The sequence below is a fragment of the Elaeis guineensis genome, chromosome 1 (genome assembly GCF_000442705.2).
Source record: "Elaeis guineensis isolate ETL-2024a chromosome 1, EG11, whole genome shotgun sequence".
NCBI classification, from domain to species: Eukaryota; Viridiplantae; Streptophyta; class Magnoliopsida; order Arecales; family Arecaceae; genus Elaeis; species Elaeis guineensis.
In genome coordinates, this window is record NC_025993.2 from 165896036 (window position 1) to 165956585 (window position 60550).

The following is a 60550-nucleotide window of genomic DNA, read 5'->3' on the forward strand; positions in this document are numbered from 1 at the left end:
GGTTATCGTATAATTCATCCCTTTGACCCAAATGCTCAAGATGACTTAACTATCAACCCTAATTAAGTCGACTACATTGTATTTCAACCTTTCAAATCCATCTCATGGATGACTCTGATCAAGATTTTGCTAAATTGAAATACACTAATGCATATCTCCTATCAATTTAGAGGGATCAATTCCATCTTGACTCACACACTGACTTGATAAGTACTTGACTGTATCTAGTATCCTTCCGTTACTAAGTTAGAAACTCAGATAGTCTGATATTAAAGTACAGTGAGTTGCTTATAAGTCACCGTGGTGGTCTCAGGTCGGAAGGACACTTATATCCATATCCTTCACAAGCTACTTTTAATAGCTGAGTGCTCGGCACATGGTCACGTTCGATGCGAATGTACTTCTATATTTCATCTGTATGTCATAACAGTATCTCCACACTCCTTGGTTAAGAGGACAACCAACTCATATGGCACACAATGACCTACACTTGATATCGCTATCGTCCTAGTAATAGCGTATTATTTGATCGCGAATAATTTTAAGGACTTAACAATAAATTTTCTTTTGTCAATTAATATATATAGTCCTAAGAACTTCATTACAACACAGGAGTTCAAAGATGGTCAATTTGTAATAAAAATATCAAATAATTTTTATTAATCAAAATTTATATACAGTTTATAAGATGAGCACAATCGTCTAACGATTGGCTTTGAGACACATTTTTTAATAACTTTTACTTGGACTAAAGTCAATCGATACAGTATCGTATACCCATCTTCGATTTGTGATCATCAAACTCTTAGATTCTGAGAGCTTTAGTAAATGGATCGGTCAGATTCTCTCTTTCATCGATCTTCTGAAGGTCGATGTCATCTCGATCCATGATCTTTCGGATAAGGTAATAACGGTGCAGAATATGTTTAGTGCATTCATGGGATCTCTGCTCCTTGGCTTGAGCAACGGCTCCAGTATTGTCACATTATAATAAGACAGGGCCATCAACGGAGGGTGCCACTCTGAGTTCATCGATGAACTTCCACAATCATACTGCTTCCTTCGCAGCATCGGATGCCGCGATATACTCTGCTTCGCAAACAGAGTCTGCCACAGTATTCTGTTTGAAACTTTTTCAATTGATTGCCCCACCATTTAGGATAAAAATATAATCCAACACACTCTTACTATCGTCATGGTCTGATTGAAAGCTGGAGTTAGTAAATCTCACAAGTTTCAAGTCAGTTTCACCATACACAAGCCACTGATCCTTAGTATTTCTTAAATACTTAAGAATGGTCTTTACGACCTTTCAGTGATTTTCTCCTATATCAGACTGGTATCTACTCACTACCCCTAATGAGTATGCCATATCTGGTCTCGTACATATCATAACGTACATAATAGAACCCACTATCGAAACATGTGAAACTCTACTCATATGCTCTCTCTCTTGAAGAGTTATCGGACAATCTCCTTTCGAAAGAAAAATTTCTTGGCCTATCGAAAGATAGCATTTCTTGAAATTCTCCATGCTGAACCGTTTCAGCATAATATCTATGTACTTGGATTGGAGAGCCCGAACAACCTCTTAGATCTATCTCTATAGATCTTCATCCCTAGGATGTAAGCTGCTTCCCCCAGATCCTTCATGGAGAATTGTGACGACAACCATATTTTTATTCCCTGTAATGTAGAGACATCATTTTCGATTAAGAGAATGTCATCCACATACAACATAAAAAATATAATTATCAATTCATTTGTCCACTTATATATGCAGGGTTCCTCCCCATTCTTAATGAAGCCATACGTTCTGATCACGTTATCAAAACATATGTTCCAATTCTGAGATACTTGCTTCAATCCATAAATGGATCTCTGAAGCTTGCACACCTTGGACTCATCTATGGATATGAACCCTTCATGCTGTATCATATATACTTCTTCATTCAGCTTTCCATTTAGGAAAACCATCTTCACATCTATTTGCCAGACTTTATAGTCCAGATATGCTGCTATCGCAAGCATGATTCGAATGGATTTGAGTATTATCACAAGAGAAAATGTCTCGTCATAGTCAATACCATAATGCTAACAATAATCTTTGGTAACCAAACGGACTTTATAGATCTTCACCTTTCCATCTACGCCCCTCTTCCTATTGAAGACCCACTTACACCCTATGGGCTTTACCCCTTTAGGTGGATCAACTAATATCCATACATCGTTGACTTTTATGGACTTTATTTCGGATCTCATGGCTTCAAGCCATTTATCAGAGTCAATTCTCTACATTGCATCTATGTAGGTGATCAGATCCTCATCATTCTCATCGAGTTCGACAGGATCTCCATCTCGGACCAAAAAACCTAAGTATCTATCCGGCTGATACGGTACTCTATCGGATCGTCTTAAAGATGTTTGTTCATTGGGCTCTAGGTTTGATCTCATCAAATCTGGTTTAGATTCAATCATTGGTGTCGGCTCTTCTACTTATCGAATTTCGTCAAGCTCGATTTTAGAGGCACTTATTCCTTCACTATTTTTTTTTTCAAAAAATATACTTTACTGTTAATAAATACTTTTTGTTTAGCAGGCAGGTAAAAATAATATCTCCTCATTTTCTTGAGGTACCCTATGAAATTACACTTATCGGACTTAGGACTAAGCTTGTCAGTTTGTAATCGTTTAATATAAGTTAGACACCCCCAGATCCTAAAGTAAGAGAGGTTCGGCCTACGTCCTGACCATATCTCATATGGTATCTTACTAACTGACTTACTCAGAATATTATTGAGCACAAGACAGGCTGTTTCAAGTACATATCCCCAAAAAAAGATCGACAAAGTTATAAATCCCATCATGGACCAAACCATATCCAACAAGGTTCAATTCCTCCTTTTTGAGATGTTATTATGCTGTGATGTCTCTGGAGGGATCCATTGGAAGAGAATCCCATTCTCTCCTAGATATGTCAGAAATTCACTGAAAAGATATTCACCTCCTTGGTCAGATCGAAGAATTTTAATATTTTTTTCAGTTTGTCTCTCTACTTCGTTACGGAACTGTTTGAATATTTCAAATGATTCGAACTTGTGTTTCATCAAGTAGACGTACCCATATCTAGATAGGTCGTTTGTAAACGTGATGAAGTAACTATACCCTCCTCTGGCACATGTGCTCATGGGTCCACATACGTCGGTATGTATCAGACCCAGTACATCACTGGCTCGTTCACCTTTTTCAGTAAAATATGACTTGATCATCTTTTCAAGCAAATAAGACTCACATGTAGGTAACGATTCATAATCATATTTATCAAGAATTTCTTCTTGAGCCAACATGTTCATCCTATTCTAGTTGATATGATCTAGCCTACAATGCCAAAGGTAGGCATATATGACATCATCTATTCTAGGACGTTTATTTGAAATGTACATTACATTAGGTCTAGATACAATATAGATTTTATTGTTCAACTGTCCACGTAAAATTGTAACACCATTCAAAATGATATCACAAAAATTTTTCTTTATTGATATTTCATAATTTGAATTGGCCAAAAGGCCTACAGAAATAACATTTAAAAGAAAACTAGGATAGTAATGACACTCATTAAGAACAATATATTGAGACTCGAATACAAGCTTGATGATTCCTAAAGCTAGAACTGGAACTGATCTTTCATCTCCAACATTTAGGAATCTCTCACCTTCTCCAAATCTCTTAGTAACTTGAAGACCCTGCAACAAATTGCAAATATGAATAGGACTTCTAGTATTCAATATCCAGGTTATTGTATCTATTAGAGAAAAATTACAAGATGTTATCACATAAGTACCTTATCCAGTAACTGATTGCTTGTTCTTCTTTGGCCTGTTTAGATCAAGAAAAATGATATACTGAGGACAATTCTTCTTCTAGTGACCCTACTTTTTGCAAAAGAAGCACTCTGTCTGACTTTGATCAGCCTTGAACTTGAATTTCTAGGACTGACTCCCAGCACTAGATACCTTTTTATTCTTCTTCTTTTTTTTTTCTTAAAGGGACGATGATTATTCGAAGAAGATCCTCCCACTAAATTTACTGTCTCCTTGTAGAGCTGGTGATCTTTCTCAAAAGTCTGTAGCAACCCTAACAGATCGTGGTAGTTGACTACAGGCTTCATCATTCTGAAATGATTGAGGAACGACAGGTAGGACTTGAGAAGAGAGATCAGGATCGCATCTTTCCCCAGTTGTTCCTACAAAGGAAAGTCGAGTTTACTCAATTTTTTAATCTGCTTGATCATGTACAATACATGATCGGTAACAGATGCACCCTCCCTCATCCGGATATTGAAAATAGCATAACTAATCTTGTGCCGCTCAACATCGTCAGGAGTACCAAAGAAATTTCTCAACACTTGAAGTATTTTCTTTGGCTGAGCTTCTTCAAACTTTTGGCTGAACTCATCATTCATGGAGATCCGTATGATGCAACGAACTGTGGTGCGGTCGTTGAGCCATTTCAAATAAGTATCTCGAACCACTCCTCGGGTGTTAGGAGCAGGCTCCTCAAGTGTCGGATCCGTTATCACATAAAGGATCCGCTCGTGCTCCAGGACAATCTTTAATTTTCGATATCAATTATCGAAATTCGATCCGATAAGCTTCTCACTGTCCAACAGTGATCGGAGTGATAAATTTGAGGCCATATCTACACACACAAAGAAAAAATAAAGTCTAATTAGTATATAAATTTATTAATCCTAAAGATTTAGATTTTAGTCTAAAGATCCTTTCACTATTTTATACGAATTGATAGCCTCTACCTCTAATTCGAAGAATTACCTTAATTCCTTAGCAGATACTAGAATCCACACATACTACATATAGGCCCGAGGATGGCTTGGTCAATCCAAATGCACCTATAGATAGGTTCTCAACCAATTATTTCTCCAAACAACTTCTAGTATTTAATTTAGCCCCAGATTTTATTTCAGTAGGCATTGGGCCTCCACTGAAAGTTTCGATTAGATCAAACTATAAACATGAACCTACTCAATGATTCTACCTAATGAGGGATCAGGCATGAGGATGGCTCGGTCAACCCAACCATCATCAGATAGTTCATCAGAGTCATCATATGATGAATAATAATTCTATCATTTAGAGAGAAAATCAGACGGATCGCGTCTGCAATGTCAATCAGAAATAATAGACCCATTATCTCTCACTTTAATGGGAGACTATGATCTAGTTATCAACATAACCAGTTCATTTTAAGGACCTAATAATTTAGAGGATTTAATCGATTTAGAGAAGAGAGAAGAGAAGAAAAGATCAGTCAGTAGACCATAATCCTCTCACTGATTTCATCAAGTTACTGAATCAGATTAGATCATGCTGATTGAACAGGCACTTAGATCAATCACACTGATCAACCTTAATGGCATGGGCTAACTCAAATCACTGAGCAATCTAATCAAAATCTAGTTCATCAAATTGGTCAGATAAGTGAGATCAGTGGGAGGATCTGCTAAGCTTGCCTTAGATACCATCGAAATGGCGAGATAAGCCGCTCCCAATTAAAAATCATCAGTCGAAATGCCAAACTTACCTTAGACACCAATTGATTAACTAATTTTGATTTGACCAACCAATAATTCGGGTTCAACTACTGAGCCACAATCAAAGTCCATTTGGTCTAATCAAAGATATGAACTTGACCATCTACAACTATTGTACTAGAAAAACTCTGATTAATATAATTCAATATTTGGTTAGACTTAATCAATTTCTCTACATGATCAATTAATTCTTTGATTCTAACCTTAGATCTAACCCAATTAAAGAGAAGGACCTGATTTGAGCTAACTCATGCCTCATGTTTTATGCAATGTCATTAGATCTAAATCACAATTCTAGATCCCATCAGTTTGATACTTAATTTTCAATTAAGTTTTGCATAACATAGTTAAGGTTTCGAAAATATTTTTTTATGTAAACTTTTTACGTCAAGTCATAAAATTTTTTAGATCAAACCTAAATTTTTTATGATTTTAGATCAAAATAATTTTGACTAAACAAGATTAGATGTAACTAACTATCTTCGCAACTTGCATCACATACAAAACACCTAGGGTTTCAAGATCTAGAATTTTACAAGAAAGTAAGTTTTCTCTTTTTACTTTCTTCTCCATGAGACCTCACAGTGGCATTCCTACATGCTATGAAAAGCACCTCATTGAATGGGAGGAGAGGGTCATGAAACCCTACTTGCTCCTATGATCGAACGGTCTAGTGATTATCCAATCCGAATACTTTGCTACTCAGAATATCTAATCTAAATAAATAATAATCAGATCTGAAAATAAATTATTTTAGATCTAATATAAATCATAAATAATCAGATCTAATAATAAAAAATTAGATCTAAAGTCATATTAATTTATATCAAAACAACCTGGCTCTGATACCAGTTGAAGAAAATTTATGGTAGTGCAGTACATACAATTAAAAAATTTTTATGCAGTAAAAATAATAGATTAAATAATTTAATCTTAATCACATGTATAAGATCTAATCTTAGATTACTACATCAAGATTTTTGATATAAAAAATATATACTTTAGATCTGAAAATAAAAATCACATCGATCTCATAAATGCTGAAATTCTAGATCTAACTATTAGATCTACCATAGGAATCAAAATAAGTTAGAGACCTTTACCAAACAAATTTTGATTTTGATCTTCTCTAATCCAATGGTTAGAGAGGATGTTCCTCAGATCGCTCGCAGTCACACAAAGTCATCTGACTTCTATAGAAAAATCCACACGAAGACTGGCGCAGATCAGGGATTCGGAGATGCTAGTCTGTGAATAACTTCGATAGCTGACATCTTCCTTCTTCTACAAGCACCTTGGACACTCCAAAGTAATAGAAGATCTAGAGGAGGAAGAGAAGAGGCTCTGAAAATAAAAAATCTACAAAAAAATTAATTATGGGACATCCAAGAGAGGGGTCCCCTTTTTATAGACTAGGAATTAGGACTTTCCAAGAAAGGATGCCATGAATCAATACTAAAACCCCTTTTTGGCATCCCCAAAAATTTTAAAAAAATTATTAGGATGTGGAGAAAAAATTTAAAGTCTCACATGTCAAAGAATTTTTAAAAAAAATAAAAAAAAATAATATGGATCCAATAATATATTATATATAAAAAATTTCTTTCCTAGTTTGCATCTTATCTCTAATTCGGATCGCATTTGAATTAGGCAAAAGATAATATTATGACTCATCAGCTATAGCCGACCATCCTTATTGGATTTTCTCTCATAATGCCAAAAATCATAACCCAAATCCAATTAGACATGGAGAAATTGGCATGGATCGAGATGTGGCACAAAAGATAAGGATAGAGTCCTAGTCTGACTTGGACTCTTCATTTCTAATTCAATTCTAATCTAAATCAAATTTGGATTGAAATCACTGATAAAAATGAACCTAATCCAATTAGAAATCTAAATATCTCATCAAATTTCTAATCCAATTAGAAATTAGCCAAGTCTAAATCCTGAACAAATCAGGATCAAATTTTTCTTGTAATCGGATTTGATCATATCAATTTCAATCTGAGTCAAACTGAATCTAATTCAATTAGACTTGTTCCAAAGCTCTTTATTCAATCAAATTGAGTCAATTAGTAATTTAATTACTAATTAATTCTTCATAAATGATAGAGTCTCAGTTTCAGTGGGACTCTCTCATAGAGTCCTAGTCCAAGTAGGACTCTTCACTAGAATTACAATCCAATTGGACTCTTCAGCCATCAAATCTGACCAAATCTTCTAATGCGTGTGATCCTATAAGGTGGAACCTAAATCGGTAGCATAGGAATAACTTCCTATACCAATCGATGTAACCATCTAGCAATGATGACCCGACGATCGGATGAGTCGAAGTGTTGTAAAGCAATCTTCTATAATCTACTGGCATATGGTTACTGTATAATTCATCCTTTTGATCCAAATGCTCAAGGTGACTTAGGATTTAACTATCAACCTTAATTAAGTTGATCACATTGTATTTCAACCTTTCAAATCTATCTCATGGATTACCCTGGCCAAGATTTTGCTAAATTGAAATACACTGATGCATATCTCCTACCAATTCAGATAGATCAATTCCAACTTGACGCACACACAGACTTGGTAAGTACTTAACTGTACCTAATATCCTTTCATCACTAAGTTAGAAACTCAGATAGTCCGATACTAAAGTGCAGTAAGTTACTTATAAGTCACCATGGTAGTCTCAAGTCGGAGGGATATTTATGTCCATACCCTTCACAAGCTACTCTTGACAGCAGAGTGCTCGGCACATGGTCATGTTCGATATGAATATACTCTTATATTTTATCTGCATGCCATAACAGTATCTCCACACTCCTTAATTAAAAGGACAACCAACTCATATGGCACACAATGACCTACACTTGATATCGCTATCGTCCTAATAATAGCGTATCATTTGGTCACGAACAATTTTAAGGACTTAACGACAAATCCTCCTTTATCGATTAATATATATAATCTTAAGAACTTCATTACAACATTGGAGTTCAAAGATGATCAATTTGTAATAAAAATATCAAATAACTTTTATTAATAAAAATTCATATACAGTTTACAAGATGAGCACAATCATCTGCGATTGACTTTGGAACATATTTTCTAACACAATGATCCGACAATCTCGAGATCGTGCGATCTCATGATTAACAATCCAGTCATCCGACATTCTTCTATATAAACAATCAGAGCTCCGAGGATCCGGTAAGTCCCATCAAATTTCTCTCAAAGAATCCATTGCTGCTCATTTGTTCTCTGCTTTTCTGATTTGAGCGTCGGAGGATCCTCATCAGAGCCATAACCTTTGGTTTAAGATTTATCTTACAGGTCACTCCAGCATTAGTATCTCTGTACGAGGATCAGACATCCATCTTTCGATCTTGATCGATTTTAGTAGCAACAGATAGAGGAAGGGCCTATATTCGTATTTATGGCTCAAAGACGAACATCTTTCCGACTTTCCAATGCCGTCGCTTTTCGACAGGCGATCAGTTAGGTTGACAATCAAGTTCAACCACTGATGTCGAAAATCCCTCTACAGGTTCAACTGGTCATTCTTTCGTCGGTTCAACCGGCTCAGTCGGTGCCAGTCATGGCTGACCAATTCGGTCAGCTCTTCCAGCAAGTTCAACATCTGATGACCACAGTTCAAGTGGTCCAGACCTTTCTCGTACCCTTTCAGATGGTGCCACAGCCTCCCCAGATCGTCCCTGCACCCCCTACAGTGGTGCGTCATACAGTTTTCTCAGTGGTGCTGTCTGCGCCTTCAACAGTGGTGCCCCCGCAGAATCTTGCTTTGACTGCGGGTCCATAGCTACCACCTCAATCAGAGCCACAAACACCTCCTCAAAGTTCGGAGAGAAAGTTGACTCATCAAAGTTGCCCTAGGGTCCAGCAGTCAGTCAGATGGCGATCTCCAAGCCCATAGTCGGGCCATGACTCAACCCCCAAATGCCGATCTTCTTTATGCCCCGAGGTTGGTATCGTTCGTGAAGTTGATTTTGAAAGACAGTTTTAGGAGGTCGACCAGCAGTTGAACCAGAAAATAGAAAAGACCCTCAACTATAATGGTTTCTCGATGTTGTTGTACGAAGGGTATAACGGCCAACTACCCTTCGCCCCTAGGATTGTGCAGAAACCACTCCTCCTGTACTTTAAACTATCTCAGCTGGAGGTCTACGACAGGACCACCGACTCTGTCGATCATATGGGGACCTTCAAGGCCACCATGCTCCTTCAGGGAGCATCAGATGCAATCCTCTATTGACCTCCAACTCTTAAGGGGGTCGCTTCGCAGTGGTACTCGAGTTTGAGACCGATGTCTATCCATTTCTTTGAAGACTTATGTCAGTCTTTCGTCGACCATTTCATCAGCAGCTGACAATAGCAGAAGTGGTTCGACTATCTCCATACTATCAAGCAAAAGGAGGATGAGTCGATCTACTCATTCATGAATAGATTCAATGTGGCAACCCTGGAAGTCCAAAACCTAAACTAGTCGACCGCGATGGCTACGATGATGAGTGATCTGTTGAAGAATGATTTAAAAAAATTGTTAATTAAGTTTTATCCTCAAAATTTCTCGGATATGCTTGTTCGTGCAGAGAAGTATGCCCGCATGGAAGAAACCTTTGCTGATGATACTCCTGCCGGTTCAACCGTGATGGGATCCAATAAGGAGCTCCATCCAAGGCGAGAGGAGAAAAGCTGCCAGTGCTCTCGATCCTCATCCCAGAGGCAGAATGATGGGAGTCAAAGTCGTCGATCCCAGAGTCCTCTGAGAAGGGTTCGACGACCATCACCTCCTGGATAGTACAATAAGTACACATCCCTGACTATTCCTCGGAGCGAGATATTGTTACAAGTGGGGTCTGAGTTATCTAAGCCTCGACTGATAACAACAAGATCGAAACACCATCGAGACCCGAATAAATACTACTTTTACCATCATGATCATGGTCACGATACTGAAGACTGCCACCAGCTTTGTGTTGAGATCGAGAGGCTTGTCAGGTAGGGCCGACTGAATCATTTTGTCCTGAGAGCGGCCCCTCAACGTCGACCCTCAAGAATTCAACAGCCACCCCTTTTGCCTCAGCAGCCTCTCCCTCTGCCTCAAGCGCTAGTGCAGCAGGAGCGACAGCAAATCGGAGGGCAAGCGACGGAAGAAGAGCGACTTATCCGAGGAGAAATCTACATGATTACTGGGGGATCATCTAGGTCAGAAGAGTCCCTCAGCTTACAACACCATCCTCGACCATCCTAGCCTGTGGACTTTGAAAGCTATTGTCTCAAGCCATCATCTGATGGTGAAGTTTTCGACCAAACACAGAGTGGGACAGATCCGAAGCAACCAAGTCATGGCTCGTGAATGCTTTGCCATCAAGATAAGAGCAGAGAATCAACCGGCCCCGACAGAGACCCAACCTGAGCTCCTGATAGGCTTGGATGCTAGGAAGGACCTAATTAACGGATGCCCCAACCAACCGAGGACCTTTTAGATGTCCCGCTGAGGAAGCAGAATCTGAGCCAGATGGTGAAAATTGGCTCATGTCTAGATGAAGTAACTAAATGTCAGCTAATTAATCTTTTGCAAGAGAATACAGATCTTTTCATCTGATCTGCTGCAAATATATCCAATATCGATTCTGAGTTGATCTCCCATCACCTAAGGGTGGATCCAACCTGTCGGTCGATAAAGTAAAAGAAGCAGAGTTTTGCCTCGGAGCGTCAAAAGACCATTGCTGAGGAAGTCGATAAGCTGCTCAAAGTCAGTTTCATTTGGGAGATCATGTACCCGGACTGACCAGCACACATAAACTTATAGGCTAAAGTAGCTCGACTGGACTCCAATTTTCAGGCTATGGAACTCGATGAACCTCCACATATATTACCAATGATGTAACAATACTTTTTATGAAAATAAAACTTACAGGACCATCAATTTGTGATGGACGCCCGAGTCCTCGAAGAGTTGCCTCCTCCTTCTACTTAAGATCCTGAACAATAACTACGGTCAACTAACATGAGGGCTAACTAATCAGACCCTTAAGAAGATCTCGGTGACTCCGAGGTGGGGCTAACTTATCAGACCCCTGTAGAGTTCGAGTCATGCGAGAAGCAGACGGAGATCCTTAAAAAAATCTTCAAAGGGATAACTAATCAGATCCTCAAAATGCCACAGAGAGTGCAAGATGTCATAGGCACAAGCTCGCCACTGACATACACTGCCTTTCGCGTGAAGACTAGAAGTGCTAGATACTGTAGACACAAGATCGCCGCAGGCACACAATGTCACTCGTGAGAGATAACTAATTAGACCCTCGAAATGCCATCGAGACTACAAGATGCGGTAGGCACAAACTCACCACTGGCATCCACTATCTCTCGTATGAAAACGAGAAGTACTAAATGCCGTAGGTACAAAATCGCCGCAGATACACAACACTACTCGTGAGGAAAAATTAATTAGACTCTTGAAATACTGTCGAGAGTGCAAGATGCCGTAAGCATAAGCTCGTCGCTAACATACACTGCCTCACGCATGAAGATGAGAAGGGGTAGATGCCGTAGGCACAAGATCACCGTAGGCACACAACGCTACTCGTGAGGGATAACTAATCAGACCCTCAGAATATCATAGAGAGTGCAAAATGCCATAGGCACAAGCTCGTCGCTAGCACACACTGCCTCTCACATGAAGATGAGAAGTGCTAGATACCGTAGGCACAAAATCATCGCAGGCACACAACACCACTTATGAGGGATAACTAATCAGACCCTCAAAATATCGTTGAGAGTGCAAGATGCTGTAGGCACAAACTCGCCGCTGACACACACTGCCTCTCACATGAAGATGAGAAGTACTAGATGGCATAGGTACAAGATCACCGTAGGCACACAATGTCACTCATGAGAGATAACTAATTAGACCCTCAGAATACCGCAGAAAATGCAAGATGCTGTAGGCACAAACTCGCCGCTGGCATACACTACCTCTCGCACGAAGATAAAAAATGTTAGATGTCGTAGGCACAAGATCGCTGCAGACATATAATACAACTCGTGAGGGATAACTAATCACACCCTCGGAATGCCGTCGAGAGTGTAAGATGCTGTAGGCATAAGCTCACCGCTGACACACTATCTCTCACGCAAAGATGAGAAGTGCTAGATGCCGTAGGCATTGATATTACCACAGGCACACAATGCTACTCATGAGGGATAACTAATCAGACCCTTGGAATGTTGCTGAAGAGCCTTAGAAGCTGTAAGCACAAGATCACCACCGGCATACATTGCCTCTTCAGAAGAATCAAAAGATGGACAACGTATGGCCAGAGGTATTATTTCAACAGTACTCCTGCCTGAAGCATTGTCTCAGACTCAAAAATAGGAAGGTAGTATTGAGATGATTATTATGATGCCTTAGATCCATAGATGGCCGGACTATATTCAAGTTGTTCTAAACTACTCTACATATGTTCACTTCAATCGAAGTTGTCCTAAATATATTTATACTAAAGCTGAGCTACCTAGAACCTTACTCGTACTGAGCTGAGTACTGAGCATTTTCTCATACTAATCTGAGCTATTTGGAACCTTACTCGTGCTGAGCTGAGCACTGAGCATTTTCTCATACTGATCTGAGCTATTCACATCCTTATTTATGTCGAGCTAAGCAGTGAGCATTTCCTCACGCTGATCTGAAGGACCTCCAAAAGCTACCTCTTATTGACGCATTAATTGTAGGAGACATGCATCAACAGAAAACTAGTGTACGTGCGACATGTGGAGACTATGAATAGATGTGATTGCTACCGCCGATATGATAGTTAATGTCAATGGTAGGTGAATCACACTTTACGTCACTTTTGAAGGAATGTATGCAGACGTGCGTCAATTTCTTCCACTCAGATGCAATTCGAATTTCAATCTTTTTAAAATATGTACGATAGGTTTGAAAATTTGTTTCAAATCGAAATGAGAATTATAATCTCTACCACACTTGCAATTCTAACCATAGTTAGAGTCAGCTCGAATTTTTGCCTTAATTTCAGCTCGGCTCATGTCTTGCTTGAAGCACAATGCAGGCTAAGTATTCGCTTGGGCTGTCACTCTAATCAAGTTTTGTAATTATAGCAAGGGACCGAGCATATGTTAAAGAAGAAGAATACATCTGTTCCTATGGAGATTCTATTACAAGTCCAGGGGTCTTGGATCACAGAGAATAAAAGAAGAAGAGGATATAAATCATTCCTCAGGAGGATTGTCGGGGTGATCATCTGTGGGATGATATTTCTTAGCACTGATGATGTTTTTGGTCTGGACAGCTGCATCGATCTTGTCTATCTCATCCGAAAAGTGGGATGTCATCATAAACCTCGATCAGTTATCCGACGACACTGCCTGTAAATCCTCGTCCAGACAATCAATTTGAAGATGCTTGATGAAGTCAGGAGGAAGGTACACCTGAACAATGAACTTGCACTTCTTGAAGCCCGCGAAGAATGCCGCCTTTCAAGCTTGGGCTATGATCTTAGCCCCTTCTTTTTTCAGCTGCTTTCTCCTGCTTTCAGCGCATTTGAGTAAAATCCCCTAATCTACAAATTTGCCCCAGAGAAGCTTATGATTTACCTTTCTCTCTTCCAACCTCTTCTTCAGGTTCTCCACCTCCAATCCAATCTTCTGGACTCCCGAGAGCAGCTCTGAGGAGGCCTGAACTTCTTTGGAAGTGAAGCGCTCGTCTCCTCGAGGAGCTCTTTCTCCACGGCTCGTCCCTTCGAAGGTTCTGACCCTCTTGGACAGACCACCATTAAGGGTCCTTCAAGAGTGAGTTTCAAGATGAGAAGAAACTCTTTTCACTTCAAATATCCTCCTCAGATGCTTCAGGTCATCACGGATCCGGCAACAGTCTCTTTCAGCCTCAGACCTCTGTCTCTCGAGGATTCTAATCTGCCCTTCGAGATATTCAACCTTCTTATCGACCCTGGATTTCTATCATTCGAGGGCCTCAATCTATCTTTCAGTCTATCGTAGTTCTTCATCTTGATGAAGAATCGACTCTTGGATCTCTTGAAGAGCCTCCTTTGTAAAGCTGAGCTTCTTGACCAACTCAGTATTATTCCTCTCTAGATATTCTAACCGATCCTTCAGCAAGTCGATCTCCTTCTTCTCCATCGTCGGAACATCGAGGTTGGAACTGATGAGGCTCATCAAACATTGGTCCACATGTACAAAGGATCTTAAAGTGTCGACAGATCGCTTCTCTTTTCTTTATTCGTTGAGGAACAACCTCTCGACTGGCGGAAAGAGGTTTCTCAAGTACTCCACTATGGATTGGAGGTTCTCTCTTATGGATGGAGCATGAAGGATCGGATCTGAGGGTCTAGCATGGGAAGTGGATGCAAGAAAGTGCCCAGTAGGAGTTGCCATCTCTAGAGATTCTCCAGTCTCCATCATCGTCTTCAAATCCTTCTCCAGATTGTTGACCATCTTTTCCATCCATGCTACCTCCATCGAATCTTTTTCGAAGCATCTCTCGATGCTCATTTTCAGTACTGTCTTCGTCGGTGCCTCATCAACCGAAACTTCTTCTGAAGAATCCTACATCACGGCTTCCAATGGTGGGGATGTGGGCTCAACGATAGGAGCGGCATGTTCTTCTTCCCTGATCGTGGGTTCCGTTTCAGCAACCAAAACCACGATCTGCCTTCTACGAGCCAGAATTTGTTCATATCTCTTCACATGTTGTGAATCCATCTTGCTCTAAAAAATCATGATGAATAATCAGTACAAAAGAAGATCTGTGGCTACCTATGCCTTCAAAGCGCAAATTTAAAAGAGAAAGAAAATGAAAAGCCACCGCAAAGTAATTAAAACCTCGAAAGGACCGTCGTCTGAGTAGTCCCATCAGTTATGCCTGTCTACATCAGTCGTATTAGGTTGACATCACGCGCTTTAAATGCAGAAGGCAGGCGTGAAGGCGGAAGTGCGTGGCATTAGATCCGAGGCACTTTTGGAATACTCCTTTCGTTTGATTCTCAAACTCAGGAGTAGGGAGGTAGTGCTACGATGGTTACAGTGAGTGCTACATCACAAGACATTTCAAATTTTTAGTTCATCAACATGACCGCCGTATGAGTTGAAGAGTCCGTCTCCATGCTGAGCTGAGGCGTCTGTAAGGTCTAACCTATGTATGAGCTGCCCTCATCACCTCAGTCAACTTATCTCTTCAACGTGCGCGACAATTGTCCATCCCAAATAGATAGGATCTAACGTAGCCATCTCTCCTAATCTCGCAAGAGCGATTAAGGGCTGAATTATCTCATCCAGTTTGGCATGTCAACAGTCCGACAATTTCAGGATCATGCGATCTCACAGCTAACAATCCAACTGCTTAGCATCCTTCTATATAAACAATCAAAGCCCCGAGGATGCAGGTAAATCCAATCAAATATCTCTCAGAGAATCCGTTGCTGTTTTTTTGTTCTCTATTTTTCTGACTGGAGCGTCAGAGGGTCCTCGTTGGAGCCACAACCTCCAGTTTGGAACTTGTCTTGCAGATCACTCCAGCACTAGCATTCCTGCATAAGAACCAGACGTTCATCTTCTAACCTTGACCGATTTTAGCAACAACATATATAATCTCCATATTTATTTTCAAATATAAATAACTAAACTTTATGAACCATACAATCAAAAATATCATTATTTGAAAAGTAAAATGTGCTAAGGGCATTAACACGGTCGCTTATCTCTCCTTAAACATCACTAAAATTGTATTCCTACCAAAAATATATATATATATATATATATATATCACTAAAATTGTATAGGACTAAATAGAACTCCAGACAGAGCAGGATATTTGGACATGGATATATTTTTTTATTTGATAGGTATGGATATGAATGCCGATATTAGCCAGGGCTTCAAGTAATTATCATCCGATCCATTTTAACTGATTTTTTACCTCTCGTAGCTGGTGTGGTATGGAATATCTGATGATGAACGATCAGATCTTGAAACATGGCTGATACATTATCACATTGGGATGCTGCTTTCTGTTTTTGATTTTTGTTTTTTTTTCAGTAAGCAAATTGAGGTGAAGGGGGAGGGGGGGCGACCGGTGTAGCTATCTTCTCTAGATGTGATCATAAAAATCCTCACTCTGCTGAATATTCGATTCAGAGACGAGATTTCGGAAGACGTCCTCCTCCCCACCATATGGATTGATCCAAGGACCAACCCAATGGGTGAGTATGTCACCCCAGTATCACGGAGAGCCAAAAATTGTCGGGAGCAGTCATAACCACCTTGGCATTTAATCCACCAAGTCGTGTTTCGTATCCGGATCATTTGGGTAGAAGAAAAGGCCCATTCCACTGGGCTACCACCCAGGTGGCTGTTTTTGTTTTTCAAAGGTTACCTGGGATGAAGCTCTTAGGGCAGAGGCTGCATTCCTATGGATCCCATGATATTTGGAACACAACGGACGTTGAACACAAACCAGGTGTTCTAATAGATTGAAGACACGATACGATGGCCAAAGAAAAGAAGCCTGCTGAAATAGGAAAAAGCTACATGAGAATTTATAAACTTCTTTGGTTCAGAGAATTGGAGCTGGCTCACTTCTAGTTAGCGTAGACATGGAGATCCGAGATGCCGGCATGCATGTACATGCGCGCATTCACGCTACAGCTCATCTTGGCAGCAGATGCAATCAGATTACACTTCCTGCGGGGACAGGGTCGTACCTTTCGCCTTCTTTCGCGTGAATCAACCGCGGCTTCGAGATCCATGCAGATGAATGAAGGAAAAAATTTAGAGTGCTTTGAGATGTCTTTAACTTGTTTAAAAACTCGTAAAGATCCATATGTACAGGCATGCAGACGTGCAGGTGCTCAACAGAGAACAATGCTATAGAGGATGTACCACAAAAAAAAAGAGGAGGAAACATCTTGGTTGAACCGAGAGAATGTAGAAGTTCGCGCAGAATGTCAAGAAATGTCAGAAAGACATAGAGAGTTTGATGAAGGAAGAAAAGTACCTTCCTCTTATCTAAAAAATAAGAAAAAAAAACCTTTCCTTTTATTTGACAAAAAAAAAAAAAAAAAACATGGGCCCACAATGTGTCAGGGTTGCGGTCCGGCGGGTTGGGGGAATGCTGCAGAACGTGAAGGGAAAGAAAAATGGTTTCTGGGAAAGAGGTCAGCATTCACTAACGGACGGGCAGGACGGGATTCGTAGAAACGGAGTACAATAATATCCACGCAACCCAGCTCGGAGCGCTCTACCGCCTAATTATTATTATTATTATTATTATTTTGGTACATACTATCCGATCCAAGTTCCGCTTCAAAGAACCTCTTCTCCGCGCTGATACCCAATATTTGATTTCTTCCTGCACTTCCAACTCTCTAGATTCATTTTCCAAGCCGCATTTAGTTATTGCAATCTAAAAATCATTTAGTAGACAGAAGCAAAATTTACCTTATCTTAAATATTTTTACCTGCATTTTTTAAAAAACTTATTTATACTTATTTTTTATTTTTTCCATTTTTTTTTCGGCCTCCGACACGTTTTTTCAGAATTTCGAAGTTTTCAAGCTTGTTTCTCTCGCCAGAGTTCCCTTCATTTTATTATTATTTTTATTGTTATTCTTATTATCCCATATATCATTTAATAGATAGAGTTTTCCATCATGCCAGCAATATGCATCCTTTTCCTTCTTGAATCCGAATCCAAAACAAGATGCTAATCTAAGAATAAAACTGGCATAGATTGATCTACAGGTTTTGATTCAATTCACTTCTACGAGTACTCAGACCATTTTTGGCACAACAAGCATCAGACGACCAACAAAAATATGAGAAAAAATAAATTCATAACAAAGACCGCTCCACTCCAGCAGTCCTCCATGATGCCTGCACATGGGAAAGAAAACAGAATCTTTGATCAGCACAGAGCTATGAAATTAACACGGGATACATTTCCAGCGCTAGATAAATCCACCTATTCCTATAGATTAAAAGCCATCGTAGCATAATACTGATTGCTAATTGAAGCAAACGAAGCTTGCAATGATAAAATGCCCGGATATGTTGGCAATTAGTAGTGATGAAAATAGTACGAATATTATCCATTTAAATCTATTTTCATATCTGATTAATTCGGATATGGATAGAAATTTTAAGATCCAATTAATAGTCATATTCGTATCCATATCCGTTAAAGAAAAATGAATATAGATATAAATAAATAATTTTTCGATCCGTATCCGAATATCCAAATCTACGTGTAATTCTATATAATTTTATATAATATTTATTAATTTTTTTAAAAAATATATAACATATAAATATATTATTAACTTGATTTATCATATATTTAGTAATATCTTTAATTTTATAATTATAAAATTTAATTATCTAAATTATATTTATAATTATATCCATATTGTATCCGTATCCGTTTAAAACAAATATGAATATAAATTTTTTCATCTAAATAACATCTGTATCTGTATTTATATTCGTCAAACAACAAATATGAATATGGATATACTAGTATCCGATCCGATTTTAATCCTAGCAATTAGACAAACTAAAAAAATATTTCTAATGATGCCAGAAGAGTGGAAATATTTCGACACAGTGCAGCCATCTATAAACTAAACAATGATGATGCAGTGGACATCATTATCCCTATAATACGCTGATATGATAGTATGGCTCAGGAAACGACTGCTGAAACTGGATCTAGGAGTGGCTTCAATCAGATTAAAAAAGAAGTGCTGGCCTTGATAAGGACTCTTAAGTACTGAGAGTCCTTATCAAGGATATCCTTGATATGAATTATGTATGAAAATTGCTTCAAACTAACATACTGAGATCACATATATAAGGATATTTTGAGACTCCTTCGGTCCTTCCCCATGTTTTTACTTCTTTTCTTTCAATGGACGTGAAAGTGCAAGATCATCGTCCACAACCAAAATAAGTGATTGCCCATGTGCATGTTTCCAAAGTTCCCGAGGGGGAAAGCAATTTCTTTGCAGGCACCGTAAATGACAGTGAGCACTAGAAACTTACCAAATTGGAACTGCTTATACGCGCTCTAAAACAAGAGCAGAAGCTCCCCCGCCCCCGTTGCAAACGCCAGCAACTCCAATTTTACCATCTCTCTGTTTGAGAACCTGTTGAACCAAAAACATATGTTTATCAATGATAGAAATTTCTTCTCAATGCAGAAAAGATGAAAGGTATTTTCCTCTAAAATTACAATAAATTGAGTTAATATTTTCTCCCGCTTCTAGACCAAACATACCCCGATAGGACTCCTTGATATCAGGCAAAAACTAAATGGACAGCAACCCTTATGATAATTAAGACAAATTACTTAAAATGATTAGTATTTAATTTTTATCAGACTTGGAATACAAGAAGACATGCCAATCTGATGCAACGCTGATTCTAGGAGAGGATATATTGCAATGTTAATGTTAAAAACTGAAATTGAGAAAAGTTAAATTGTGCTAATGTATGAAGCATACCCCTAACAAGGTCACCAAAATGCGAGCTCCACTGCAGCCTAGAGGATGTCCTAAAGATACAGCTCCACCATGGACATTAACTTTTTCCTGAAAATAGAAGCAAAAGCACAAACCACATAGAGCACAAAGTTTATGTCATAAAATGACACAGAGAACAGTATCAACAAAACTGCATAATGCGTATATGTGATGGCTACGCTCCCCCTCAAGAGGAGAGGGTATCTTTTCCTCTCACCTCCAAAATCAATAATATGATATCCAAATCAAAGATCCGTACCACTAAATATTCCAACAAATAAAAAAAACAAATATTTAGTGGCCAGTAATTTATGCTTCATGTGGACATAAAAATGAATGGTTAAAATGATGCAAAACTATGTTTTGCCATGATCTAAGCATTGAAGTCTATTTGCAATCTATACATATCTTAGCCCATGTAAATCATGATCGACAAGGTGAATTCTCAATTTAAATGCTTCATCATATATTTTAGCATGATACCACAATGAAAACAGCCTATTTTTTGTGTCCATACGATGTAAAGTTAGAAACTATCAAAATACATGATTTTTTATTTATTGACACTTTTAGTGGCACAAATTATGATCAATGGTGTGGATCTTCGATTGGGATGCCCCATTATTGATTTTGAAGTAGAAAAGAGTAGATATCCTCTCCTCTTGAGAGGTCCAACATCTCTCTCTCTCTCTCTCTCTCTCTCTCTCTGTGAATATATATATATATATATATATATATATATATATATATATATATATATATATATAGTATGTAATATATATACATATACATACATACATTATTACATACTATATATATGTATGTGTAGAAAGAGAGAAAACAAGAAAGCAAGTGCTTAATTGGTAACAAAGTCAACACTTACAGCAGGAAGCCCAAGAAGCTTCTGATTTGCTAGGGCCACAACCTGCCAAAAAGAGCTCAATGATAAATACACGTGCAAGGACAATAATCAATTGATCTACACATATTAGGAGTGAAACTGCCAAACATACAGAGAAAGCTTCATTTATTTCATAATAATCAACTTGAGAAGCCTCCAAGCCAGCATTCAAGAGAGCTTTTGGTATTGCAAGTGCTGGTGCTGTTGTAAATAGCTCAGGAGCCTGCATTGGCAATCTCATTATAGCTTTAAGGAAGAATAGCTTACAAGATAAATGAAATTAAAAAAAAAATCCTTGAGCGAAACAACCAGACCACGAATCCATGCAAAAACTTGATTGATTTTATTTACTAAATGTGATAAAAAAGCTTTTTGTTTCTTCAGTGACCATACCTGAGCAGCATCAGCATATCCTCTGATCTTTGCAATGACTGACAATCCTAATTCTAGTGCCTTCTCTCCACTCACCAAAACCAATGCAGCAGCACCATCACTATCCTCAAAATATTTTTTTTTTGTAAAAAAAGATGGTCAGAAGATATTAATTACAAGTTTCTACATTTGTACAGAATCCAGTATATTCAGATTATACCTTAGTTATAATCAATCACCTTTAGATCATTTCCAGTATTCAAAGCAGAAAATCAGAAATACAGAGCAAAAGGTAGGAAAAGAAAAAGATCACAGCACCTCTAAAATATTCTCAGAGACAACAATCATGAAATCACTGAATGTGTTAACATGTGATAAAAATAAATGTGCAAAAGTAAACATCCTTCCGAAAAAGGTTTGTTGCTGCATGAAGATTCTCTATTCTGCACCATGGTTTGAAATCTTGGCCATAGTTTACCATCCATGCCCCATGTGACATGCCATATCATGCTGTATCTGTGGGCAGTTGTCCAGTTCGGAGAACTGTGTGTAGATATGGGTCATACAGTGCTGTACATACTGATACTTGAACTTATATAGGGACAACAAGTGAGATATCAAGCCTTCCCGAGCTACAGAGGAATTCATGGCATTTATTTTCACGACCCTAAACTCATATAACAATGCCATGAAGTGCATAACTATCATCAGCATTCGTAATATCAATCTAAAATGTTATCCATCTCCAGGAGACCATCACCTTGAAGTTGGGGGGAAGAAAATCCACTGATAGTTCACCCAAATAATTAAACAAGAGACAATACAAAGCCATATAAAAGCCCCTTCCAAGAAATAGAATATAATGATAAAGCAAGCATACTGATGTCATTAACTCAGCACTAAACCATGCTTAATGATGAAGCAGAACAGCAAGCAATTGTACAATTAATAAATCTTGAAAAATAATGGAGATCTTCTGAGTAGTGAACACTATGTGCTACAACAAAGTAACCATCAGACTAAGGGACTGTGATATAAATCCAGCTGATAATGAGTAGCACACATGATCAGGAAGGGGCTCATGATATATCTAAATGAAGCTCCAGATAAAGCAAAACATAGCTGTATGCAAACAAAGTTATAGAAGATCCTCTTCCAAACTTTTTATACGCTGTTAATACCTCGTATCGAATACTTCTTGGATCAGTAGCCAATTAAGCTTTATTAGTGGAAAATACAAGGATATTTTTAGTTCTTAAAGGGCAGATGCCTTGACTGCATGCCCTGTTTACTCAACACCTTCACAACATTTGAAGCATGGCCTGAAATGGCAATTCAACAAGGATCATGACAAGGTTTCTTCAAAAGGTAAATATTAGGTTAGCTAAAAGCTTCCTAATGGCAATCATCTAAACCCTAGACTGCATAAACTAATTATTTTCTTTCCTCCCTCCAATATAGCTTACAGTACTGGTGGTATATCACAAAGAAACCTGGTTTCCTTGCCTAAGAAACAAAACACCTTTCCACCAAAAGGAGACTAGCAATGGAGTGAAGAATCCAAGACAGCCCAAAAGTGGAAAAGCCAAGAAGTTGAGACAATCAAGCAAAACCACAGAAACAATTAAATCCATGTGAACATTTGATTATAAATTGCAGTATGTGTACCATTGGATATATCATTTTAAAACTTTCCATTGCTTGCTGGTTTCTTAATTAGTTTTTTTTCACTGACATCGAGCACATGTTATAACATCCTCGTTCTGAAGCTTAAAACATTGGTTTACGGCCTGTTTGGCATTGTTTTTGTTTCTCTAGAAATTAGTGAAATATTGCATAGAAAGATAGCACTGGCACAAAAATCCTGTTATTCGTTTCTCTGCTAAAAGCTATGAATATTTTACAAACAGTTTCAAAAAACAGGATTTATATTACATTTTGTTCAGTCTAGTTCATTGTTCTCTTTGGATTTTTGACAAAAAAAAGCAGAAAACAAAGGCAATAACAAATGGGCCCCTTAAACTTTCAAACTATTCCTCATTGCTTTTTGTACAACCCACGATAAAATGCTGAAACAATTGAAAAAATCTTTTGATACCGACTATGAACTTAAAATTTGCCATCATAGAAAGAAGATGATGGAACTAATGTGAAACAACGTTGAGCGGGGGGGGGGGGAAGTTATTGTGCATTATACATTTTAAGACTAATTTTCAAAAAAAAAAACAATATCAAATTTAACACTAGTAATTCTATAGCAAACTAATAGTAATGATACACTGGTTCTCCAATGCACATGAACATTATTTTAAAAAGAAATGTGAAGGGCAACAATATTAAAGATCGGAAAGCACCTTATGCTAGAGGCATTCCCAGCTGTAACAGTACCACCATTCTCTTTAAAACTTGGCCGGAGCTTCCTCAGTTTCACAGGATCAAACTAGCCAGACAATGAGAAAACAATTAGCAAACGAAACTAATAGGTTGTATTAGCAGGTTTTATGCCAATAGGTTTAGCACTATCTGCAACTGACAAAACTATACAGCAGTAACATAAACAAAATCAAAGTAATATGAAGAATTATTTAGTCATAATATGCTGCATATACAGAGATCCGAAACAAAAGGCAGTTAGCAACAATGGGACACTGTTACATCCAATGTTTGCCATCTCGCTATCGAAACTTATACCAGTACTATCCTATTACAATATTGGTAATGCCGTTCAATACGGTATAGCTTAGTGTCCTGAGTATTGGTATGATACGGTATAGCCTACCAGTTCGGTACCAACATGATATGGTACAATATATCAGTTTGGTACTAGTATGATATGGTATGCTCTGTATGGCACAGTACCATCTAGTACGGTACAGTAATCATAGGTATAGCAAACCTTGTGTAACAACCTAGGATCTCATCTAAAAAGACTAGCCGAAAGATATTATTTAGGTTTTTTGATCTTGAATAAGTATCCAAAATCTTCATAGTGAATAACTGATGTAGCCGTGTAAGACTAAATAAACGTCCGCATGAATCCTCATATACTCCCCCCTTTTAAGCCATAACATTATCGTTAGGCTAAGGGTCCAAATCCATACATCTATTCATTAACACCATGATCAGACCGTGGTCAGCCCCAATGAACTCGTGCTGCAGTATCCCCTACTCCACAGACTATGGGCTAGGTTGACTTTGATACCATTAGTAACAATCCAGGATCTCATCCAAAAAAACTAACCGAAAGATATTATTTGGATTCTTTGGGCCTGTATAAGTAATCCAAGATCTTCCTAGTGAATAACTGATGTGGGACTAAATACATGTCCGTATGAATCCTCACATATGTATCAATCCAGGATCTCACCTAAAAAGACTAGCCAGAAGGTATTATTTGGATTCTTGACCCTGTATAAGTACCCAAGATCTTTCTAGCAAATAATCGATATAGGACTAAATACATGCCTGCAAAAATTCTTACATACTTTCTCCCATTTAAACACCAACTTTTTCGCCAGATTAAAGGTTCAAATCCATAAATACCACGATCAACCTATGGTCAGCCCATTGAATTCATGTAACAATATCCCCTAGTCCACGTAAGCTATGGGCTGGGTCATCCAAAAAAATTAGCCGAAAAATATTATTTGAATTTGGTCCTGCAGAAGTACCCAATATCTTTCCAACAAATAACCGATGTGGGCCTAATAATATGCCCACACGGATCCTAACACATTGACTACATTAGCGATGAGACAATGAAAAGGAATATTTCTGTTTCGACAGTGGAAGAGGTCTGTATACAAAATCACTAATGTCTAGCTCAATACTAGAAAAGTGGCAAATTTCTTGAGTATTGTTATGCCTAGGTCAAAAGTATGCACAAAGTAATGTCTTTCTACTTTACCTTTTCTCTGCCTGTACACGAGGTTTACTCTTCTCATACCCAACCTTTAACCAGTACAACTTCACATCTACACATGATAGAAATTGTTACAATAGCTCAGTCCAGCCTGATCGACCCAACTACGCAATCGGGAAAAAAAACCTGCTCCAGGCTCAGAATTTAGCCTGACACCCTGGCCTAAAGTTTGGCACAACAAAGAGTCTAGGTTCATGTTGAGGTTCAGCCCTGGTACATTCCTACCGGTTTCAAGCATGGCTCACACCCAAGCTCAAATAAACCATATCCTGGACCTAGTCTGGCTGTTGACGGTCATATAAATATATAATATAAAGGAGTTTGGGGCTTAATCTTCAGGTGCTCATTTGAAAGGAGGTGGGTGTAGAGTGCTTAAATATCTAGGCACCTTAGGGGATCATTACCTGGAAGTGGTTAGGTTTTTTTAAGAGCTTGACCAAAAGCTGGTGTCAACTGAAGCATACAGAATGATATAAACAAAACATGTCTCCACTGGAATTCTCAAGCTTAGAATTAAAATTTAAGATTTCTAAGAAATTAGACTCTTGGTTTTTGCCAGAACAACATTCAGTCAATAGAACGCGCACAACCGTAAAAACTTTACCAAACATCATTTCCTGATAATTCTACCTCATATCAATTATATGATAATTTAGTTCTTTAGGATATAACATCATTCAAAGAGATCTGCACTTTCCTGCTTAAGATTTTGAGGAAATAAACATGACAGTGAACTCATGACATATTCTAATAACTACAATGTGCAACCTGTAAATTATGGTATTGCATGAAAACTGATATTATTGAAAGTTTTAGAAGACTTTACTTTGTCCAGACTTTCATCTTTATCAATTATTACCGATGGTCTTCCCCTACCAGCAGAAACCTCAACCTGCATTTTCTCATCCAGAGAGAAATACATCAAACTTCTTGAAAAAAGGATTAAACATTTACTCCAATGGTTTATGGAAGAAGAAGTCTAACCGGAGCTATTTCCCATGCAAAGGCACCACTATCTCGAGCAGCTATTCCACGCTCATTGCTTTGAATGGCATAAGAATCCTGCAAGAACCAACAAGTGATCAATCAGCCATCTATGCAACCTAGAATTGTAAATTGCAATATCTGATTTACATGGCAATGCAATAAAACTAAGATCATGCACAAAGGCAACTAAAGCTCCCATTAACACCACTTGAAGATAGAGGACGCCGGACATGAATGAAAAGTTTATACAGAGAAATGAGAAATAATATTTATAATTTGTGAGATTTATATGCATATATATATATAAAAAAATTCCAACCAAGCAAGCCGACAAACAATGCACATGTTGCCACCATGATTCAATGCATGTAAATTCTTTATAAATTCGGTCACCATGCATCCTTTTAATACTGCAAAGGGTTACATCAAAAATAATGGAACACATGCACGTTATAATGTATAGAAACTCTTATAAGAAAGTACTATCACTAGAAGCAAAATTTCAATCATCACCAAAATTCCTTCAAACACACCAGTAGATGGAGAATTTTATCCAATACTATACTCTTTATAGTAGCTCAAATATGGAATCCCAATGACATATATCTGATAGCATTGTTTAATTTTGCTACAAGCAACAAAGCCAACATCTACATTTTCTTAGTTCATAAAACTAGCATACCTATTTTTCTTTCCTTTTTTTTTTTTTGGTTTTTTATTGGTTCATAAAACCAGCATTCAAGGGTTCTTACATTGTCGGAGGAATAAAAGTTAATAGTTAGTACATTACCTGCTCTCCTCTTGTGATTGAATGATGATCAGCACATAATTCAGCACACATTCCCATGGCAAAATCATTATACACATCCCATAGACCATCTTTAAGCATCCCATCAACAAGAGTATCATGTCCAAATCGAGATCCTTTTCTACATGAAATGATAGACAGAATCAGTAAGTACATAAAACATCATTACAAAACAGACTAAAGTAAACTGAGACAATTTTCACAGTGAGGTTAATGATATCATCATGCTATCTAACAGAAGAACTCCTACATCTCCCAAGGCAGCAAGCAATAAGCATACACATATCTATCTGTCTGTCTGTCTCTCTATTCATCCACATAAATATATGCATATTTTGTGGTATTAACAGTTCAAGATTTGTTTCAAGACTAAGGAAGAATGACAAAGTGCCACATAAAATATGTGTTGTTCGCATGCTAATAGACTGATACCAGAAGATCAATGCATAACCAATAGGTTCACAAGCTTGCTCTATCCTTTAACCAGAGGAATTTGTGATAAGTATTTACCGAAAAAAATTGCTCTTCATCTATAGTCTACATCATTTCAATGAATTGCTAAATATCAAATACCCCAGAGTAAAGATACAGGATCTGTACAATATTGTAACAACTGCACACTATAATTATTATGCAGAATCTAATGGCAATCCAGCAAACCAGAGAACTCAGAAAAAATGTGTGAACCCATCAAAAAAACAGAAACTTAGGCTTCATAAAGCATGACTAATTGCTTATACGGAAGACAATGCTCAATCTACAAGAAAAACAAGAGTGTGACGAAACACTAACCTTGCTTCTGCAATATACTTGGGGGCATTTGACATGCTTTCCATGCCACCAGCCACAACAACATCATTGATACCCAACTGGATACTTTGTGCCGCCAACATTGTAGCTGTTAATAAAGAACAACCATGTTGTGCTTGAGATCTGCCTGTCAGAGACTTTATACTAGTGGTTCACTAAAAACTAGCTGCCTCATACCTTTCATTCCAGATGCACATACTTTGTTAATGGTGGTGCAGACCACTGTGTTTGGAATTCCAGCACCTAATGCAGCCTGTCTAGCAGGAGCCTGCCCCAAATTGGCACTTAAAACATTGCCAAAGAAGACTTCTTGTACAAGAGCTGGAGCAACATTCGCCCTTTTAAGAGCACCTGAACACATCATGATCAATTCAGGAGGTCTAGTATGTTACAACAGGAAAGAAAAAGGTGTAGAAGAAACACAAAAAGTGATATTGTCTTACAGTCAATTGCTACAGACCCAAGTTTGGTGGCAGACAAAGATGACAGAGCACCAAGAAAGCCACCCATAGGTGTTCGTGCAACACCAACAACACATACATCTGTCCAGAATAAAATGAGGGAAAAACACAAAAATAAGCACTAGCTACATGGATAAACATTTGAAATGTGGAATTTTCATCCCTCATGCATGCATGCATGCATGCATATATATATATATATATATCACATCCAACTAAAGCTACTCCAATTAAAGCCCTTAACACAGACATTATTCCAATGTCCAATATTCAATTGGGGCAATCTCAAAATCAACATAAACTTCAGAAAACCAAGCCAAAGCTTAGCCTAGTAGCATTGAAAAATCTTCCCTCTATGTCCCTAAAAAAAAATTCTTTCATCTTGTTGTGTAATACAACCTACTCAAAGTTGAATGGTCAGCTTTTTTTTTTTCATTGCGCAATCTAATGGATCTAGTTATATTTAATAAACAACCCATGTTAAAATTATCATGAATAGTAGGAGATAATGAATCTGAGGTTTTTCATTTAAACACAAATTCAAGCACTACTAAGGCATATCAAAATATCACAAGAAACTACAATTTGAAAAGAGTTAAAATAACATATCAAAACAAACAAGGTTGAAATATAACTTGCATTAAAAAAATTAATTACACTACTTCATGTTGGTAATCTTTGAGCCACATTTGGAGTCATCATCGAGCACCAAACAGCAACTGTTGAAGACAAGAAAATTGATTCTGGAATGTCACTTCACGCATTTAAGATACAAGAATGAAAGAATATTTTCACACACACACACACACACACAGATGTGTGTGTGTGTGTGTGTGTTATAACTTGTCATCTTCATGATGAATGAATGGCTATCAACTTATCCAGTTCATTATCACATGGATTTACTTGTTAATGGTGCAGAGATGAAACTTGAGAATCTGAAAAAGTTGTCATCGTACAAGTTAGACAAACTTGAAAGCTTGAACCAAAGAAAGCACTTTTTGCTACCATGGATGTGATATAACCATTCCTAACCTTAAACTTATAGATATAAAAGAAGATGTCAATTTTGTTTTGTCTAATTGTTGAGTGACTCACATAAGTTAGCTACATGCTGGCCATCAGAAACTGGCAAGTCTACTAGATGCAGCACTACTTCGATGAGTTGCAGCTTCTTATGGTGATAAAACCAAGCAAAAGAGTTCTAATGTTTAACTGACTTTGAAGAATTTATTATCAAAGTTCAGGTCCTTATTATGTATTTTACTTACTGGAGAAAACCCATTTAAAGTATTTGATCCAGTGGAATTTCTAATGATGATAAGCTGACAGCAATAATAGGCTTAATGGACATATGCCATTAAGGATGCTGATGCATGCACTCAGCACTCTCCAAATAACAATTGTAACTCTTCGTCACAGACCATCAGTGTTAGTGTTTTATAATACCAAAATAAAAAGGAAAAAGAAAACAAAAAAATAATAAAGAAAATAAGAAGATGATTGAAATAAAGTAATCAACAGCTCTACTCTGAAATCTATAGGAAAGGAAAGAATTTTTCTTTTCCTTCAAACAGTTACTCGTATTCAAGATTTAAGGACTCAATAACAGATAAAAGGAAGTCCCTATGCAACCATTAAATTAAACAAGAATTCTGCAAGAAAATACATGGATCTGAAGCATAGCTAAAAAAACACAACCCAATCTAACAAGCCTTCTTCCATCTTTAAGGGATTTACTTCAAAAACCCTTCATCATAAATCCAAAAACCTACGGAACCATTAAACAAAAAGAAAGAAAACATATGAAACATAACTCAAGAAAGAAAAGGCAAGCCTTGCGTAAAGTTCAAACTTTCAATTGTCCCCGATATATCATGGTTCAGAGCGGTGATTAAATTACCTCTAGGCTTGATCTGGTCTGAAGCCATTAGTGAATCCAAACGAGATTAGGTAATACAGCCTCCTACTTATGATGAAGGAACAAAAAAAAGAATAGGTAAGTATGAATTCTTCAGGCAATAAAAAAACAAAAATAAAGAAAGAAAGAAAGAAAAACACATTAAATAGTAAAAACCCAAGATCCACACTAAATCCATGCACACATTACGCAAATAATTGCGATCAGATCAGGCATTTTGAGAAGAAAGACACGATCCTGATTCCTGATGTAAAAAAGGCTCATTACGTTTTCCAATAATGAACTAAAATAGCGATTTAAAAGAAAAACTCGATCATCTATTCAAGAATTGACTGCATAACCATTTTTTCCTCGACCAAAATTATGCACGACAAGAAGAGAACAAAAAAAAAATTACAGGAGAAAAACACCAATTTACAAGAAAATGCCATACATCGAGCAGCAATAAAAAGGACATTCAAGAAGACGAAGAAAACAATATTAATATGATTAGAAATTTATCGTTCAAGCAAAATTTCCACACGGGATAAGTGAGGGATTGTACGACAGAACAGGAGAAAAGATCGAGGAGGGAAACCGGAAACGGCTTGCAGAAGAGATTAAATCGAGAGAGTGGGGGAAGGGAGGGAGGGAGAAAGATCGATAAGTAGTAGAGAGAGACTAGAGAATCAGAAGGTAGATACCTTCCAGGAGTTTTAGGAGAGAAGCTAAGTGGGAGGAGCTCACCTAGGTTCGGGCCTCTGCTTGGGGCGGAAACGAGAAGGGAGCGAACGCAGCGCAACTTTGGGGTACAAATAACCACCAGGACGACTGAAGGAGAATTAGATTCTGCATATCACCCCCCATGCAATTTAATATTATTAAAAAACTGTTCCTTTCTTGGACCCAAGATAAAAACCCAGGTAACGTACGGAATGCCAACGTAGAAAATGTATAGAATCAAATTTTTTCGCAAGGTGCCGCAAGAACAAAAAATTCAAAATAATAGCGTAGTTCTGCCGCTTGATAACATATTTTCTTCCTTCCATTTATAAATATAAATATACTCAGTCTAAGATGTCCAAGTAATAAAAAGAAAGAACAAATAAATAAATAGTATATATATGAGTAAACTTAAATAAAACAAAAATAGCATATATATTTATCAAATTAGTCATCATGATCCATCATAGATTCATTTTTATGGCACAGGACATGTATATCATAGTTTCCCGGAAATATACTAGTATTGGTAAGCCCATGATCGATATCCATTTATAATTTAAAAATAATATGGTTTTACATGCAAAAGTGCAATCAGACTGCAATTCAAAAGAGAAAAGCACCGGTTTGTGGGTACCACAATATTTGGAAATTGAGGATTCACACCCGTCATGGAGGGCAGGTTCGCTTGTGGGTAGGTAGATGGTGAGCACGTGGAGAAGTTGGGTGCGCGAGCTTTGTCGTTTGCTTTCTTTATTAATTATATATTAATTATTTCCATCCGCCATTCTGACAGGTTCCCTACGGTCCGGTTCAGATTGCAGACCGGATTTTATCTTTAACCGCATACAGAGTTGTAGGACCCGGTCGGGCACTTGGGTGGGGTGAGGATTTTTTTTTTTTTTTTTTTGTCTCGTCATCAGACCTTGTTGGCGAGCTGGCAGTGAAGCTTGACAGAATCAGACCAGAACGACCAAACCAATCCATATTTAGAAGGTCGGACGGGACCGGTTATCCAAAATCATCCTAGCGCCCGCTTCCTTGATTTGCGTTTGTCCGACAAAATACACGGATGAACCCGGTCCGGACCGGAAAAAAATATGGCTCGACCAGCCCCAACCGCTCCAGGGTCTCAACAAGCCGGGTCAGCAAGAGCGGCTCCCCAAATCTCAACCGCCAACGGCTGTGACCAATTACAAAGTCTCCATCTTTAATGCATTTGAGTATTATTTTTAGTGCAATCCATCTATATCGGGGGGGCTGCTTGTACAATAATAATTTCATCCGACAATATGCCAAATTGGCGTGAGGGCAGATGAACGATCGTGATGGATAATAATTAATACCTGCTTAGAGGGCGAATTATTAAATACCTGAATTATAGGCTCCTGTAAACAAGAGTTTTTAGATTCTAATTGAAATTATGTGTGACTATTTATCTGCTGTAATGTTTGTTAAAAGATTGCATTCTATGATGGTAGAGATATTTAATGGTCAGACACGGCATTAAGCATTCCCATTTTGTCAAAAGAAAGGAAAGAATTGATGCAATACATTTGCTACACCATCTTTGCTTTTTATCTTAGCTATGCTGCACTTCCATCGTCTGATCATGACAGTACCCTTTTTTGAGAACTCTGGTATCGTTATCTCTTTATCCTTGTTGTCCATTTTGCAACGATGACTTGGTCGGTAAAGGTCTAGATCACAAAGGAATGCATTCGCAAAAAGTCCCCATATCTAAGAATCCAATTAGAGGCAGCAATTGGATTGGTTGGATCAGAGAGTTAGATATATAATAGATCAAAAATCTATTAATCCAAAATCAGCTTTTCTATTAAGCAGGTCAAAATTTCAAATCCGGATCTAATCATTCTATCAAACATATAACCTAGCACGGCCTACAATAGATTGAATTAAGTTAAACAAATTAAATATGTTAAATATTGCTACCCTTAAATCCAATTCAACTTAAAGCTTAAGCCAATAGATTTTGGACCTAATCATCTATTTCAATACATGAGTCTCAATTTAATTTATTCTATATGAGAGTAAACTTCACATGTGATCCTCAATATTCGTTTCTTTCATGGTGTAAGGATTCGTATGGACATATATTTTTTTCCACATTGATTATTTACTGGGAAGATCTTAGATAATGCAGGATCAAAATATGCAAACAATATCTTCTAGCTAGTCTTTTTGGATAAGCTTTTGGATTATTTCAATTTGTATTAAAGTGAATTCAGTCCAAAACCTATATGGATTAGGGGATACTGTAGCACAGTTTTATTGGGACTAACTATAAGCCAGTTATGATATTTATGAATGGATGCATAAATTTGGATCCTTAATCTGACAAGAATGTAAGGGATTAAACTATAGGAGTATATGAAGATTCGTGTAGGCATGTATTTAATCCTATATCGATAATTCATTAAGCATATCTTATATATTTATATAGGATCAAAAATTCAAATAATACCATTCGGCTAGTCTTTTTGAATGAGACCCTGAGTTATTTACATAAACTGGCCAATTTGAAATCCCCTCCATATATATTCACACTCTAGAGTTATTCAAATATCCATACATTATGATTCCCCAATTCTTTGTCAAAATATACTCCAAATCGGTATGTATTCCATCAATCTTCTTATATCATCCATGGTAATCATTCTTTGAACACATGTGCCACATTCCTTGATGAAACCTGTCCATTTGACATTCGCATCACACTTTCGAAATTTTTCAAAAATTTTCTATTAAAATACAAGCAATATGAATTTGTTAGTAACGGCATTGAGCAAGAGTATAACATTTCTACGGAACTCAATTTCAAGTTCGGGGTAGAGAGTTATAGCCAATTTACTGGCAATTGCATGGATTTCTGAATTTACACGAGACAAGGAGTATTTTTGTCAGCTCAATCTTTGTTCGAACTAGGGACGTTCTAGCACGAGTTCGATGATTTTTAGAGCTTCTCAAGGCCACTTGCTTTTTTCTTTGAGCCAAATAAGCCATCCTGTTATGTTTTTACTCCTCTCCATGTCCTACATCAAACACTGCCTTGTTATTTGATGATCTAGACAAAAAAGAGCTAAGGTTGCGATATTACCATGCAGAACTTCATGTGCTAGATTAATCCTGTTGGATGGTATGAACGATGATTGTAAGAAGACTGTTAGAGGCGCTCCTGTTTGCACCTTAGTCTAGGATCCTCGTGTGTACTGGATGGTCTTTGCGTCGACCACTTCAGATCGACTTCAGCTCTTAGAAACAATTGCTGGAAGCTAGTGCTTTGTTGGAGACAACTCATAAATCATATGATTATCTTAGCACTCTCTGTTCTAGGAATGATTAGTTAGGTCTGTAACAAAGCACAAAAGAAGAAGAAGAAGAAGAAGAAGAAGAAAACTACTTCTGATAGGCGTTTCCTTGATCCAGACTTGGACATTCCTATCTAACATATGCTTCGTGGTGCATGAAGAGGAGCTGTGAATCTAAAAGTCTAGCGTGTATTGCAGGGTGGCTTCATGTAAAAATTAAACTTCAATCACAGTAGCAGACTGTACAGTATCCAGATAGAGATGTTTTCGTGATCGATGTGACTATATATTTTGGGAGCAGGACCTATTGCTCCAGAGGTGTAACAAAACATCAGCATCTTGATGCGTGGTGGCGAAGAGGTGCATAACCTGTCCCAAGAGGAGAATTTGGGTACGGAGGCTCAAGTCTTTTTTTTGTTTTTGGTACAAAAACCGGGGGGGTGCGTGGGGAGGATATTCGATGGCACCGCGGTGCCAACGCTTCATGGGGGAGGCTGAAGTCTTTACGGGACTCGTAGGATTAGAGGAGGGAGTGTTTTTTTTTTTTTTTTGGTAAAAGAGGAGGGAGTGTTTGCTGTGGGGATTATATAGGCATGGATGAACAAGGGATTAGGAATTCATCAACCATAGAGGGTCGTAGTATGAAAACCCAAATGTGAGGTGAAGGACACTCCAACCTCGCTGCTAGATATTTGAAAGCTTTCCTCATGTCGCACGACTTTTGTTGCAGAGCATGTTAACAAAGAAGCAAATTATATTGCTGACTAAATTGTTGCGGGTGTGGTTGAATGTTTTCCTCGTATTTAGAGATAGCAATAAAATTCAAACCCATGGATACCCGATCTGGCTCGATTCGATTGGATCGGATAGTCAATGCATTGATTGGATTTGGATCGGAGCAAATTATATTGCTGACTAAATTGTTGCTCGTGTGGTTGAATGTTTTCTTCATATTTAGAGATAGCAATAAAATTCAAATCCGTGGATACCCGATCTGGCCCGGTTCGATTGGATCGGGTAGTCAATGCATTTATTGGATTTGGATCGGATTTGGATAAAATTCGAATGCTTAATTTTGAATTCGGACCGAGACTAGATAGCTATGCATCCAATCCGATATTCAATCCGAACCCGATCCGAACTATTTTAATATTTTAATATATATATATAATATTTAATCAATTATCATCTATTAGTTACTAAATCTTAACTTATTCATGTAAAATATTTTAGCCAAATGAAGACTAAAAAATATTCATGCAATCACAAGATACACCAATATGATTACTATTTTTGATATATTTTAAATTTGAACTTAAATTTCAAACATTGGTTATTGATAGCAGGTTTAATTGTTGTTCAAGTCTTTTTAGAACTTGCAACTTAAATGTGCTTTTTTTTTTAATTATATTTATATTTTTATTTATTTCAGAGGTATTGAAACTAAGTGTTGTTGTTAATTGTCTTAGTCTGTTAAATTTATATTGCATTTAAATTTTATTTAAATTGAATGTGGAACTAAGTATTGTTGAACTAAGTGTTGTTGAATTTTATTTTGCTTAAGATAATTTAAATTTTATTTTTATTGAACATGAAACTAAGTATTGTTTAATTTTATTTGTTTAAGATAGATAGATTTGTAGAATGATAGTATGGCTTTAAAGTTGATAGAAATGAAAAAAAATATACTCAATATGACTCAAGTGAGTTCGGACTGGGTGAATTTGAATTATCCGATACTCGATTGAGATGAGTTTGAACAAAAAAAATTCAATCCCAATAGTGTTTGGACTGTGTTTGAGTATATTATTGGGTATTTGGGTTTGGATTTGGGTAGTTAGAAATCCATCCCGAATCCGATCCGATGCCATCCCTACTCATGTTGCACAACTTTTGTTGCTGAGCATGTTGACAAAGAAGCCAATTATACTGCTGACTAGGCTGTTGTGTATGTGGCTGATCATATTGAAGCTATCCTGTGTTGAAGGTACTATGTTGGAAGCTAATATATAACGTGTGTTTAGCTCCATATTAGCTATATATTAAGTAAATCTTGAATATTCATATATAACCAAGGAATTTAAATAGTATCTCCAAGTTTGGTTTTTTGGATAAAATCTTCAACGGTCGCAGATGATATTAGAGCTATGATCTTGGATTGTTGGTGACCTTCACCATAAGATTTATTCAATATATTTTGCAATAGTTTGGATAGACTAGTTATAATATTGACAGCAAAACTATTAATCATATAAAAATAATTATAAGATTAATAGTTTTATTTATACTTATATTATATTATCATTTTAATATTAAATATTTATTTTGATTAGAAAATTAACCAAATAGAAATAGTATATTAAATAATTTCATAATGTAAATATAAAGTACAATAATATATTTATGTTGTAACTATAAAAATATTATTGAATAATAATATGATTAATAATATATTATATACTTTAAATACTATTTATATGTAATATCAATATAATATACAATATGGATATAATATATTAATAGTATATTTATATATCAAATTTTTTTTTGAACCTAGAGATGTTTTTGTCCCAAAATCAGCCTAAGATCACTTCTAAGATGATCCTTGAAATCCATCATCGAGGACATATTTAAGATCATTGGATTGGATGGTTATTATAAAATTGAGAATGATTTAAGATCATTATCACTAGTCTAACTAAATACAACCATCTCTTCACCTTCTCCTTAATCTTGAGTTCATCATTCCATACCAAATGCCTCCTAATGAACATTGTATTATAGCATATTTGGGCTAATCACTAGACTTGGGCAATGGGCCGTGCCTAGTCCGGCCCGGCCCGGCCCAGGCCCATTAGGCCAAATACTGCAGCTGGTCGTGCTAGGCCGGGCCCATCGGGCTAAATACTGTAGCGGACTATGTCAGGCACGGCCCATCTGATAAATGGACCATGCCGGCACAGCACGAAAGCCCTAAACCCTCTGTCCGGCACAACATTAGGCCTGAGGACTGACAGGCCGTGCCAGACACGGCCTGTTGGCTCATCCGGCTCGACCTTTTTTTCAGCCCAATCGGGTCGTGCCTGGCACGACCTGCAATGGCCTTAAATGGGCTATGCTGGCATGGCCTGTAACGATTAATTTAAGATTTTTTTTTATCATTTTGACCCCTCCAACAGCCAAAAATGGCTAGATTGAGGGGTATTTTGAAAAAATGAAAGTTTTAAAACTTCTATAAATAGGACCCTCATTTTTCATTCTCATCACACCAATTCATCAAATCAATTTTCTCCCTCTCTAATCTCTATACTTCTATTTATTCTCACTTCCAGCAATTCTTCTATTTTCCATTCAATATTTAGTAAGTAGCAATTATAGTTTAGCAATTCAAGAGTTATACAAGAGGAGAAAACATCCTCTTTTAAAGGTAGGAGTTCAAGAGGCAGCTCTTTGGTTGCTTCGCTCTACTTTGATCTACCTCTTCGGCTTTACAAATCTGCCTCTCCAACTCTCTGCTCTTTCTTTTCTTCCTCTTCGGCTCTACTCAATTTTCTTTTGTTAGTTATGGGTTAGTTTTTATTTTTTTATATTTACTCAGTTTAGATGATAACTTATGATGATGAGAGTATTGCCGTCGTGCATGTCTTTGCATTCCTCCTATTTTTTAGAAGGAAGAAACTCTTTCTACTCCCTCTGAAGCTCCTTCTGTTGAAGCTGGATTCTCTTCCCATAAAAAAACTAGCACTGTATGAAATTATTTTGATAGAATTTTGGTTGATGAAGACTATAAGACAAAGTGTAAAAAATATGTCAAATTATATAGTTGTACTAGTATTGAAAAAACTGACTATTTGAAGAGATATCAAGAGTCTCATAGGGTAAGTGATTCTCGTCTTCAAAGCATCCTTAATACACAAGGAGTACCATTGTAGGTACTTTTGCTTATAATCATGAAAATCAAAGAAAAATACTTATAAAATGGATAGTTAGAGATGAATTACCTTTTAGCTTATGTGAATCTTTTAATTCTGAAGAGTATTCAATTAGCCTTACAACCTGCTTACAAAAGAATCAGTAAACGTACATTTAGAAGAGTAGCTATGATTAATTATTTAGCAATGAAGGATAATTTGATTGGAACTTTTTTATCTTAAATGTAAAAGTATTATTAACTTTTGATATATAGACTATATCTGTAGGTAGTATATCTTTTATTTTCGTCACTGTTCATTATATAGATCATGATTGGTAATTAAATAAGTATATTCTTACTTTTTATTCTTTTGATTACTTCGTTCTGACCAACAAATTTTCAATGCTATTTATCAAACTATAACTATATATGGTATTAGTAACAAAATTATGTTTGTTACATTTAATAATGCATCTAATAATAATGTAGCTATCTAATTATTAAAAGACTCTTTTCATCTCATTCTTAATGAGAAATTGTTTCATATTAGATGTGTATGTTATATTTTAAATCTTTCTGTTCCAGCCAGAATAAGCATGGTTCAAAATATAATTGTAACAATTAGGAATGCAGTATCTTTTATTCATGATTCAAGAGCACGATTATAAGAATTTAAACAATTATGTCTAGACTACGGTAAATATTTTTAAAAATTTAAACTTGATGTAGTTACTTATTGAAACTCTATAAATACAATGATTTATCATGCACATCCATAAAAAAATTTGTTAAATACATATATAAATGATTATGGATTAGACTTTATTTTGATTGAAAATAATTTAGAAAAAAAATTTAAAAAAATTTTTAGTTAGTTTTTTAATGCTACAAATACTCTTTCTGGTATTTGTTTTTCAATCTCTTATGCATTTTTATAACAAGCATATATAATTTGTAGTCAATTTGCATAATATAGATATAATGATATTTTAATGCTTATTATTCATGAAATTAAAAAAAAATGAAATCAGTATTAAGACATGGTATATTTCATGTATAACTTAGCTGCTATATTTGATCCACGAATCAAATTAAGTAGCGTACATATTTTACTTGATAAAATTGGTAAATATATGAATCATGATTATGAAGCACATAAAGCTGAAGCAACCCAGCTACTTTATGATATTTTTGCATTTATATGATGAAAAGATTTGTGGATCCAGATAGTCCATATCATCTTCACAACCCATTTCTAATACCTCTCGTTCATCATTTGTTTTTTCATTTATTGCACATAAGAGATATTCACATTCATCTTCTTCATCTGCACCTTTCTCATTTTTAAGCAACGAATTAGAATTTTATTTACAAAATAAAATCTCTTTTGCATTAAATGAAAATCAAATAGAAAATCTTGATGTGTTGGTCTAATGGAAGGTATGAAAAATTAATACTTTGTTATGTCTGCAATTACACGTGATATTTTAGTTATGCCGATGTCTACAGTAGCATCGAAATCAGTTTTTAGTGCAGGTCGACGCATTCTGGATGAAAAGAGGAGCAGAATGACGGGCGAGACAATTGAGATGCTACTCTGCTTCAAAGATTAGCTAGATGCAGAGATAAGACTTCAGGACAAAGGAGGATATGATAGTGGATCTGATGACGAGGACGACACAAACATAACAAATAATTAGTAAGATTTATCTTCAATTCTTAATTTCTTAAAATTATATATTTTTATTTTTTATTTGTTGAGGTGAGTCACCTTTATTTTCTTCTATTCCTTATTGTATTCTGGAGGTCAGACCTAGCCCCCTCCCTCTTTTATATAATTTTGATTTATATTAATGAACTGGTAGGGGTCCATACCAAACTCTCCACCATTATAAGGTGGTTTTTACTTTTACAAAAAAATTTCAATATCTCTTATCTTTTTTTTATTTACCCCCAACCTATTTTATTTATAAAAAATATTTTTTAAAAATATAAATTATTTTTTTAAAAACTTTAAAAAAGTGCCATGCCAAATAGACCATGTTAAGGGCCGGCACGCGGGCCGTGCCGGGCCTGGACCGACAGTCACCAAACCCCAAGTCCAACCTGACCCCAAGAATTGGCATGGGCCAGTCGTGCTGGACCGGCCTGGCCCATGGGCAGTCCGGCCCAATGCCCAACTCTAGTGACCACAGGCTTATGTGGGCCAGCCCGATCCGATGCCCAACTCAACTGGCCACGGGCTTATCTCCGTATGGGTGCCAAAAAATCAAGAGAAGTATGTGCGAATCTAAATAAATAAATACCAAAAAAAGGGAGGTTAGATCGAAGGTTCGCAGTCTGAACCGCTTCACTACGCGGAGGAATCAATTAAAAATTAACATCAGGTCCATGGGCTGGCTCGGTCCGATGTCCAACTCTACTGATCGCAGACTACGTGGAGGAATCAATTAGGAATTAACATTAGGTCCATGGGCCGGTTCGGCCCGATGCCCAACTCTACTACATCTCATACTACATCACCGTCTAGGTGCCAAAAAATCAAAGGGAGTATGTGCGGATCTAAATAAATAAATATATATATATAAAAAAAAAAAGAGGTTAGATCGAAGGTTCGCAGTCTGAACCGCTTCACTTCGTGAAGGAATCAATTAAGAATTAACATCAGGTCCCTCGCTCGTCCTTTTTTTTTTTTTCAAAATCCAACTTCATAAACGATGTGCTCAAACCAAACTCGACGCCGATTCTTGGTCCAAGCAAACCGCCAATGCTTTGGAACGACAATGGGGCACTCCGATGGCACACCCCTCTTCGTCGATACCAACCTCGGCACCCATTTGGCTCTCCCTGTCCCTCCAGACATCACAGCTGCTGATCTCAAACGTAAGAATCGCTGCCTGTTTCTCTTTCTCACGCCCTTCTTCCGTTTGTTCAAATGCTTCAATGAATAATATCGGCGCTCGTGCTCGTAACGAGCGTCCCCTATTTTACTCCATTAGCTATTTGTGGCAGAGGTTATGGCCTTTGAAAGTGCGTCAACATGTTCTCTTTGTTGGTCATGGTACGCATACCATACACACTGCCACAAACATATGAAGTGCTTTAAATTTGATTTTGTTAACAAACAAGTTAGTTCTTCATCGAGTAGGTCATTTGTTGAAAATACTCGATCTTGCTAATTTTATAAGAAATATATGATGCTTGTTGTATCTATTCATGTTGAAGTTCCATATTATGTTTTCGTGATGAAGTTCGATAGACGTGTAGACTGAGCTGATATAGTATGTATGATGTTTTTATGAATTATGTTGAGCTATTTAATGAGAAGATGCTTTTACTTTATCATTTTGTAATTTTTCTCCTTTTGTCTTGTTTGTCCATGCCTCGAATTGATTCTATTTCTTCTTGGTAAATGATGTGAATAGGGCTTGCCCTAATGATCACACCCAGGGTTGTAGAACCATCCTGAATCGTTCGGTTCGGGGCATGCTAAATCATGCCACTGGTGGACCAGGACGGTTCTGGCCTTCAAAATGGTACATTAACGAGGAATCAAGGGAGGGAGAAAGAAAAAGAGGTGAAGAGAGAGATGGAAGGAGAGGGAGAGGGAGAAATGGCTTCTGGAAAAGAAAAGAGAAAATAATAGGGAAGTTGCCAACTTCATCCGATAAAATCAAAATAAAAAATGAAATGGGACTGAAGCCTCTGTTTTGACAAAACGGAGGCCACCACCACAACAGCACCTTCGACGGCCTCGGCGGCCTTTCAGAGGCCATTTCTCCCTCTCCTTTTCCTTTTATACCCTTCTCTCTTTCTCTTTCCTCCTCTTTGTTATGTTGGATTGGGACGATGCCTACCACCTCTAGAAGCCAATTCTCCCTCTCCCTTTCCTTCCGTCCCCTTCCCTTTCTCTCTTTTCCTTTCTTTCCTCCTCCCTCTCTCCCTCTCTACTGTGTTGGTTCAGGCCTGGCACGAAATGATATGAGGGCAATACCGAGCTACACCACCGGCTAATCGGTCCGAGTTCCAATATCGGCACAGTGAACCTCGATCACACCACTCCTCTTAGCTACCAAAAGTTATAGGTTCAATTCTTAGGCCGTGCATTCCCAAAAAATATGGACCTAGAGAATTATAGTGCATGTGGTTCTCTTTCCCATTATCATAAATAAGAGAAAATAATACAAGGTTATGACTGATAATTAAAAACATCATTTTTTGTAGTTCATCTTACAATAGTTAGAATGTTGTGCTAGATGTCATCTACGCTGCTATATAGGAAATGCTGGCCCATGTCTTAGCAAGATTTAGTAGTACAGGATGTATGCATTCATGTCTAACGTCTTGCATAGGTTTGCATTTTTGAGACATTTAACAAACATTAGGTTTAAATGCTCGATCATATTGGTTTTAGGCATGCAATATGGAACAACTAACCTACATTTTATAGTGTATGTTCTGTTTGTAAAATGAATAGGTGAGAACTTCCAGTCACTTTTCTTCGTGATACATGATTAGTCAGTTTCAGAACTGAACTGATTAGCCTGATTGCACCTCCTTGACTCTCAGTAATCTCCCTATTCACTACTGGAAATGCTGCTTATCAAAGTCAAAATTTCTTTAGCCCTTTTAGTTCTTTGTTTCTTTCTTCTTCTTCTATTTCTTTCTTTCTATTGTTAATTTTTTGAGGGGGCAGAGGTGGGGGAAGGGACTCTAAGTGTCCTTTTTGACATACTCAGTCCATTTCAATGATTTTATATTTCATGCATGCTAGATCTTGGTGGAAAAAGTTTTGCAATATGCAATGATATGGTCCTAGATATAATTTGTTTATCAATTTAATACATGCTTAACCATCTTGTTTTGTTATACATTTTTTTTATTTGTATGATTTTTTGTTAATACGAAACAAATTCTATTTCTTTGAAATATCTATAGTGCTCAACCTCATCAAGTGTTGCCAATAAAATGTGTTCTTGGAAAGTTGATGTGATTTAGTTCATCTAACATTTCTAATGTAAACCTAATGTTTAGTTGCCCAAATCAGGAGTATAATTACAAGGGATGGATCTCTCTCCTTCTCTCTCTTCACACGTGTGTGTGTGTGTGTGTCTCCTCTCGATTAGGAGGAGCTTATCCCCACTATTTCTACCCAATACCCAACTCATCCATTGGGGGCTGACTCCAACTGGAATCAAACCCCCACATGCATGCCTAAGTGGCAAGGGGTGGATACTTCCAAGCAAGTTTCTAATCTGGAAATGCCTCCCCCCTAAAAGAAGAGAGAATAAGCAGACACTTAATGGTAGAAGTATTGTCTTATTGAGATCAAATGTCTTATTTGTAAAAAAGATCTATTTTACTTGGGAACAATCTGTTGGATTTATTACAAGGGCAGCAAATCAGACTGGTTATGTCAATGGGGAAGTGTTGTCTGGGTTTGAAATTGTTTGAGTTGTAGCCATGGAATTATGCTCATTATAGAAGTAGCAGAGTTGTCTCTTTCAAATTTCACACAATTTATAAATATTTTTTCTTTATCAAATCATATCGAAACTTGAAAGAACATGTTTCCTCTTAAGATACTGCAACCCCTCTCTTTAGGCATCTCCTGGGTTGAATAACTTAACTCTTCATGCCATAATAATTTCTCGTTCCTTCTGCTTATCCCAAATTCAGAAGCTAGTGGAGTTAACAGAATGGTATCTTCAATTTGGGAAAAAACATCAAAATCTTCTTGCTTAAATTTTGGTTCTTGTATCTTTGTATGGTGGTTTGGATGCCTTAAGAGTATCCGAAACCAAAATGCCTGAGTTTAGGCATTTCTTTTGACCTTTTGTATGTCTATGTCCTATAAGTTTTTATGCTTCTGGTAAGATAAATTGCACGTCCTTCTTATCCTGCAGGTCAACTTGAGAGGGAACACTTTTCTTGTTTTCCATGTATTGGAGTGATTAAGGTCCAAGCTTTGATGGTAAGTTGCTGAGATTTTCACTCATGTATTGTCCTTCATGTCTGTCCTCAGCTGCTTTATTTACATCTCAGTCTTCTGATGTTCTTGTAGACATTTTAATGCTTCTCAATTTTTATACTTTCTTCATCATTGTAGGTAAAGAGGAAAACCCACTTTTATCATCTTCCAGATTCGATGGCGATAAAGAAATCTTATCAGGGGTTGGCAGGCACTTGGTTCCTTCACATGAATGCTTCACAGTCTGTAGACATGCCGAGGCAAGAAGCTAGCATACCTTCAGGATTAAGCCATTCCACAGGACAAGACTTCTCTAATCAGAGGGAACCTGTCAGGCCAAATGCTAAAGTTTCACCAGCTTTGGAAAATTTAACAGCATCGAATAATTCAAATCAGTGTGAACACAGAAACAGAGAAGTGATGGCTATTCAAGTTATCACAAGTCTAGAAACCAAAGACTCCATGCCTATTGTCAGCAATGTCACTGATTGTTCAAAGTCAGAGAAGGCTGCTGAATTCAGAGCTACAAATATGAAGAGCCAAGCTAGCAAAAATGGAGGACATCATTCTATATTCAATGAAAGGCAACTTGATGTGCTTTCCTTACCTATTTGTGGCAAAGAGAAAAGGAAAAAGAGGAAGATATGGGAACGGGGAAATTCATCAAATGTTGGTAGTGGACACGTAAAGGACATCAGAGAGGAAAAACTTGCCAGAACTCAAAAAATGCATACACCTGAATTAATATCTTGTTTAAAGCCTGATAAAGGGAAGGGAACAAAAGATGGTACCATTACTGATGAATCCCAAGGCATGGATCAAAAGGACAAGAACTTGTCCTCAGAGCTTCCACTGTTGAGTAGACCCCATATCAGTTCTTCGACAGTGAGACAAACTCCCAGCATTAGTTTGTCTGGAAACATCTCTCTAAGTGGTCTTATTTCAAGATACTTCTCCGACTATGAGGAGGTGAATTCATGCAGCAGTCTGACCAAAAATATTCAAAACACTAAAAAATTGACTCACCAATTCAATGATGTGTTGAAGGTTGAAAAACTTCAACAAAATGAGATCACTGGCTATGCAAATTATGCTGCAGAATTTTCAGTCAACCAGAAAAGTTCAAAGAGAATTGCATTGGGTTCTGATACGATTTGTTCCTTCAATGTTAGTTCTGATGGTGTGAAAAGGTTGGAAGATTATCCAATGAACATCAGTAACAGAGAACATGATAAAAATGAAATAGTTGCTTTTGATCGTCAGAGGCGAACAAAGAGTAAGATGATGAAAGATACTAGTGTGGCATGTAATGATGAGTATAGCCCCTGCCAAGCTGATCATAAGAAGACATTTCGAAACAAATTTAGCAGAGGCAAACAACCAGTCAATAAGAAAAAGGTCTGTCTTACGCCTCATTGTTCATCAGTGAATTCTACTCCACTGTCGTTTAATAAGCATACGGGGGCTTCAAGGAGCAAATTTGGTAGAAATGAAGTTGGCAAACGCCTTGTTCAAGCAGCAAACAACATCTGGTTTTCTGCCAGTGGGAAAAAATCGCTGCAATCTATGTTTGTCTCGAGGTCCGGAAATCTGTCCTTGCCTGAATCAGTTGTACCCGTTAACAAACTTCCTTTTGAAATTGATGAATCTGATGACTGAAAGATGAGAAATCTCATTATTTTGGCTTCTTTCCAGCCTTCTAGCAGCTTATTCTTTTGATTATGTTGACAGCAGTCTTCAATGAGTGGTACTGAGAAATCTCCCTCAGAAAAAATAATCCACTCTATAGCTGAGGCTATTTCTAGTCGTTTAAAAACAGCACAGGACGGGCAACTACAAAAGAGAGCCACTAATGAGACAACCTTGTGCTAGGGGATGGCCCAAATGGATCACTTTTTTAAGAACCCCGATAGCCCAAATGGATCCATGATGTTATTATTATGTATTTTCAGGGAAAGGCACCTTAAATTTTTTGTTACACGTCTCGGCTTCCCAATCCAACCATTCATCAATAAAGATTAAAAATCAGACTTGTCAAAAAGATGATGTCATTGACCGCAACCATCCTCCAGGTCTCTTTCAGTGGAAGCCTATGTGCGCCCCCAATTAATGAAAAAGGAAAAAAGAAGGAAAAAAACGGTTGGATTCACGCTTTGCCCAAATAAGTTCATGGCCTAGTTAAAGTTGATAAATGATAAATAAACCTTAGAACCTGTTTGGAAAATTCAATAGGTTTGGACCGAATTTTCCATAAGAATCAGATCTGTTGGCCTGCTTAGCCCATATTCGTCTAAAGATCCATCCTAATCCGAGCTTAAATTCTATCACTGGGCCTGTTTATGAAGAATAAAAAGACCTCCATGGATCTTTTTTTCTTTCCTCCCACCGGATTTGGGCTGGGAAGGATCGCACCAATATGGATCTACTCAAATAGACTGCCCACTTTGTGAATTTAATGGAAAATTCAATCCAATCCTATTGGATTTCGGCGGCTAATGTTACTGATACATTGGATTAACCTTGAGAGTTACTATGAGCGTGAATTTTGAGCTAGGATAGTGCATAGATCAAGCTGGCCAGCGTACACTGACACACATGCCACATATATTGCTATCCCGTTCTATAGTCCACAAATTAACTCTAAATATGGTTCTCCTTTTTAGGACATAATTTAACTTTGAATAATTTATTGGGCCGGATTGCCTAAGCCTGTCATTGGATCCCAAATAAACTCTGTGCGCATGACACCAACTTTGAGAAATTCTTTGTGCACCACGGCTGGTACAGAATCACGCTCACCGTCCATGATGATTGGTTCACGCACGAGGCTGGGATACGATGTGCAAAAAAAAATTTTTTTTTTCATCGGCCCTACAGAGGAATCAATCACCATGGGCGCTATGCACGATTCTGCACCATCCGCGGTGTACAAAAAAGTTCTCCACCAATATTACACGTATGCTGAGCTCTAGGGCAACCTATTTCAACTGCACCATTAATTTCTCATCTCTTAAAAAAAATTTTTGTACGTCGCAGGCGGTATAGAAAATCTAACGTGAAGTGTACCGTCTTATCTGAATGGTCACTTAGCCATCGCTTTCCAATGCGCATTTAATATTCACAATTCATTATTTTTGTTTAAAAATTTAGAATCACAAAAATATTTCTTTTCTTTGAAAAAAATTATATATCCTGTAGCATATTATAACATCCTGCATCATATTATGACTTTTTGTGGAAAAAAATTATGACATTGTGTGGCATATTATATTTTCGTGTGCATAGAAAGTCATAATTTGACTCAGGATGTCATAATATGAAAGAGATATTTTTGTCCGACCACTTTTCTATGTGCATTTAACGTTTCCAGCTCTACTTTTTTATTTGAAATTTTTAAATAACAAAACTACCTCTATTTTTTGAAGAAAATTATGATATCCTGTATATATTATAACATCCTACATTATATTATGACATTCTGTAGATAAAAATTATGACTTTCTGCACACAGGATGTCATATGGATATAGAATGCCATAATTTTTTTAAAGAATAGGAATATTTTAGTCATTCAAAATTTTAAATGAAAAAATAAAATTGCATGTATTAAATACGTATTGAAAAATGATGGCTACGTGGACCAATGAGATAAAATAATGCACTCCACATCAAATTTTTTACACCGCCTACGGTGCATAAAGAATTTCTCGTCCCTTGATCCAAGTAAAGTCCAGTGAATTAAACTTGGATGAGCCTAAAGCGATCTTTTTTTTTTTTTCCTCGGCCTTCTTTCGAACCACTGAAGCATGGAAGATGCAAGTAAGTTACTGAAATTGAAAAACATTTGCATAAATTTTTAGCATTTGGTATTTAAGTTTGTATAAGTTACATCCTTTACCTTTATTAAACCGGAATAAAATATGCTTCCGGAGTAGAATATTTTTGGTAAATGGCATGCCTTGCACTTTAGATCCAGTGAAACATCATTCTTAGTTATGTCGTGTAACTCTTAGGTGCGAAACCTGAAAAGTTAAAATGAGTTTGATAATTCTTCAGCAAATACTATATGACCGAGAAATTGAACAGGGATTCGTTGTGCAGGATAACCGATTCTGTCTCCTTTTTTATATTTAAATATTTATAGAACATGAATCACCTCATGATGTCCGTTTCATGTAAAGAAAGTTAGCAAATTAAGTTTTCTTTGGTAAAAAATCTTATTTATCATGCCAATCTATTATAAATATATTTATAAAAATTATTACAGTTAAGGATTCATGACTCGACATATGAGATATTGTCTGCTTTGACCTACAGCCTATAGTCCGAAGATTGTATGGATCATTTTGGACCTCACGATTTTATCTCTTAAGATCGTGTCTGTATACTACTCCTACATAATGGTGTTTAGACAAAAGGAGCCATAGATCGTGTCTGTATACTACTCCTACATAGTGGTGTTTAGACAAAAGGAGCCCCACAATCATGAGGGTGATGCTCTTCCTCTAGCGCAAATATTACAGTCAAAGATTCATGACTCGGCACGTAAGATATTGTCCGCTTTAACGTACAGCCTATAGCTCGGAGGTTGTTTGGATCATTTTGGACCTCACGGTTTTGCTCTTTAAAAGATATTTTACATGGGAAGAATAGTCCTTTCTTATATCAGTTAGATTTTTTTTTGACTCCAATCAATATAGGACTAATGATACCCTTTCTTCTGCACCACAATAGAAATAAAAATATATAATAAATTAAAAAAATAACTAATATAGCAGTTCACAATATGGCTTCTCCATGATTAGTCACATATGTTATCATTTAATCTGCAATATTATTGTCTTCTCGATGGATATATGTCACCTCATACGTCGCTAAATTAGCCGTCAATCTCTGATAATCTTGTCTCAGAGGATGAGGACTATGTCTTTAAAATAGGTAAATCAGCTAGCCATCTAACAATTATCAAAAAGTCACCCTCAAATATAATATAAGTTGCCTTCACAATATTTATTTCATATTTCAAACATTCCCATACACGTTACAATTTTGCCGTAGGAAGTATGGTATTGAACAGACGAACACCTCTTGCTACAATCAGCATACCAGTAGCACTTCCTAATAACAAAGCTCGCTCCACCCTACTCTTTCTTATTTTGAATATTGTCATCAAAATAGATCTTGAGAAAATTAGAGGGTGGTGGTTCTCAAAAGAAATAAACAATATATGGTAACGCAGAGTTTGTAGAATATGAACCACATATTTTCTTAGATATCAAAAATTCCTTTCATGCGACCACTTAGATATACTCTGGGCTTTGACGGAGGCTCTCAAGAGTATCAAACTACCAATCTAGGATCCCAAATATTAATTTAAAAAATATGATCATTTCTAGCCAGCCAAATATGATAAATACTTTAGGACATCAAAATAGCTTCAGTATATTGAGGATTTCTCTTTAATATTCTGAGGAAAAGCATCTAGAGAAATTATTGGAATAGTCGTCGCATTAGAGAGGGGAGCCTGCTTCCAAACCAAATTCACCATCCTGCAGTCTAAAATAACACGAGAAACCGATTCTTCAAATTCCGGGCATAAGTCACAATGATGGGGAATATGAAGAACATGCGGCCAAAAAATGCTACAAGGGAGCCGGTTCCAAGCTAATTTCCGCATAAACAATGTAACTTTTGGATGAATACCAATTATGTTGGGTGGATGTCTGGTCAGAACACCACCTCCCAAGATTTTTTCAGTACCACGCGATGCAGCAAAAAAAAAGAAGAAACAAAACAAAAGGAAAAACAACCAAAATATGTGGATCAACCACAAAAGGGCTCGCCTCCACGGGACATGCAAACTTCACTATGAAAAAAAATTTTACAAGAGGAGACCTCACCCTCAACCCTTGTACACCCAATTCTCTCTCACCTGAAGTTCCCCTCACAAAAGCTCTCTCTCTCTTGAAGTCCCCCTGAACCCCTGAAGTGCCTGGCGACCGCTGTCCAGGAGCCTCCTGCTCCTTCTCTCTCAGCGCCCTCGCCTCTCTCTCTTCAATCGGGTTCGTACGGCTCTGTACGGCGAGAAACCCGAACCACACACTCTCTGTTCATCACAGGGCCCTTTTAAAGGGTTAAACCGAGTTTAAACCTAATTAGATTAGGTTTAAGAGTCCTAAACCAAATCAGCCTCCTGAACCGTCGGATCGTCACCGGAATCTCCCTGGGCCGTCCGATCGCGCTCCGGTCTACGGAATAGTACCGTGGACCGCGAGAAACGCATGGAAAATACCCATGCCGTCCATAGGCCCCGCCGTGGACCGCCCGGTCCACGGTGGACCGGGGCAAGGGGGCCAGCAGGCCGCTGGCCTGGGCCGGCCCGCGCGGGCAGGCCTGGGCCGCTCCTGGGCCGCGCGCCCGCCTGGGCCGCGGGCCTGGGTTGCGCGTCCCGCGGCGCTGCCGCCCGCCGCCGGTCGCCGGCGGTCCTCCGCCGCCTCGATTCTCGTGCCGACTTCAAAAGCTCGTATCTCCTCCATCCGAGCTCCGTTTCAGGTGATCTTGATCTCGTTGGACTCCGTTTTTCGCCGCGAACCTCACTGTGGGCTCAATCTCGAGGCGTCAAATCCTAATAAATTACAATCCCAATCAATACGACAGGTGGATGGGGCTTCTGGCTTAAAAAATTTATAAAAATCTGAAATTCTTATTAACAATCCAGATGATGGATTCCATCCCCACCTATCTGCACAACCTCCACCCAATATAGGAATAGCAAGAATTTTTTTTCTGCCAACTCCCCTGCAAAAGCTTGAGAGATCACAATCAAATCCCATTTGTTCTCACTTTTCACCATGAGATCCTTAATTATAAGATTTTGCAATAAATTAATACCAGCAGGAGTAGGCCACCATGCAGGAATAGGTCACTATGAAATAGGAATAGATGAAATCCATGGATACTTAATCACATTAATAGATGCTCATTACCCACATACCATTTAAGATGAGAACAAATTAGTGGAGCAAAAGAGCATATCTTTTTCCAAACAGGGGATCTATTCTGCGCATGTACTGGGCGAGATAAAAATAACCCTGCTCCATACTTAGCCCTCATGAAAGAAACACACAGACTATCTTGAGTCAACATAACTCTCGCAGCATACTTAACCATAAGAGCTCCACTTCTAGCTCAAAGAAGAAATCCCCAAACCATCTGTCTGAATAGGCTGGCAAATACAATCTCATGATAGTAGATGTATTCTCTTGAAAATATCTGAGATACCCCACAACAAATTCTTAATTATTCCTCCCAACGTCAATGACACACATTTAAGAATCATGCAATTTGACATCAAATATATGGGAAAAGCCGAAAGAACACGTCTAATTAGGGTAACTCATCCCATCATAAACAATGCCTTCCATTTCCAAATCTCTAATTTATTTGAGAACTACTGAATCAACTTTTATAATTTGCAGAATATAGACTATCAACTATAAATGGAATTTTATTTTAACTGTTGCTGTAACCTCAATGCTCTTTTTTGGAGGAATATGTCCTCCTTAATATTTTATTCTTTGCTCTGTTCTTGTATATCTTTTCTATTGTACATATATATCTGAATAAAAATCGGGTGGCAATTCATTGCTTCCCTTTTCCATCAAAAAAACTATGATTGAAACTCCCAAGTAATTCCATATCCCGTTAGATCCCTTAATCTGCAAATAATTCTTTTTTCAATGTCTTGATAGAGTATTTACCCTTAGATTAAATCTAACTACTGATTTCTCCAATTAGGCTCTATGTCCCGAAGCCCTCCAAAACTCTGAATAATACTAGATAGACTCATTGCATTTGCTAATATGACTCAAGTAATCAAGACAATCATTTGCAAAAAGAAGATTGAAAATATGAATCCTCAATCAACATGGCTGATACATCAATAAAAGAGTTTGTAGAAATTGTAACATGGAGCATTCTAGATTGAGCATCTAAACGAATAATGAACAAATATGATGATAAAGGATATCCTTATCTCAATCCCATAAATTGACCTCTTTTCGGTGAACAGTCATATTTTCCATGGTTTGTTTCATCTTGGCAAGAGCTGACCAATTCCGTGATTCTCTGCCACAATCTATGCCCTTAGGCCACTAACTTTCTTCTTTCGTATCAAACCAAGCTCCGGATGATGGCTTGTTTGATTTTGACGTGTATTTGACCAAGCAAAAAGTGCTCTGTATTTGAGTTCAACCACTCATGACGCAGGTTAGACGCGTTCGGTGCTAGTGGCGCTCTCATGATCTATTGGGATATTATATTTTTTACCCAAGAATAACCCTAATGGATCTAAGATGTCGTCACTATGACACGACTTTCATAACAAAGTTAGCGTTAAAGTTTAGCAGGTCGTTGCGGGGTCATCTCACCTCGGTTTTTATTTTCGATCTTCATCATCAGTCGTTATCTTCGATCAATATCTGACGTTGTCATCGGACTCATACCAACTCTTTGGTCATATCTCAACAAACAACTCTCAAAGTTTTAAAAATATTGGGCCATTATAAAAAAAATATAGATCGACGACATATCCCTTAAATTTTGGATGATTACAATAAAATTTTCGATATTTATAATAAAATATGATATATAAGTTAATATCACTTATAGCTTCTTATCCACGATAACATCGTGATCATAATTCTTCATGACAGTTATTGATTATCAAGATAACATATTTTTTTCTATAAAAATAAATATAAAAAATTTTTGATAAATTTTTTTTGAAATACAAAATGGGCATTTACTTATTAATTCTCTCTTTATTTTTAAAATTCTGACTAATTTAAATATCAAAAAAAATTTATTAAAAAATTTTCAATGAGTTAATTTTTGTTTTAAATCCTCGTAGCATCTAATTGCCTTAAGAATTTTGTCCACGTGGAGCTCCACTTCAGATGAGCACCGATCTCGACTACTCCTTGATCCTGAGTCCTGCGGCAACACTGGTCAGTCTTAGTAGGTCCCTTATTATACGAGGTTTTTTTTTTTTTTTTGATACGACGTGGAAGTATATTAATAAAAAATATGGTACATGTTTTATGGTACGTCTCTAATTTGACCCAGTCATTTGAAATGTTCCGATTCCGTAAGTCCGTGAATCACCACAGATAGCCCACATGGATTCATTTTTTACTAGCACAAAGATTTCGTAGCCAAGTTAGATTCGTAGGTCAGCCTAGTTATAAGTCAGCCTTGTGCATCCTAATTTGAACCAGTCATTTGAAACTTTTCCCGATGACGTGACTTCTTGAATTTGACGAGGTGAAAAGGTTCCTGGTACAACACGAAATTATTGTTTAAGAGCTCGGTGGCATCAATCGTTGGGTCAATGCTAGCCACTTATTCTTACCAAAAAAAAAAAAAAAGTGCCAGCCACTTATTCAACTACTGGATTAAACGGGCTCAAAATGCTTCGTCATCTGTGGAACTACTGGGTTAAACGGTTGGACCAACGATGTCTTAAAAACCATAGATTATGTTAAAAATTCTGAAAAGATAAATAATAATTTTCTAATTTTAGGCATAAAAAGAATATGAACAAAAAGTTATTTTCCCTCGCTAACCCGTGGATAATATCTTATTGCTTTCATACAATCAACATATATGAGGGCTTCTCAAAGATGACATTGCATCGAGAAAGAGCCTTCTACTCAACGGTTGATAGGGCCTAATAAAGGAAACTCCCATAGTATGAGAAGAGGGAAAATATTATAGGAGAGATTAGCTTGTGCTCACCTAATAAATAAAGTTTTAGATAACAAGCAATATATATATATATATATATATAACATTTAACCCGATTAACCATCCGCCTTACCCAGGTGTTTTAAAGGTTGATTGCATGGATGACACAATTTCGTGCAGCTTGAGAGGATCTTGATGATGCATTCAAATGCCACAAAGAATATGGTTGGAAGGTGACTCGTCAGCAGGACATGCTTGAAAGGATCTTGATGATGCATTCAACTGCCACAAGGAATATGGCTGGAAGGTGACTCATCAGCAGGACATCAAACCCCTCCGCTCATCTTCACCTCAAAGACAATTCCTTGTGGAAGGATCAGTGTAGGTCATCTTGGTTCACCTAATAATTTCTTTATTTTGAGGGCCGGTGTCCATCTTCCCACATGCCTCTACCGTTTCCTTTTTCCAATAAAAAAACCCAATTAAGCACCCACGCACCCACAAAGCTTCTATCAAGTTAAAATACCTTAGAAAATCTTGAGATGGAAATGTCCAGCCAAACGAACGCATTTGCCCAGACTCGGGACAATTTATCCCAACCACCATTGCAGTGTGACCAACCCAGTGAGAGAACAAAAGCAAGAAAAAGATGGATGATTTTTGATAGTCGAGAAAAATGTGAGAATCTTATAAATTCCAGTAACACATAATACGGGACGATTGTGATTGATCATCCATTACATAGGTGGCTTGGTTGATAGGCTCTCAAAGCCTTCTTTATATCCTACAGACATGTACAGAACTGCAGTCTCGACTGGAAAGCAAACCGATAGCTGGAGTATATGTTACTAAACCATGACGATATTTACATCGCTTCAAACAAATCTTCTGCGACAACCTCTCGAACAGCAGTTATATTATCCTTGGCAGCGCAGTGAGATGCCATGTGTTAGTCTGAATCCAATCATCAGTCTTTGCTGAAACTCCTCAAAGGGAAGGGCTTAGCAAAAGTCACACCACTTGGAAAAGAAACCTGATATGAATAATCTAACTGCATCATAACTTCAACAGAAGCCTGCCTTTTTAATGCCAAGCCAACTTAAAGATTAAATATCTTAAATTTATCTAGCCTTTCCAAGAGAAGTGGTAGTTGGGTGATCAATCCACTTGACTGTCATGTATAATTCACCAGATTCAACATCACGAAGCTTCAAATGGACATCAAGCACAATCTCACCGTTCACATGCATCACGAAGCTGTCAGCCAATAGGCAATTGTCGCTGTTAGGTGCCACTTTCCTCAGTGTGGTCTCACCCGTGGTTAGCTTCAGCGCTCGCTTCAACTTTGAAGCCGAGACTAGCGGTTGAAGGTCAAGGAAGGCATGACCCATCCTGTCATCCGATTTGAACCGGTCTCTGTCGAACACCTCCTGTGAAAAAAAAAAAAAATGAAGGTTCTAACTTGAGTTTGTTTCTAAAAAAACCGGCTCAAGACATCCAGGCAAAATATTATGGAGGGAACTATGATATATCTTGTGACATGTATCTAAGCTAACCACTGTTTATAATATGCATAGTGATATCCAAGATTGTATCAAAACTCCTGCTTTTAAGTAGTTTCTTAGATGCGCTCACATCTACTAGAGGCAAGGTGTATTTTGAAGGCATTGATCAAATCTCCAGTAGTCCCAGGTGCTTTTGGGAAGAATAAACAGTAAAACACCATTGGTACGATTGGTACAATCAAAAAGTAAATCCAGTTGTTCCATATGTTGAAGGTTTTGTCATGATTATCAATGCTCCTCACGTATTTAAACCTAGGTAATTTAAGTGCCTTTTGGCTCCCCCTTTTCTCTCCAGAGAGAGAGAGAGAGAGAGAGAGAGAAGATAAATCAAACCTTTAAGGAGTATGCTCCAAGTTCCAACAAGTTGCATGATAGCCACAGGGATCTTTTAGGTCTTTTCAGTGATCAAGAGACACATATACAACAATTCACAGAGTCAAAACATGAGCAATCCAAGGACAACCATTCCATCGCTATTTATGTAAGTTTATGCTTTTAAAATAATGTTATGTTTATCAAAGGAAGTCACGTAGGAATATAATACTCCAATAATGTACCATGAGATCCAAAGTGGACCCAGTTGACACATGATGGTGAGCAAAATTATTATTTCCATTTAACAAAGACAGCAATAGAATAGCTGGCACATATTGAGTTTTTTTCTTCAATATATAGCGATACATTAACAATCTTATGAAACATTGCTTTCTGTAGTTATTAAAGTATTCGTTTCTCATATATACAAGTTCAAACATAGGTCACCATCAAATTCCCCGAAACTACAAAACAGAAACCTATCTACATAAAATAGCATGGCAACAGTCATTGAAACAATCAAACTTTTAAAAATATTAAGCATCATATGACGTTCAACTTGTCATGCACTGAATAGCACTTGACTGACCACAGAAAGATTGTAGAATAAAGAACATACCAGTTTTAAGACACCAAGAGGTTCTTTAATGGAGAATGTTAGCTCTTCATTCCAAACAGGATTTAGGCAACTGTTGATGACTTTTGTCTTTGCAGTCTGATCAATAAAAGGAAGAGTAAGCATAGAAAAAGCTTGGCAAAGTTTTTCCAAGCAAAGCACTAGCTCAAGATAAGAGGGCCTTCCAATGTCAAATTTCCATATGACAAATCACTAGGTCAAGATAAGAGGGCTTTCCAATATCAAATTCAGTATCTAGTCCATCAACACAGATGACAGAGTAGGCTGGACAGCAGAGCAGTCAAAGTCAAACCACCGCATAGATATAAATTCTAGCATGATTATATCAAAATTAAGAAAGTCCATATGGGATTCATCTGATTAAGACCATACTGAGTTGAAGTTAGATGACAAGCTGCAGAATATCTCCAAAAGGAAAAAATGTTTTGCGGTACCCATTAAGTGCACACAAAAGGTTCACTGAGTCCACTACTACGAGCTCGGCAACCCAGTAACCAACCACATCCACTACTTCTAGATCGAATCTCCGAGCAAAACCAACCCCGCTTTGTGGCATGGCAGAAGAAACTTTTCATGTGCACATAATTGGTGCCATATAGCATACTCATTCCAAATGCATCTTCATGAATGCTTCTTGGATCGGTGATGACAAGTGGCCACCAATGTAGAATATGAGGAGATCTGCATCTTACACAGAAGTGAACGTGCATGACTTAGAATAGCATGCACAACAATGCTTCTACAAAGGCTGAGCCATATCTTGTGTGTTTTCATCATCATCATTGTTCTCATCACCAAACATCTTCATCATGGAGCACAAACACCATTGAAGGATCAAGCAAATTTGAAGACCAACTATTAACTTATTGCTGACCTTTACCGGCCCAGAAATTCCAGCCATGGTGGCTTATGCACAAGAGGGTCATGCAATGAAACCAAGAAGGGCAGTGGGAGGTTGCCAAGAGATAGCTCATGCATCCAGGAGCTGATGTTATCTATAAATTGTGCACTTTTATAACCAACGAAAAAAAAAAAAAACCTTATTTAAAATCTCGGCAAACTTTATTTTTTTGAGTAAAAAGATGTTATTTAAAATGCCTAACTTAATCCATGGATGTACAGATTTTATTCCAAAGCAAAGGAGTGCAATGTTAAGAATAACCAAGAAGACCTGGTGACTTCAATTTATTTCGTCGAGGAAAGCTCATCCTTAACAAAAAATGAAGCGAAGAAATCCAGGATAAGCATTCTAGTCATAATAATAGTGGACCATGATTTACTTGAAACAACAACATCTTAACCAGATGCTCCATCAGATTGTCTTCATTTGCCTGGGATGGTCATTTTCATGATCCATCCAATTTTAGAGGTTCTTCACACATTCATACCAATATTTGCCTTTGACAAAACATGATCAGTATGATAGCTGATGGGAGATTAAGCTGCCCAAAGGCCGCATCAAACTTGAGATCTTCCAAAAAATAAAAATAAAAAAAACTCCATGATCATATGGAAGCCCACCAATGCTTTAGGCATTGCAATGGTGCTTAACTAAACCAGGGCAACTTGTCTAAGTGACGAGGAAATCCAACGTCAAAACACTGCTTTTCACCAAATACAGCTGCAAAAAACTCACCTGATTTCCTACCCTGACCACAACATAAGGATCGCTGCTCATAAAATCCCGAATAGCCAGATTCCTCCCGTGCACGATGATCACTTTAAGAAGTCCGACATTCACCTCCATGTTCCCTCTCCTGCCCAAAGATTCAACCTTTGCTAAGATATCTCCCAGTGACCACGAACCAAGGTTGTTAAAAATCACAGCAACCAATACTATCCTAAAAGAACTACTACTTGAAGCCTGAATAACACTATTAGTTCTTTCTAGCTTGAAATTTTGAACAAGAATCACCAAATCCAGTTCAAGACTTATAATTTCCGCAAAAAAAAAATCTTTCTTCATAAGAGATTTGAACACCTCCTCCCCCCAACGACCCCCACCAAATAAAAAAAAAAAAAAAGACTTTTTTAAGAAAAACTATCAGGGATTTCTAAATAAACCAAAAAAATTCTTCTTTTTCCATTTTTTCTCTTGAAATTTTTTTTAGTAATAGAGCAAAAACGCTTGAGTCCGATACCATAAGAGAATTAAACAAATCCTGAAAGATAAAAAAAAAATAAAACAGAAAAACACAGCAGACCTTAATCAAAATCCCCAATTTTAGTGACAGGAGACTTCATCTTTCTATCTTTATTCCACAACATACGGATTTTAAAATTACAAACTGAAACAAAAAATCGTTTCACCTCCAAGAGGAAAAGAAACAGGCAGGCAGAAAATCAACATCGAAAACCACTTACCGCTTCGGCAATGGAGTTCAAACAGAACCAGGAAAGGTGGGAAACAAATTGGGAAAGAAAGCAGAAAACCACCTCGGAAAACCACCAGACGAAGAAGCCTTCTTGGGAGGTGGATTTCGGGCAGCTCCGCGACTTACCTCGCCAAATACGGCTTTGAAGGGAGGTTATATAAAAAGGCGAGAGAGCGAGAGGGAGGTGGGTAGCGGCTTTAACGCGGGGTGGTGCGGACCGGCGATTGCCGGTGACCGAGCGACGGATGTGCACATCTGGAACCGCCACGTGGTCGGTCGCCGAGGCAGTCTGGATGCGGAGACGGGAGATTTTCCAATTCGCACCGCGTGGGTCACGAAGCGAGCACACACCGCGTGCGGTCCCTCGCATAGAATTTGAGTCATGGTGGACCGGTGCCATATGATACTCACGTGAGAGGAAGCAGATTTGCACGAGCGTTACATTTATTTATCCAAAAAAGAAACTATAGCGTCTCCGTTTTATTTCTTTTCTCCAGTTACAAATATTATCTCTGTCGTTGTTGTTATGCAAAGAAAATGTATTTGGATTAGCCCGGCATCTTCAAAGAATAAGAGAAAAGAAAATATATCAATAAAATAATATAATATAAAAGAAAACTAGTTTCAACATTCATTGGGTCAATATTGTTAATTCAGCATACTAACAATAACTTAAAATATAAAAATATCTTTAAAGATATTCTAAATTATCATGAAAGTTATATCTATGCCGTGAAGGAATGTTTTTCGTTGAAATTATTAGATGGAGCCACTCGCCATATCATCTTCTCCATGCATTCAAACTCTTCAAGACAAAATAGGGATGAGAATTCATCATGTTATCCATCGTACACGTATTACGGGATCTTACTTGATCCACAAGATTAGGTCCATTTAATAATTTTTTTATTTTTTAATCTATGAATCAATTTTGATCTAAAATATTATAAAAATATCAAAAAATTTATATATTTGAAAGATATTTTATTTATAAGTTAGTATAATATTAACTTATAATATTATAATTATAGCTTAGGATGTAATAATATTGTCAAAACTAATTTCAAAAGATGTTTTACATATATGATATCATAATTTTAATATAAAATATCATAATTTCGATCTAAAATATCATAAAAATATCAAAAAATATATTCGAAGGGTGTTTTACATATACAAAGCCATAACATTAACTTATGATATTATAGTTTTAACATAAAATATCATAATATTGTCAAAATTATCTTTGAAAAATATTTAAAATACATAATATCATAATTTTAATCTACAATATCATAATATGATACTATATATCATAATTTTGATTTTGGATATCATAATATTGTCAAAAATTATACTGGATAGAAATTATGATATTTTGACTTCTTATATGATTTTTTGAAAAAAATTATATAACATGCTGTATTCAAACTGAAAAAAAAAAATCTATTTGAACCTACCAAATGAATTAAATTTATTTAACTACCAAAGGAGCTACGAACTACAAAAAAATTATCATAAAAGATCTACATACTGTATTTTACTTCCTAATGGATGAAATATATTACTTGGATAGATAATATTATCTACATACTAGCCAACAATCTCGGACATATAAT

The 60550-nt window shown here is 37.2% G+C and overlaps 3 protein-coding genes across 8 annotated transcripts; 1 reads left to right on the top strand and 2 right to left on the bottom strand.

Moving 5' to 3' along the window:
* Positions 1 to 18386: 18386 nt before the first annotated feature.
* Positions 18387 to 31205, bottom strand: LOC105060540 (acetyl-CoA acetyltransferase 2). Of its 2 annotated transcripts, none has more exons than XM_010944301.3 (15): positions 31105 to 31205; positions 30361 to 30423; positions 28440 to 28538; positions 28174 to 28347; positions 27979 to 28084; positions 27169 to 27307; positions 26376 to 26453; positions 26218 to 26283; positions 23824 to 23909; positions 21491 to 21590; positions 21210 to 21320; positions 21080 to 21121; positions 20179 to 20265; positions 19718 to 19821; positions 18387 to 18550 (listed from the first exon to the last, which is right to left on the bottom strand). In XM_010944301.3, exons 2-14 carry the CDS (start codon positions 30386 to 30388, stop codon positions 19732 to 19734), a joined length of 1206 nt encoding a protein of 401 aa, XP_010942603.1. In that variant the 5' UTR covers positions 30389 to 30423; positions 31105 to 31205; the 3' UTR covers positions 18387 to 18550; positions 19718 to 19731. The 2 variants fall into 2 exon arrangements, with proteins under 2 accessions (XP_010942603.1, XP_010942604.1); XM_010944302.4 differs by lacking the exon at positions 31105 to 31205 and adding an exon at positions 31062 to 31086.
* Positions 31206 to 40915: 9710 nt separating this feature from the next.
* Positions 40916 to 45987, top strand: LOC105060541 (uncharacterized). Of its 3 annotated transcripts, none has more exons than XM_010944303.4 (3): positions 40916 to 41205; positions 44229 to 44296; positions 44432 to 45987. In XM_010944303.4, exons 1-3 carry the CDS (start codon positions 41040 to 41042, stop codon positions 45950 to 45952), a joined length of 1755 nt encoding a protein of 584 aa, XP_010942605.1. In that variant the 5' UTR covers positions 40916 to 41039; the 3' UTR covers positions 45953 to 45987. The 3 variants fall into 3 exon arrangements, with proteins under 3 accessions (XP_010942605.1, XP_073103294.1, XP_073103291.1); XM_073247190.1 differs by lacking the exon at positions 40916 to 41205 and adding an exon at positions 41224 to 41383; XM_073247193.1 differs by lacking the exon at positions 44229 to 44296.
* An 8709-nt stretch (positions 45988 to 54696) lies between these two features.
* LOC105060542 (protein C2-DOMAIN ABA-RELATED 11) lies at positions 54697 to 59084 on the bottom strand. 3 transcript variants are annotated; one of them, XM_073247202.1, is made up of 5 exons: positions 58921 to 59065; positions 58193 to 58313; positions 56539 to 56634; positions 55277 to 55469; positions 54697 to 55072 (listed from the first exon to the last, which is right to left on the bottom strand). In XM_073247202.1, exons 2-5 carry the CDS (start codon positions 58301 to 58303, stop codon positions 55041 to 55043), a joined length of 432 nt encoding a protein of 143 aa, XP_073103303.1. In that variant the 5' UTR covers positions 58304 to 58313; positions 58921 to 59065; the 3' UTR covers positions 54697 to 55040. The 3 variants fall into 3 exon arrangements, with proteins under 3 accessions (XP_073103303.1, XP_073103299.1, XP_010942608.1); XM_073247198.1 differs by having other exon boundaries at positions 54697 to 55469; positions 58993 to 59084; XM_010944306.3 differs by having other exon boundaries at positions 54697 to 55469.
* Between the last annotated feature and the right edge of the window lie 1466 nt (positions 59085 to 60550).

Excerpts from the sequence above, each read along its gene's own strand:
- LOC105060540 (XM_010944301.3), bottom strand. The coding sequence starts at position 30,388 with ATGGCTTCAGACCAGATCAAGCCTAGAG. Across the intron at positions 28,539-30,360 it reads AGACCAGATCAAGCCTAGAG|ATGTATGTGTTGTTGGTGTT; the intron begins GTAATTTAATCA and ends TATTCTGGACAG. Across the intron at positions 26,454-27,168 it reads CAATCACAAGAGGAGAGCAG|GATTCTTATGCCATTCAAAG; the intron begins GTAATGTACTAA and ends TGGTTCTTGCAG.
- LOC105060541 (XM_010944303.4), top strand. The coding sequence starts at position 41,040 with ATGTGCTCAAACCAAACTCGACGCCGATTCTTGGTCCAAGCAAACCGC. Across the intron at positions 41,206-44,228 it reads CACAGCTGCTGATCTCAAAC|GTCAACTTGAGAGGGAACAC; the intron begins GTAAGAATCGCT and ends CTTATCCTGCAG. Across the intron at positions 44,297-44,431 it reads TTAAGGTCCAAGCTTTGATG|GTAAAGAGGAAAACCCACTT; the intron begins GTAAGTTGCTGA and ends TCATCATTGTAG.
- LOC105060542 (XM_073247198.1), bottom strand. The coding sequence starts at position 58,303 with ATGGAGGTGAATGTCGGACTTCTTAAAGTGATCATCGTGCACGGGAGG. Across the intron at positions 56,635-58,192 it reads TGGTCAGGGTAGGAAATCAG|ACTGCAAAGACAAAAGTCAT; the intron begins GTGAGTTTTTTG and ends TTTATTGATCAG. Across the intron at positions 55,470-56,538 it reads CTCTTGGTGTCTTAAAACTG|GAGGTGTTCGACAGAGACCG; the intron begins GTATGTTCTTTA and ends TTTTTTTCACAG.